At 50.8% G+C, this 60,948-nt stretch overlaps 1 protein-coding gene and 1 non-coding gene across 2 annotated transcripts; one reads left to right on the top strand and one right to left on the bottom strand.

Moving 5' to 3' along the window:
* The first annotated feature begins 22,921 nt into the window (after positions 1 to 22,921).
* On the top strand, positions 22,922 to 23,046 carry LOC136156485 (U6atac minor spliceosomal RNA). The gene has a single exon (XR_010661029.1). It is a non-coding gene; the product is annotated as a U6atac minor spliceosomal RNA (small nuclear RNA).
* An 8,765-nt stretch (positions 23,047 to 31,811) lies between these two features.
* Positions 31,812 to 60,236, bottom strand: AP1M1 (adaptor related protein complex 1 subunit mu 1). Its single transcript, XM_065917523.1, has 12 exons — positions 60,015 to 60,236; positions 54,310 to 54,466; positions 51,965 to 52,032; positions 50,241 to 50,371; positions 48,758 to 48,905; positions 40,329 to 40,455; positions 39,269 to 39,411; positions 38,743 to 38,814; positions 37,987 to 38,145; positions 33,459 to 33,584; positions 32,782 to 32,857; positions 31,812 to 32,636 (listed from the first exon to the last, which is right to left on the bottom strand). Exons 1-12 carry the CDS (start codon positions 60,054 to 60,056, stop codon positions 32,614 to 32,616), a joined length of 1,272 nt encoding a protein of 423 aa, XP_065773595.1. The 5' UTR covers positions 60,057 to 60,236; the 3' UTR covers positions 31,812 to 32,613.
* Between the last annotated feature and the right edge of the window lie 712 nt (positions 60,237 to 60,948).

Raw genomic sequence — 60,948 nt, forward strand, 5'->3', positions numbered from 1 at the left:
TAGTCCATCCACCCACTTTGAGCAAATATTTCCAGAATAGCCATAGCATGCCAGGGCCTGTCCTAGGTATGTCCACAGGCACGTTTGGGAAAAAATCCAGACCCTGTGATCTGATCCCTAACGTCCTCTGACCCCATCTTCTCTCACTCCTAACACACTAGCCTCTCTCCTGTGCTGGGATCACACTGGGTTCAGTCTGCCTCTGGGCTTTGCATCAGCTATTCCTTCTGCCAAGAATGCTGTTCCCGTGGCTTACTCCCTCTGGTTCACTCCCTCACTTCCTGCAGGTCTGAGCTCAAACAAGGAGGCCTTCCTTGACCTTCTCAGCTGAAATAACCTCCCTAGTCCCGCGCACCTCCTTACCCTGATTCGTTTTTCTGTATTACAGAGATTTTTCCTGATGTTATGTTATGTTGACATGGATAATAAACCAGGCAGTCCTAAAGGAAATCGACCCTAAATAGACATTGGAAGAACTAATGCTGAAGCTGAAGCTCCAATCGTTGGCCACCTGATGTGAACAGCCGACTCATTGGAAAAGACCCTGATGGTGGGAAAGACTGAAGGCAGGAGAAGAGGGTGGCAGAGGATGAGATGGTTGGATGGGATCACCGACTCACTGCACATGAATTTGAGCAAACTCTGGGAGATGGTGAAGGACAAGGAGGCCTGGCGTGCTGCAGTCCACGGGGTCGCAGAGTGGACTTGACTTGGTGACTGAACAGCAGTGTTGATGTTGTGTTGCTTGCTATACATTTTTTTTCCCTCCATTGCCAGGAATCTTATCTTTCTTGCTCGCTGTGGTACCCCAGCCGGGCATGCAGCACCTGCATAGTAAATAGCTGTGAACAAGTCCGGGGGAGAATGGATTTATGTGTATGTATGACCGGGCCCCTTCCCTGCTTACTTGAAACTCTCACACCATAGTCTGTTAATCGGCTATACCCCAACACAAAACAAAAAGTTAAAAAAATAAAATAAATCGCTGTGAACAGATGGATAAAGTCAAGTGGAGGTGTGAGGTGGAGCTGATTTGGGCTTGGGAAGGTCTGCAGGGGACCTCTCTGACCTGACGTTGGAAAGGAGGCTTGCAGAATTTGCTCCTAGGGAAGTCGGCCCAGGTGTGACTTGGGACAGGTACAGAGGCACCAGGAACTGCCAGGCAAAGGGGTCGCTGGAGTCCCCAGGCTTTGCTCAGGCCTCAAGTTCTGAGATTTTCTCTGTTCCCCTCCCCTGTCCGTGGGATCTGGGCGTTGATGTGTGTTCATGTCCAGCTAACTCTTTAGATAAACTTTTTATTTTGGAATAATTTCAGGATTCCATGCAAGTCACACAGGGAGTGCAGGGAGCCCTGCAGCCCTCCCCTCAACCTCCTCGATCGACGTTTGACATTTTCACAGTATCTTCGCCAAATGGAAGGGACGTTAATGTTTACCTTACTATTAATGAAACACCACATTTTATTGGAACATCACCAGCTTTTCCACTGGCATCCATCTTTGGTTCTAGGATCCCATACTGCGCTGTTTTAAAAATATGGACACTAGGGCTTCCCTGGTGGTCCAGTGGTTGGGAACCCTCCTGAGGGACATGGGTTCGATTCCTGGTCTGGGAAGATCCCACACGCCGCAGGACAACTAGGCCTGTGAGCCACAACTGCTGAGCCTGCACACCTAGAGCTCCTGCCCCGCAATAAGAGAAGCTGCCACAATGAGGGTCCCATGCTCCTCAATGGTGAGTAGTCCTCACTGCAACTAGGGAAAGCCCTTTTGCAGCAATGAAGACCCAGCCCAGGCAAAAATAAACTAAAAAAAAAAATGAAATAAATGAATTCTCTTTTCTCCCCGCAAATGAATAAATAAAATTAAAATATGCATTCCATGTATTGGAAGGGCTTCCTTGGTGGCTCAGATGGTGAAGAATCTGCCTGCAATGTAGGAGACCAAGGTTCAATCCCTGGGTCAGGAAGATCCCCTGGAGAGGGGAATAGCAACCCACTCCAGTATTCTTGCCTGGAGAATTCCATGGACAGAGAAGCCTGGCGGGCTACAGCCCATGGGGTGCAAAGAGTCAGACAAATCTGAGTGACTCACACACACATATATTGGAAACCCAGCTGTGAAGCTGGAGAAGGTTTGAATGAAGGGCTGAGTGGTGTCTGTGGACTTCCGTGAGGCTGCCCCTAAGCAGGAAGTCCCTAAGGTCAAAGGCAGGCTGCGAGGAAGCCAGGGAAAAATCGAGGCTCCATCTGGGAAAGAATCTGCTAATGCTGGGAGCTGTCAGGGGTGAGGGTCCCACCAGGCTGCTCTGTGGGTAGTGAGTGCCCTGTTACGGGGGCATGTAAGGAAGTTCTGTTTGGGCTTCTGTTGTTGTTGTTCAGTCATCAGGTCATGTCTGACTCACTGAGACCCCATAGACCGCAGCACACCAGGTTTCCCTGTCTTTCACCATCTCCTGGAGTTTTCCCAAGTTCATGTCCATTGCATCAGTGATGACATCCAGCCATCTCATCCTCTGTCACCCTCTTCTCCTTTTGCCTTCAGTCTTTCCCAGCATCAGGGTCTTTTCCAATGAGTCAGCTGTTTGCATCAGGTGGCCAAAGTATTGGAGCGTCAGCTTCAGCATCAGTCCCTCTAATGAGTATTTAGGGTCAATTTCCTTTAGGATTGACTGCTTTGATCTCCTTGCTGTCCAAGGGTTCCTAGAAGAGATTTTCCCTGGCAAGCACAGGGAAGTTGGATGGGACAAGCAAATGTCTGATTCCCACTTGAGAAGAATTCCCTGGAGCACCTCCATCTTGTTCTCCTTGTGATCCACCCACATTCCTCTTTGCCTTCAAGTCTGAGGAGCTGAGTTTTCATGTTGGGCAAGCAGGTCCCTCTCTCTGAGCCTCAGTTTTCCCATCTATAAAACAGAGACTTCTCACACACTGGGATGATTATCTTCAAAAAGACCAAAATGATCAAGGGTTGGTGAGGATGTGGAGAAATTGGAACACACGGAGGGTAAATTTTTTTTTTAATCTTTGGACTTCCCAGCGCAGCATGTGGGATCTTAATTCCCCGACCAGGGATCGCACCTGTGCCCTCGGCATTGGGAGGGCGGAGTCGTAAGCACTGGACTGCCAGGGAAGTCCCCACACTGCGGAGGAGAATGTAAACTGGCTTAGTAGCTTGGAGAAGAATCTGGTCGTTCCGCAAAGTTAAACATCGAGTTGCCATATGACCCAGCAATTCCACTTCTAGGTACAGACCCGGGAGAAGTGAAAACACATGTCCCCGCAAACACTTGCACACACACGTCCACAGCGGCACTAGTCACAGTCCCCAAAAAGCAGAAACAACTAAATGCCCATTGACAGGCGAATGTGGCCCTTCCATACAATAGGATATTATTTACCATGTGCATGTATGCATGTACCTTCCGTGGTGTCTCTTTGTGACTCTGCGGACTGGAGCCCGCCAGGTTCCTCTGTCCATGGGATTTTCCAGGCAAGACTACTGGAATGGGTTGCCATGCCCTCCTCTAGGGGATCTTCCCGACCCAGGGATCAACCCAGGTCTCCTGCAGCTCCTGCATTGCAGGCAGATTCTTTACTGCCGAGCCATGGGGAAAACCCATTATTCAACCATAAAAGAGGAATGAAGCTCTGATACATATTACGATGTGGATGAACCTCAAAAATATTACGCCGAGTGGAAGAAGCCAAGCCCCAAATGCCACATAGTGTGCAATTCCATTTATAAGAAATATCCAAACAGGCAAACCCGCAGAGACGGAAGGCAGATGTGCGGTTGCCAGGGGTTGGGGGTGGGGCCATAAGGAGTGACTGGTGAGGGGGACAGGAGTTCTTTGTGGGGTGATGAAAATGTTCTGTAATTAGATAGGGGTGGTGATTGCATAACACTGAGTATGCTAGAAAACCACTGGATTGTATACTTTAAAATGGTTACAATGGTGCATTTTATGTTATGTAAATTTTATCTCAATTTAAAAAATCAGAGCTAGCCTCTATGACCATCCCTAAAGCAGGGGGCTGGTCGGGGGCAGGCGGCCACAGGCACTGTCCCATCCCCCTCCCTTTGACTCAGTGACCAGGATAGATTTGGGGTGTCTATGACACCCCACCCGCCATGCCCAGGTGGCAGCCACTCAGGCTAGAATGGTAAAGGGGGAAGTGGGGCTTTTCGTGGTTCCAGGGCCCCTGGATTTGCATCAGCCACTTTTACATAAAAATCTTTCCAGGCTGTGCCCAGTGGGCCCTGAAGCCGGCCATGGGGAACACGGGCTGTGCACAAGGCGTGCTCGTTCGTTTAGTTGCTAAGTCATGTCCAGCTCTTTTGTGACCCCATGGACTGTTCCCTGCCAGGCTCCTCTGTCCATGGGATTTCCCAGGCAAGAATACTGGAGTGGGTGGCTGTTTCCTTCTCTGAGGTGTCTTCCCAACCCAGGGATCGAACCCACAGTCTCCTGCATTGGCAGGTGGGTTCTTTACCACTGAGCCACCAGGGAAGCCCTCACTGCAAGCTTCTGCAATACCCAGTGTGACCCTCTGGTTCCTGTTTTGGGGGAATGTTATCACTACTGGCTTCTTAGAAAGAGCTTGAAGTGGAGGAGCCTGCCAGCCCCCACCGACTCTGGGCACCACCTTTGTCCTCTCTTTCCCTAGTGTGGGGGGGCAGATCGCAGCGATATCCTGGGGTCAGCAGAGGCTCAAGGCCAAGGGTTGGGGTGGGGGAAGGTCACAGGGCCCATTTACAGAGCACTTCCTATGTCCCTGGGTTTCTCTGTGCTGTGGGTCATCTCCTGGGACCCCCAAACGATGTGTTAGCCCCAGGCCCACAGTTCAGCTGAGAACATGGAGTTCCTAGAGGTGTGATGGACAGACCGAAGCCAGGCTGGGGTTTGAGGTGCTCGCCTGTTGCCAAGCCAAGGTGATAAAGCCCCTGTTGAGATAAGCTGGGGAGACAGCCTGCCACCGTTTATTCAGGCAACAAATATTTACTGAGCTCCTCCCGGTGCCAGGGTCTGGGGCTGGGAGCCAGAAATTTGATGGGAAGCAAGCCAGAATGGTCTTACTCTCCTGATGACCGATGGCCTATGGCCAAGGGACAGATGAGAGAGAGACCAACGAGCAAGGTGATTCTAGACAGTTTGGTGGGCTGGTAGTGGGGTCCAAGAGCTGCAGTGAGGGCCTGCCTGATCGGGGGAGATGGGCTGGGGGGGTCTTGATGGTGACCCCCTGACAAGGGAACTGACAAGGCATCTCTTCCGTCGTTCTCTTTCCTGCTTTGGTTTCAGCCCCGCAGGTTTGAATTTGCATTATTGGGACATTTCTTCTTTTGAAAACTTCTACCTCCTGCCTTCTCTTGGTGCAGGCTGAGGTGGGGGGCAGTGCCGCTCCTACCACACGGTCCCCCAAAAGCAGAGGAATTCCTTCTCAGCTTCAGGCTTCTCAGAAAAGCCACCTCTGCGGGCCCCCGGCTTGTGAAATGACTGCTGGGCTGGCCAGGAAGACCCTGCTGGACTCGCCGCCTACCGAGCGCCCCCTGCAGCTGAGGCCGGAAAGGACACCTCCTCGCCAGCCCCATTTTACAGAGGAGACCCGGAGGCCAGCGAGCTCGGACAAGGACTCGAATCCAGGGAGCCTCACCTCTTGGGCGCAGTGAGCCTGCCTACCCTCCAGGCACACAAGGGCATCAGACTAGAAAGAAAGAGACCCTGGAAGGGTCAAAGAGGCTCACACTCCATTACATGGAGCCAAGTAGCCTGCCCTCACTGGGCCTCAGTTTCCCCCTCTGGCAAATGAACTGGGTACCACTTCTGCTTGCGGCTTTAGTGGCCTTTGCATGTGTCCACTCTATATCGTCAGCCTCCACTTTAACCTCTTGTTGGCATTGCATTGGTTTCAGAGTAATGTCCATGCTCTTGGTGGTGACTCTGGAGGTTCTATGGGGCCAGTCCCTGCCCCCACCTCAGACCTGGGTCTCTGCCAGATCCTTAAACACATCAGAATCCCCCAGGGCCCCAGGTGTTTGCATTTGCTCTTCCTGCATCCACCCATGTCTCCAAACCTCATCTAGTTATTGTCTACTTACCTGTCAGTCTCGGCCTGATGTCAAACTTTTCTTTCCTTTTCTTCTTTTAAATGTTTTGTTCAAGTATAGCATATAGACATCTACAGCTCGATAACTTTTCATCAAGTGAACACACCTGTGTAAGCAGCATCCAGATTAAGAAACAGAACATTTGCAGCCCTAATCCTTCCTGCCAAAATTTTTGAGTTGATGGTTAATGATTACATGACAGCCCTGCTGTCTGTGATGTAGCTGCCAGATAAACTGCTGGGTCGGTGGGTTGCATTAATAGGGCTATAGACTCCAGAACAAGGGAGGTGATTTCTCTCCTCATTTTGGGTTGATCGGAGCAGGCAGACGGCTGCCCCTGCCACTTTGAAACGGGGCACACAGACAGAGGGCTCAGTGAAGACTGCCATGGTGTGTGTGCTTGTACGTGTACACTTCAGAGTGGTGCCCTGGGAGAAGGCATTGGAGGCTTTGATGCATTTAACTTAGAGAAGGACAGGCCCAGGTCTTTGTCATCTGCTCCAGGTGGTTCAACGGCAGAGCAAGGCAGGGCAGGGGCAGAGGGTCCCCTCTGAGGGATGTGTGGGTTTCCGGGCTCCTTTAATGGTAGTGAGCATCCCATCAGGAGAGTGATGGCAGCCTGCTTCCCCAGGACAGCAAGCGATTAGGAGCTCATTACTGCAGGCTGGCCAAGACAGGGGTAGTCTAGCGTCTTACGTCACACCAGGCCTGGCAGAGAGGAGGGGGTGGAGGAGGTCTGCAGGAGACGTGTGGCTATGCTGGGACTTTTCTCAGGAGGGAGACAGAAGCCCAGAACCTACCCAGACTCACGGGGCCCAAACTGGCTTTCCAGGCATGGGCCAGCCTTGGAGCGCTGGTTTTGGGTGGAGTTCAGGTCGGGTTATATCTGGCGTGGCCGTTCCCTCTCGCCGGCTGCAGCTGCCCGGGGCGGGGGGCCACGGGCACGCTCCACCACCCGCACAGTCGGGCCGCTGCAGGTGTTGGGCCGGCCGCTTTACATAGCCATGCTTGGTCTCCCCCGCCTGGCTTGCCGGCCTGCCCCTCGACTCTCACCAGGAAAGGGCCCTGGGGTCTGAGAGCAGGAGCCGACTCCGAGCCCCAGTGAGCTCTTGAGTATTTTTATTTCACTTCTGCGTTTCACTTTTACTGGTCGTGGGTGACATGTACATGTTAGCCAGGCTGCAAGCAGTAGCTGCTGCGTCTGGGCTGGTTCCGTGGTGTGTCGATCAGGGGTGGGGATGGGGGGCGGGCACACAGACCCGGGTTTGAATTCCGTCCCCGCCATCGGCTGGCTGTGTGGCCTCTGGAGCGATCCTCAGCCTCTCTGAGCCTCCTGAGAGGGGTGTGGGGTGCAGGAGGGGAACTTGGGCCTGGGTTCTGATGCCACCCTGCTTCTGGCCCACCGTGCAGCCTCAGGCAAGTCCCCTCTCCACTCTGGCCTCAGTTCTCTTCTCTGTAAGAGGGGAATAACTGTGATCACGTCCTCGGAATGTTGCTTCTCTGATCCAGCGGTTGTTTGGGGTCTGGTTGGGTGGTTGTCCGGGGAAGGTGAGTTTGAACCAACGGTGCGTCCTTGAACTTGAGAAGCTTGAACTTGTATGAGGCTAGTTTAAAATGCAGATTTCTGAGCTCCCCCCTCACCAAAATCACATACATTGACCTCTCCACTCCCAGCCTCTTTGGAAGCAGATGTGCTGTCTCCTGGGCTGCAGTCCTCATTTTGTCCCCAATAAAACTTAATCCGTAACTCAAAAAATAAAAATGCAGATTCCCAGGCGCTTCCCAGGGTGTGGAGGGAGCCGGGGAGGGTTGGCCCTCAGGTGTTAGCAGATGCCACGTCAGGCCGGGAAACTTCAGGAAACGCTCTAGGACCCGTGTGCGTGGTTGGAGTCGCTTTTGTGTTTCCCGAGGGGCTTCCCTGGCGGCTCAGTCGATGAAGAATCTGCCTGTGACACAGGAGATGCACGTTCGATCCCTGGGTCGGGAAGAGCCCCTGGAGGAGGGCATGGCAACCCACTCCAGTGTCCTTGCCTGGAGAGTCCCAGGGACAGAGGGGCCTGGTGGGCTGCAGTCCGTAGGGTAGCAAAGAGCCGGACATGACTGAAGCGACTGAGAACACAGTTTCCAGGGACAGGACGGGGGAGGGCTAACGGGAGGGAAACGCCAGGGCCCGTGGAGGTGAAGTCGTTCGCCCCGGGTCGCTCAGCCAGTCAAGGGCCGCCCTGAGATTGAATGGGGTGGGGAGTCGCACACACAGGCCCTGGCCGCTCCCGCGAACCCGGCGCTCTGGGGCACCCCGCTCTGAGCATCTGGCCCAGGGGCCCCAGGGCTGCCGAGGAACGTGAAGCTTCGCGCTTCCCCCGGGAACAACCCGCAGCCCAGTCGGGGTTTATATAGAGGCTCCCAAAATATCAGGCCGCGGATAGGCTGAGGCGGCTGAGGGTGCGGCGGGCCAGTGCCGTGGCTTCCTGTCCTGCCAAGATGTTTCCTGCCGATAGCTGGGCCCAGTGGCCTTATCTGTGACCCCGGGGCCGCCAGGAGGACACCCCCCACAACAAGGGGACAGACTGTTCTAGGCCCCAGGGAAGGGGCTGCAGGGACCCAGGAGGGGATCAGGGCAAGCAGCTCTCTGAGGGTGGTGGGTAGTTAGGTCCACTCTCAGGTTTTGAGATGACGTGGAGCCTGACTGCCCGGGGTGGAGCTGCAGCTCTGCGCTACAGCGACTGTGTGACCCTCAGGAGCTGGGTCCCTCTCAAAGCCACCCTCATCCATCAAATGCGGATGGTGGTGTCTCCATTTTCACTTAACATTCCCCACCCTGGCCCTCAGGGAGCCCCCAGTCTGGGGGAGATGCGCCCTGCACACACAGCCCTACAGGCTCAGGGCTCAGCTAGAAGGAGGCTGGAGGAATCCAGGTGTCTGTCTAGAAGGTGCCTGGAGGAATGGTGTCATAGAGAGGATTTAGCGGATATGTAGGAGTTCATCAGGCAGAAGGCATGGAAGGGATGATCAGGCTGAGGGAACAGTGTGTGTGAAGGCTTAGAGTCAAGTGACACTCTCCCTATGTCACAGAGAAGGAAGCTGAGATTCCAAGAGGGGGTGATTCCATGGCTCTGAAACCTGGCTCTTCCTCCTAGATCTGCCGACCAAGATCTGAGCTCCTGGGAGAGGACTTATTCCCTCTCGGTCGAGACCCTGGGATCTAGGGGATTTTTTTTTTTTAATTTCAAAATAGACTTTATTGCAACCAAAATAATAGAATTAGTTAATTCACACAATAAACTATATATATGTATGCACATTTTAAATTATAGGCAATTAAAGGAATAATATTTTCTAAGAAATAAAGTTCATTTTGGCAGAGTGTGTAAAATTGAAGTTGCCTCTAGTCATAACTCAACATCCTCAGTTTTATGTAAGCGTGACAAATTTTCTTGCCTTTCTGTGTCCTGCTCAGGCACTGTGTCTACTGCTTTGTCAGACTGATACACTGTGATCAAACATTATTCATTTCACTCTGATTCTCAAAAGAATCTTTCACCTCTGACTCTCACCGGCTCCACCGTGGTCCTCTGAGCCCTGGTGCCTGAGTCTGGGGGCTCTGATGGGAGAAGCAGGGAGGGACCGGGGGCAATGATGCATCTCCAGGTTCCAGCTGAGGTCTGAGACAGGGTCGCTGGCCCTGCCGCTGTTCTGCCCTCTGGCTTCAGGGATGTGGTCCTCACCTCCCTGCCCTTGGAGGCAGGGACCAAGATGCCATAGAACACCAGGGTCCCAGGACTGTTTCTCCAGGAGGACCCAGCCCCTGCCTGCTGGGCCCATATCTCCCTTACTGGCTCAAGGTTAGAGCTTTTGTGCAAACACAGGGAGGGTCAATGGGGTGAGAGGTGAGGGAACTGCTGGCTTTCATCTCCTCTTTCATTTTTAAGAGACATGAGTGAAATATGGAACTTCGTTCATAAATCAGTGCTACCTCTGTGGGGCCTCAGCCATTTGGGTCTCCTGGTTGGATGACTCAAGCAAACATGTGTGCGTGCTCAGTCATGCCCGACTCTTTGTGACCCCATGGACTGCAGCCCGTCAGGCTCCTTTGTCCACGAAATTCTCCAGGCAGGAATACTGGAGTGGGTTGCAGTTTCCTCCTTCAGGGGACCTTCCTGACCCAGGGATTGAACCCAAGTCTCTTGTATCTCCTGCATTAGCACCTAAAATCTTTACCACTGCGCCACCTGGGAAGCCCCACTCAAACAAATACATGTACATGAATATTCACAACAGCATTTTCACAGTAGCCAGAAAGTGGAAACAAACCAAATACCCATTGATGGGTGAAAGGTAAACAAAATGTGGTCCATCATATGAGGAAATATTACTCAGCCATAAAAATGAATGAAGCCTGATACACGACACAGTGTGGATGAACCTCAAATTCATCACCCAGAGCGAAAGAAGCCAGATATAGAAGGTCTCATAGTGCGTAATTCCATTTATATGAAATGTCCAGAAGAGGCAAATTCATCAAGACAGGAAGCAGCCTAGTGGCTCCAGGGGCTGAGGGAGGGGTTACGAGAAGGGACTGCTCATGAGAACATCCCTTTTGGGGTGATGAAAACGATCTACAATTAGATACTGCTGGTGGTTGCACAATTTTGTAAATGCACAAAGTGCCCCTGAATTGTTTGTTCACTTTAAGATGGTTTGTTTCATGTCATGTGAATTTCAGCTTACTTACAAAAAAAAAAAAAAAAGATTTTTTAGCTGTGTGGCAGTGTCCTGGGGCTGGTTTCTGGGGGGGCGGGGGTTGCATAAAATTTCAGATGGTGAAGCCTTGTACTATGATCTGATTTTCTTGGCCGAGGACGGGATGTGCCCCTGCCCATTAGACAGTCAGTGCTCCGTAGGGAGAATTGCTTCCACAGCTGGGGCGAGGTGGTCCCACCCTGCTGTAATGAAATGCCTGCTTGCTTTAGCTCTGCCTGCCTGCTGGACCTTGCACTACACACACGCCACCCCCTCCCCCAGCTCTGTCCCCTTACAGAATCCTCCTAAGGGCCATTGTGAGCCCATTTCCCAGGTGATGAATTGAGGCTCAGATTCCCTTGGTAATCCAGACAGACGGCATGCAGCCGAGCCCCAGGTACATCAGGTCCGGCTGGCTCCAGCGCCGTGTGCTCGGTATACCCCCAAGTCCTTGCTTTCCGACCTAGGATCCCTCCCTCCCACAAGGGCGGTGTGGCAGGGGCTGCGGTGCGGCCACACGCCTCCGCACACACCCACTCACGTGGCTGGGCTCCTGCTGCCCTGGGTCTGCTGGGAAGCCGTGCCAGGTGCAACCTGTTTCCCTTGGAAGGGAGCCGAGCCCGAAGTGGGATGGGAAATGCTCTCAGCGTCTGATTGCAGGCGGGGTGGGCGATAGGCTCTGCGGGAACTGCTGGGGGAGCAGCGGGGAACATTCTGAGCTTCACGGGGAGGGGGGCCAGGGCAGCCCCTGCTGGGTGATCGCTAGGCACATCGCTCCTGCTCTCAACCTCAGTTTTCTGCTGTGAAATGGGCTTTATGAGAGCTACTGCCTCTCGGAGGAAATCTGAGGGATTACTGTTGTTGTTTAGTTGCTAGGTCGTGTCCGACTCTTTGCAACCCCATGGACTGTGGCCTGCCAGGCTCCTCTGTCCATAGCATTTCCCAGGCAAGAATTTTGGGTCCCCTTCTCCAGGGGATCTTCCTGATCCTGAGATCAAACAGGTGTCTCCTGCATTGGCAGGAGGATTCTTTACCACTGAGCCACCTGGGAAGCCCAGTGTGAGGGATGGATGAGAGAACTAGGGCTTCAGGCAAGGGGGAGCCCTGCTTGGCAGGTGCAAGTTGGGACAGGAAGGACTGTTTGGATCCTAGATGGGACAAGCAAGAAACACTCTGGGCTTCAGATGGTAAAGAATCTGCCTGAGATGCAGGAGACCTGGGTTCAATCCCTGGGTCAGGAAGATCCCCTGGAGAAGGGCATGGCAACCCATTCCAGTATTCTTGCCTGGAGAATCCCATGGACAGAGGAGCCTGGTGGGCTACAGTCCATGGGGTCGCAAACAGCCGCACACCGTTGAGCAATTAACACTTTCCCTGGTGGTCTAGTGGTTAGAACTGCACTTCCACTGCAGGGGCCAGGGATTCGATCTCTGGTCAGAGGAAGTTCCGCATGCCTCACGGTGCAGCCAAAAAGAAAAAAAAAAAGCAAACAGTATGTTTTGGCAGTTCCTCAAAAAATTGAAAATAGAGTTGCAACAGATGAATTGATAAACCCAATGTGGCATATATGTTTGATGAGCTATTATTCAGCCTTTAAAAGGAAGGAAATCCTGACACCTGCTGCAGGTGGAGAGAACCGGGAGGATGTCACACTGAGTGGAAGAAGCTGGTCGTGAAAGGACAGATACTGTGTGATCCCACTTCTGTGGGAGCCCGAAGGTAGTCACGTTCGTAGAGACAGGAAGTAGAATGGGAGTTGCCAGGGAAGGAGGGAAATGAGGGGGGGTTAGCATTTAATGGGGACAGAGTTTCAGTTTTGCAAGATTAAAAATTCTGGAGATGGACAGTGGTGATGGTTGCACAACAGTGTGAATGTACTTAATGTCATGACCTGTGCTCTTTAAAATGGCTAAGACGGTAGGACGGCCCTGGGGGTCCAGTGACTGACTGTGCTCCCCATGCAGAGGCCCGGGCTTGGGCCCTGGTCAGGGAACTCGATCTCACGTGCCGCAACTAAGAGTTCCCACGCTCCTAAACCAAACGATTCTGCATGCCACAATGAAAACTGAAGATGGCACATGCTGCAACTAAAAGCTGGCAAGCCGAACAAATAAATAAGTGCATGTGTGCATGCGTGTGTGTGAGTGTGTGTGCGCGCGCGCTAGTCGCTCAGTCGTGTCCGACTCTCTGCAGCCTCACGGAATGTAACTCCTCTGTCCATGGAATTTTATAGGCAAGAATACTAGAGCGGGTTGCCATGCCCTCCTTCAGGGGAATCTTCCCAACCCAGGAATCGAACCCTCATCTCTTGCATCTCCTGCATTGGCAGGTGGATTCTTTACCACTAGTGCCACCTGGGAAATTTTACAAATTGGCTAAGCTGGTGAATTTTGTGTCTTATCATGATTTTAAGAAAGAAGAAAAGAGCCCAATGATGTGTTGGAGCTGCTCTGGGCTCAGACTGAACCAGGTTTGTCTCTCTGATTAGAAGACCACCAAACCAGCTGCCTGCCAAGCTCCAGCTCATCCTACAAAACCCAGCTCGAACGCCCCTTCCTCCAGGCAGCCCTCTCGGATCCCCCAAGTAGATCCTGCTTTGCCACTGGCCCCCCAGCCCTCCCCTCTTCTGGCTCATCCCTGACCTCTCTGAGATGGGGTGTCTGTCTGGCTCAGTCAAGGGATGAGGCTGAACTGATGAGAAGTCGGGGAGTGGGGAATCCTGCTTTGAGGATAGGAGAGTACAGGGCGACAGCACGGGAGAAAGGCTTGGGAACCAAGACCATTTGTTCAGTAGGCAGTGACCGCTCCTCCCACACCTGCCACGTGCCCTGGGGAGCTCCCGCTGTGGGGGACACAGCAGGACACACAGTGTGTGGTCAGGACTGGGCTGGGGCTGAGCGGCAGGGAGGGACATTTGGCTCTGCCTCAGTGATGCCGGCACCTGGCCTGGCCCTGCCAGGGGGAGCTGGAGGCCCTGGCCGGGAGAGAGAGAGGCAGAAAGGACTGTCCCTTCGAGGCTGGGCTGGTGAGGGTGAATGCGTGTCTGTGTCCTGTAGGTGTGAGCTGTGCGTGTGTATCCTTCTGTGCATCTGTGTTGTAGGTGTGTCTCTCCGTGTCTGTCGTGTGTATATCTGTGCATTGTATGTGTCTGTGTGTGTATGCGTGTGTGATGCACCTGTGTGTGTGTGTGGGTGTGTGCACATGCACACGTGCGTATGTGGCAATTTTGAGGAACTGAATCCCCCGCTCAGATGCGTTTGCTGCCCAGAGACTGCGGGAAGTCTCTCCACGCCGTCATCACCCCCACACCCTCCCTATCCCACAGTCCCGTGTCCCCAAGCCTTCTTAGCTCTCGGGCCACACTCCAAATCCGACGTCTTCTCTCCGTCACCCAGAACCTCTGGCCTCCCCACCTCCCTCCTGTCTGGCTTCACCCCTCTCCCATCAGCCACCAGGGGAAGCTGTGAAAACCTCAACCTCTCTGGGGCTCCCCATCCCCTTCCCCTGGGGCTCCTGGTCTTTGTTCTCCCTGCCACACCCAGCCTTGGCCTCAGCCCTGTGCTCCCCGGGAATGTCTCCCCGTGCCAGGCTGAGGCGTCCCTGCCCTCACACGACCCCCCACATGCTGTCAGCATGGAGATAACTGTTGTCCCCGCCCCTTACCTCATGCTCTCCAGAATAGAGGTTTTTGAGTCTGGTCCCGATGCCTCTCTGCATTGAGAATGAGATCTGGTACACAGCAGGTGCTCAATAAATACCCAAATGAATGAATGAGTGTGGGAGGAGGGCCTGGAGAGGTCAGAGGAGCCAGATCCAGCAGGTACTCACCTGAGGGCCTAGGCAAGTGACGGATGCTGAGAAGCTATCTGAACACCTAAGGGGGGCCACACATGGTCTTAGAAGCATCGTTTTGGTGTGCGCTGGACAAGAGGCAAGTGCCAGGTATGTGGGATTGTGTCAGGAGCTGGGCTTGTCCGGTGGAGATGGTGGAGATGCAGGGGCTTAGACTAGTTGGGGATGGGAGGCAGGGGAGAAGCGGGAGAGCTGAGATTCGGGAGGTGAAAATGGCAGGACAGTCAGTGATACATGATCCTTGAGTTCCCCTTTGTGCCTTGAGTTGACTGGGCAATCGCTCACTAAGGCTGAGGAGGCAAAGTAGAATGTTGAGTCCTTCTGGGGATCCCTTGACTCTGTGGCCATTTCCTGCGAGGAGGGAGGACCTGGAGACTTTGTTTCCAGAAAGCTGAGATAGAGGATCCCCTGAGGGAATGGAGAAGAAACAGTGGTAGACAAAACACAGGAGATGGTGGCCTGGAAGCCAAGGACAGAGGCCCCCCACCTTCAAACAGGTGAGTGTGGTCTGCACTCCTGTACTTCCCAGAGAGGATCTTGGCATAGAATCCAATGGGCAAGGACTTCCCTGGTGGTTCAATGGCTAAGACTCTGGGCTCCCAATGCAGGGAGCCTGGGTTTGATCCCTGGTCAGGGAACTAGATCCCACATGCTAGTACTAAAGATCATGCATGCCACAGTGAGGATCAAAGATCCCATGTGTCTCAACTAAGACCCGGCACAGCCAAATAAGTAAATATATTTAAAAAAGAAAGAAAGAAAGAAAGAAAGAAAATCTGGTGGGCACAGAGTCCCAATGCAGTGGAGTTGGAACATGCATGAACCACAGCCCCACCTGCAGGCATGAAATGGAAAAGACTGGCCCCTAAGTGCTGGTGAAGGCGTGGAGCAGCTGGAACTCTCTCTCACTGGTGTGGGAAGTAAAATGGTCCAGCCACCTTGCAAGACGGTTTGGCAGTGTCCACGGAGCATAGGTCTCCCCCTCCTCTATAACCGAGACTTCACACCCTTCGGTATTTACCCGCAAGAGATGAAAACACGCAGCAGCCACAAGACCTGGGCACACGTGCTTGGAGTAGCTCTGAACACAAGTCAGACGCCCAGTGACAGGACTGAGCCCACAAACTGCCGAGTTGTGCGGTGGGACAGTATACAGCAAAGAAAAAGGATCGGGGGATGTGGGTGAGTCTTGGAAGTTATGATGATGAGCAAAAGCGGACAGATCCCAAACAGGACACATGGTGTGAGGCTGTGTATCTGAAGTTCAAGAACAGGCAAAATGAACCAATGGTGTTGGCCAACAGGATAGCTCCTTCTGGGAGGCAGCATGAGAGATACGGCCCAGGGGATGGAGGGCTGCTATGTGTTGATTTGAGCATCCACAGAGTTAAAAATGCATCAGGCTATGCACTCAGATCTGAGGATCTAAGTATTTGGCACAAATTTCTGTGTATCTCTCAATCCAAAGGTAAATATATACAGTCACTAAAAACTCAGATGGTAAAGAATCTGCCTGCAATGCAGGAGACCTGGTTCTGATCCCTGGGTCAGGGAGATCCCCTGGAGGAGGAAACGGCAACCCACTCCAGTATTCTTGCCTGGAGAATTCCATGGACACAGGAGCTTGGCAGGCTATAGTCCATGGGGTCGCAAAGAGTCAGACATGACTAAGCACAAATAGGCAAAACTAATTTGGTCAGCAACTGAAATACATGAGATTTGTTGGGGTAGGGAGGTTGGGTAGTGATTACTGAAAATAACTTGCTGGAAATTTCCTAGCATGGTATTCCCAGTTTGGCCAAGAGCCATGACCTTTTAGTTTTATAAAAAAAAAAAAAAAAAAAAAAAAAAACAGTTAAATGGCTCAAAAAAACATGGAATTACCTTATGATCCAGAAGTTCCAGTCCTAAGTACATAACCAAAAGAACTGAAGGCAAGGATGCAAATAGATATTTTTGCACCCATGTTATTAAGAGCACAATTCCCCTTAGCCAAAAGGTGGAAACAACTCAAGTATCCGTCGACAGATGAGTGGATGAACGTCTGGTAAGTCCACCCAATGGAATATTATTTTGCCACAGAAAGGAAAGCAGTGACACATCTTACAATGTGGATGTATCTTGAAAACATCATGCCGAGTAAAAGCAGCCAGACAAAAAAGACTACACAGTGTGTGATTCCATTTACATGAAATGAAGAGAACAGGCAAAACCACAGAGATGGGAAGCAGATCGGCGGTTGCCAGGGAGTGAGGGAGGAGGATGGGGAGTGACTGCTCATGGGGACAGATTTCCACTTGAGGTGGTGAAAGTTCTGGAATTCGATAGAGGTTGCGGTTGCACGAAGTTGCTTGTCTCTCGTTCTTTATTTCTTCTAGGTCCTTGTTAGCTGTGTTAGTGTCCTTCCTTATCACTTATAATATTCTTTATTTTAAGGTCTATTTTGTCTGAGACGAGAATTGCTATCCAGGCTCTTTTGAGTTCCATTTGCAAGGAATATCTTTTTTCATCCTCTCACTTTCAGTCTGTATGGATCTCTAGGTCTGAAGCGGGTCTCTTGTAGACAGCATATATATGGGTCTTGTTTTTGTATCCAGCCAGTCAGTCAGTGTCTTTTGGTTGAAGCATTTAACCCATTTACATTTAAAGTAATTATTGACATATGTGTTCCTATTGGCATTTTCTTAATTGTTTTGGGTTTATTTCTGTAGGTCTTTTCCTTCTCTTATGTTTTCTGCCTACAGGAGTCCCTTCAGCATTTGTTGTAAAGCTGGCTGGGTGGTGCTGAATTCTCTTAACTTTTGCTCGTCTGTAAAGCGTTTGATTTCTCCATCAATTTTGAATGAAATCCTTGCCAGGTAGAGTAACCTTGGTTGTAGATTTTTCCCTCTCAGTACTCTGAATATATCCTGCCACTCTCTTCTAGCCTGTAGAGATTCTGCTGAAAGACCAGCTGTTAGTCATACAGGGTCCCCTTTTCTGTTGCTTGTTTCTTCACAGTATTGCGGATGCACTAGATGCCCTGGGATTGCCCACTTCAAAAGGGTATGTGAATGGTGAGATTACGTGAATTTCACCTCAGCTGAAAAAACAGCACTGCCTGCCAATGCCAGAGACCCAGGTTCAGTCCCTGGGTAGGGAAGATCCCCTGCAGGGGGAACAGCAACCCACTCCAGGGTGCTTGCTTGGAGAATGCCATGGACAGAGGAGCCTGGTGGGCTACAGTCCATGGGGTCGCAAAGAGTCAGACATGACTGAGCACACAGCATACACACAAAAACAACAGTGAATTGGTAACACTGAGGTCTTACACCTTCTAAAAGGATCCTGACCCCTTGGAAAGGGCAACAAGTCATTCCTACTTGGTGGACAACAACCTAGAACTGATTTCTTCTAACAAAATGGCATGTAGAATCTCCCTGTGGTCATGGACACAGGCCCAGAGAGGGTCGGGAGTCTGCTTGAGGCCACACAGCAAGGCTCAGCTTTGGACCGGGGCTCCCGGGTGAGCTTGAATGAGGCACAGACCCAGCTCCCCACCTGTTGAGTGGCTGGAAGGAAGTGGGTGAGGGGTACCGTGCCTGCTCTCCCCCAGAAGCCCCCCACGCCCCCAGGAGGAGCACTGGGTATAGAGCACATGTGCAGTCCTGGTGCCTGGGGACTGCTCCAGCCTGTCTTTGGGCCTCAGTTCCCCATGCGGGGAAACTGAACAGGCCAAACTGCCCTGTTCAGGCAGGTACGGGGCCACCTACATGAGCTAAGTTCCCCTGAGTTTGGGAGAGTCGGCCTGAGCCCTTGGTGGCCCTGACTTGATCCTTCCAGCCAGGACAAGCTGCTCAGTGGGTAGCACAGGCCCTGCCTGAGATCAGAGTCCCCGCGCCTCTGCCCACCCTCCATCCATCTGGGGCTGAGAGGGCACAGCCAGGCCATCTGGGAGCAGTCAGAACCCGAGACCTTTCCAGGAGGCACCCAAGCCTCAGTCTCTACATCTGTCCTGCTCAGGCAGAATGAGAATCCCTCACACAGGATAACAGGTGCTTGGGGGCAGCTCTGTGCTCAGAGACGGCCTGATCCTTCCCATCCCCAGGTCTGTCCAGCCCACCTTTCTCTGGGGCCTTGGACCTGCCCTATTCGAAGGTATCCAAGCATTTACTTATGACCTGTGGGTGCCTCCTGGTGGTCAAGGCTGGCAGAGCCTTGTGAGAGTGTCCACAGGCTTGAAGCTCAGCTCAGCACTGCCCGGGACCGTGGGGACACAGCAAGGATAAACCAGATTGGGGATCCTTCCCTTCGGGGGGCTTCTAGGCAGATCGGGGACACAGGAAATGTGGAACAAAGAACTACTGTTTGTAGGAACAAGCTGGCGTGGCTGGGGGAAGTTGAGATTTGAGTTAAGCTGTGTCAGGAAAGAGGCGGCCAAGAGATGGGTACACAAGACAAGGTGGGGGAACAACAGGTGCACGGGCTCCAAGGCAGAAACAAACCTGGGGCAGAGATGTGCGGATGGAAAAAACACAGGGGAGCAGGGGAAATCTAGAGGGAATGGGGCCGGACACTCAGGAGGAGAGGGATGGTCTTACTCTGAGGGCACTGGGAGCCATGGCAGGATTTTGAGCAAGGGTGGGACATGATCCCAATTACAGTCTTTATTCAGAGTGATCTTAGGGGACTTCCCTGGTGGTGCAGTGGATAAGAATCCGGCTGCCAATGCAGAGGATGTAGGTTCAATCCCTGGTCTTGGAAGATTCCACATGCCAAGGAGGAATGTAGCCCCTGAACCACAACTACTGAGTCTGCTCTCTGCCTTTCTCACAACTAGAGAAAACCTGTGAGCGGCAACGAAGACCCAGCACAACCAAAAATAAATCTTTTTTTTTTAAAGAGTGAGCCTAGGCTTGTCACAAAAACACTGGTGATAGTTTAACATGTGTGCACCACTGACCAGAAGAAATAAAATTTGACAACTGCAATCGAGGTTCATGGTCCCTAGCTCAGCCCTGGACACTCCTGTCACTGCCCCAGAAGGTGATGTTGTCTAGAATTTGGAGTTTGTCTTTCTCTTGTGTGTGTGTGTGTATTAGTCGCTCAGTCATGTCCGACTCTTTGTGACCCCATGGACTATAGTCTGCCAGGCTCCTCTGTCCATGGGATTTCCCAGGCAAGAAGACTGGAGTAGGTTGCCATTCCCATTCCATTCCCTTCTCCAGGGCCTCTTCCTGGAGCCCCTTCCAGGCTCCCCTTCCAGGGATCCAACCCCGGTCTCCCGAATTGCAGGCAGATTCTTTACCATCTGAGCCACCAAGGAAGCCCGTCTTTCCCTTATATGATTTTGCATTTTATTATATACTATGTGGCCCTAAGGGCTTCCCAGGTGGTACTAGTGCTAAAGAATCTGCCTACCAATGCAGGAGACGTGGGTTCGTTCCTTGGGTTGGGAAGATCCCCTGGAAGAGGAAATGGCAACCCACTCCAGTATTCTGGCCTGGGGAATCCCATGAACAGAAGAGCCTGGTGGGCTACAGTCCACGGGGTCGCAGAGAGTCGAATGTGACCGAGCATGTGACTCAGTGAATCACATGGATGTAAATGTTGTAGTGCTGTTTTGCGTGAGTTTAAACTCTGTATGAATGGGGGGGGGGCACACCCTCCTGCGATTTGCTCGTTCCATCAACAAGGTTGATGGATTTCTAGTTGTCAGTGTGTTTCACTGGTTTTTAGGCTTTGAAAGGCTGAGGTACAGCAGGTGTACACCAAGGGTTAAAGCGCATGCCTCAGTGCTCGTGAGCTGCGTGCCCATAAGCAGCACCCAGGTGACTGTGTAGAAATCTACCTCCCATCATTCCAGAAGGTTCCGTCTGGCCAGCGGCCTCCTGGCCCCAGCAGCTGCTGTTTTCGCGCGTGGGGTGATTCTGTGAGGTTACGGGCGAGCTCCTGTGGCTTTGTCATCGCTGTAACTCTTCCATTGTGTGGCTCGTCCACTCCTTGCGTTTCTAGTCTGAAGCTCTCGTGTGTCACGCTGCTGTGAACTTTGGAGCCCCTCTCTTTTCATGATATGTGTGCTCAGCTGTCTGGGATGAATGCCCAGGGGTGAAATGGCAGAATCGCAGCCTGGGCAAACAGTCAACTGTGGTAAGACTACTGGGCGGAGCTGAGAGATGTGTTAGCATTCCCAGCCCTGGGCCGTTCGCTGAGTGAGCAGAATATTCACGTGGATGAATTGACAACAGTTCTGCCATCATCCCGCCAGTTCCCATTTGGTTGTTTTCCATTGTCAGCTCTTACAGGGCCGTGGTGAGTGTTCTTGGATTGTTTGTGCTTGTGTGAGGGGCATGGGGGGGCTGCGATGGAGTTTGGGCCAGGGCCAGGGGAAAACAATGGCATCCTTACTTTAAGTTAATTAAAATTAATGAAAATTCAGGCTTCCCAGATGGCTCAGTGGTAAAGAATCAGCCTGCCAAGCAGAAGATGCAGGTTGTATCCCTGGGTCAGGACCATACCCTGGAGGAGGAAATGGCAACCTGCTCCAGTATTCTTGCCTGAAAAATCCCGTGGACAGAGGAGCCTCTAGGGCTATAGTGCATGTGGTCACAAAGAGTCAGACACCACTGCACTCAGCGACTGAGCATGCAATTAAAATTCAGCATTTCTGAGCCAGGGCTATGAAATCTCAAGGGGCTTGTGGGGGTACTGATTCCTGGCCCTTCTTCCCTGCTCTGAGCTCCTGCCAGAGAAGGCCATTAATGCACATTTACTTCTGTGCTTCTTGAAGCGCAGAATCTCCAAGGACTTCCAAGATGAGCACTTTCTGATGTGCGTATTTAGATGCTCAGTCGTGTCTGACTCTTTGTGACCCCTTGGACTGCAGCTCGCCAGGCTCCTCTGTTCTTGGGGATTTTCCAGGCAAGAATACTGGAGTGGGTTGCCTCGCCCTCCTCCAGGGGATCGTCCTGACCCAGGGATTGCACTCACATCTCTTAGGTCGCCTGTGGTGGCATGTGGATCCTTTACCACTAGCGCCACCTGGGAAGCACTTTCTGATGCTTGATGGTAAGTAGCTTCTGTCTATTCCTACACCTGTTCCTGTTAGAAATGTCTGCTATATCTAACCGTTCCTTTCCCAAATTTACTGATGTGGTTCAGTTTGGTGGTGGGATGAGTTACGTTGCTCAATTAGACTCTGTGGGAAGGTATTTTCCTAAGAGTAAACCCTGCTTAGTCATGTCGTAATACTGACCACTGCTCAATTCTGATTGCTAATATTCTGTTTGGAAGCTCTAAACTAAGGCTTGTCTACAGTTACTTTTTTTTTTTTTCTTCTATCTTTAACTTGTTTTGAGTATTTAAGTGCTGGCTCCTTCAAAGAATGAACTGGGGAACTTTCCACCAATTTCATTGCCTGGAATTAGAGTCATCTGATTTTAATATGGACCTTTGTTGACAAAGTAATGTCTCTGCTTTTTAATACACTGTCTAGGTTGGTCATAACTTTCCTTCCAAAGAGTAAGCGTCTTTTAATTTCATGGCTGCAATCACCATTGGCAGTGATTTTGGAGCATAAAAAAATAAAGTCAGCCACTGTTTCCACTGTTTCCCCATCTATTTGCCATGAAGTGATGGGACCAGATGCTATCAACAAAGGTCTGTCTAGTCAAGGCTATGGTTTTTCCAGTAGTCATGTATGGATGTGAGAGGTGGACTATAAAGAAAGCTGAGCGCCGAACAATTGATGCTTTTGAACTGTAGTGTTGGAGAAGACTCTTGAGAGTCCCTTGGACTGCAAGGAGATCCAACCAGTCCACCCTAAAGGAAATCAGTCCTGAGTGTTCATTGGAAGGACTGATGTTGAAGCTGAAACTCCAATATTTTGGTCACCTGATGTGAAGAGCTGACTCATTTGAAAAGACCCTGAGGTTGGGAAAGACTGAAGGCAGGAGGAGAAGGGGACGACAAGATGAGATGGTTGGATGGCATCACCGACTCAATGGACATCAGTTTGGGTAAACTCTGGGAGTTGGTGATGGACAGGGAGGCCTGGCGTGCTGCAGTTATGGGGTCGAAAAGAGTCGGACACAACTGAATGACTGAACTGAACTGATTTTAGTACATTAAATTGGGGGGATTGTAATATTATACTTGTAATGTTCCTTTAAAAAATGTACAATTTAACAGAATTATGAGGCAACCATCTATGTCACCACCACCCACTTGAGAAATAGAATATGGTGTTGTATGAAAGGAGGAAAGGTTAGCACCCCTTTAACAAGGATGGAAGAGGCCCTTGGGCCTGACAACATCCATACCGTTAAGGCATTGCCTCCTACTTCATGGCATCTAACCACTGTTTTTATTGGACCTAATTAAACTTAAAAGTTTTTGCACAGTAAAGGAAACCATAAACAAGTTGAAAAGACAACCACCAGAATGGGAGAAAATAATTGCAAATGAAGCAACTGACAAAGGATTAATCTCCAAAACATATAAGCAGCTCATGCAGCTCAATATCAGAAGAATAAACAACCCAATCAAAAAAGTGGGTTAGAAGATCTAAACAGATTTTTCTCCAAAGTAGACATATAGATGGCTAATAAACACATGAAAAAATGCTCAGCACCACTTATTATAAGAGAAATGCAAATCAAAGCTATAATAAGGTGTCACCTCACACCAGTCAGAATAGCCATCATCAAAAAATCTATAAACAATAAACGCTGGAGAGGATGTGGAGAAAAGGGAACCCTCTTGCACTGTTGGTGGGAATGCAAACTGATACAGCCACTATGGAGAACAGTATGGAAATTTGTTTAAAAACTAAAAATAAAATGACCATATGATCCAACAATCCCACTACTGAGCAAACTCCAAGAAGACCATCATTGAAAAACACACATGTACCCCAGTGTTCACTGCCGCACTATTTACTGCAGCCAGGACATGCACAATCTAGCTGTCTGTCTACAGATGAATGGATAAAGAAGTTGTGGTGCATATACACAATGGAATGTTACTCAGCCATGAAAAGGAATGGATTTTAGTTAGTTTGAGTGAGGTGGATGAACCCAGAGCCTGTTATTACAGAGTGAAGTAAGTCAGAAAGAGAAAAAACAAATATTGTATATTAATGCATACGTATGGAATCTAGAAGAAATGGTACTGATGAATATATTTGCAGGGCAGGAATAGAGACTCAGATATAGAGAAGAGATTATGGACACAGTGAGGGCAAGAGAGGGTGGGACAAATTGAGTAGTATTGAAATATATATATTACCATATGTAAAATGGATAGCTAACGGGAAGTTGTTGTATAACACATCAACCCGATGCTCTGTGACAACCTGGAGGTGTGGAAGGTGGGCGGGAGATCCAAGAGGGAGGGGGCATATGCATACCTACGGCTGATTCATGTTGATGGATGGCAGAAACCAACACAACATTGTAAAGCAATTATCCTCCAATTAAAAAAAAAAGAAATAGAATGCAACCAGCATCCCAACCCACATCCTCTCGTCCTTCTCCTCTCCCCACTCCCCCAGTAGCTGTGCTCTGACTTATCTTCATCTCACTCTTTCGAGGTTTCCTCTTACCCTAGAAGCATCCCTGAAGAATACAGTTTAGGTTAAGCCTGTTTGTAAACTTCATCCCAAAGGAATCACACTATGTTATTTTGTGTCTGAATCACTACTCTCTGAGTAGGTCTTGGTGCCCGGCTAAGAAAGCCATCCCATCTTATTCAAGATTCCTCTTCTTGGCCCTCTGATCTTCTGTGTACATTTAATTAGTTAATTTTTGGATGCACTGGGCTTTCCCCAGTTGCCACGAATGGGGGCTCCTCACTAGTTGCAGCAAGCGGGAGCGTCTCACAGCAGTGACTTCTCTTGCTGTGGAGCACAGGCTCTACAGTGTGTGGGCTTCAGCAGTTGTGGCACATGGGCTTGGTTGGTCCAAGGCATGTGGAATCTTCCCGGACCAGGGATTGAATCCATGTCCCCTGCACTGGCAGGCGGATACTGAACCACTGGACCACTGGAGAAGTCCTTCTATGTCCATTTCTGGATTCATTTGTCAAGTCTCACAGAAACCTGATGCAGATTTTATTGGGAAATGCATTTAATCTGTAATTCAATTTGAGGAGTGTATTAGTTTCTCATTGCTGCAGTAACAAATCACCAGGTTAAAACAACACAGATGGATGAACGTAACAGTTCTGGAGGTCAGAAGTCTAAAATGGGTCTCACCAGGCTAACAAGCAAGGTTATCAGCAGGAAAGTATCCTTTCTGGGGTCTCTACAGGAGAATATGTCTTCTCAGTGTTTCCAGCTTCTAGTGGCTGCCTGTGTCCTTGGCCCATGACCCCTTCCTCCATCTTCAAAGCCCAGCAGCACTAGACAGAGTCCCTCTTTCCGGTTCCTCCTCTTCTGCCACTTTCTTCCACATTTAGGGACTACTGTAATTATGCTGGGCTCACCTAGGTTATTCAGGGCAATCTCCCTACTGAGCTCAGCTGATTAGCAATCAATCCCACTGGCAAACTCAACTCCTCTCTGCCATGTAACTTAACATGTTCGTAGATTTGACAGATTAGAACGTGGGAATCTTGAGTCGGGGCAGGGGGAAGCACTCTTCTGCCTTCCACAAGAAGTGTTGCTGTTTAGTCGGTAAGTTGAGTTCGACCCTTTGAGAACCCACAAGGAGTACTGGTGTCTTTGATACTGTGACTCTATACTCAGGGTATATCTAACCAGGTGTGTGTGTTAGTCACTCAGTCGTGTCAGACTCTTGGTGACCCCATGGACTGGGGCGCACCAGGCTCCTCTGTCCATGGGATTCTCCTTGCAAGAATACTGGAGTGGGTTGCCATTCCCTTCTCCAGGCCAGGCCTCCTGACCCTTCATGGCTGAGAGTTCAGTCTCTCAGTCGTGTCTGACCCTTTGTGACCTCATGGACTGTAGCCCACCAGGCTTCTCTGTCCCTGACATTTCCTAGGCAAGAAGACTGGAGCGGGTTGCCATTTCCTTCTCCAGGGGATCTTTCCAACCCAGGGATCGAACCTGTGTCTCCTGTGTCTTTGGGTGGGTTCTTCACCACTGAGCCACCCGGGAAGCCCTGTAGTTTGTTTAAGGGTTGTTTATTCATTTAAATCATGAATGAATGTTTCATTTTATCAAATACTTTATACATTGCCAGTGGATTGATATTCCAGTATTAAGCCAACTTTGCCTTCCCAGGATTTAACCTGAATTTAGTCACAATGGTATGTCCTTTCTAAACATGACACCATCTGCCCTGAACCCCTGGAATTTTATTTAGGATTTCCACATCTCTGGTCACATCTAATCTCACTGAGAGAGATTATAGGAGCAATTGTCTCCTACTGCTTCAGGGACATGCTAGTCTCATTAAATGAGTGTTTCATATTTATTTACTCTTTGGGAGAGTTTGTGAAAATTTTTTTTTTCCTTGAATGCTTCGTAGAACTTTCCCAATAAAGTCATTTGGATTTGGAGTTCTGACTAGCTTAATTTCTTTAGTAGTTATAGTACTATTTAGATTTTAACTTCTTTTTGAGTTTATATTTCTCCCCTCCAGGAATTTATCCAAGGTGTCTAAAATTTTCAAGTTTGCTTGCATAAAGTTGTTCATAATCTCTTTATTCAGTGTTCTTTTTGCCCATATGGTTTAATTCAGGAGGATCAGAAAAACATACCTCTCCCCAGTGTGGATGAAGTCCATGCCGGGCACACAACTTGGTGGCCAGAAAGTGGACTGAGTGTCTTTGTGAAGTGGCACATGCCCTCCGCTCATCTAAAAAGTATTAAAAAATACTTTTAAGCTGTGATGATGTTTCTCCCCCATTTCCAATAACAGCCTTAGTGCCTTTATCTTGCTCAAAATTTACAGCAGATCTTCAATTTTAAATAGCCGACTTGTTTTGTTGATTCTCTTTATTGAAAGCTTTCTATTTCCCTCATATCTGTCCTTTGTTATTTCCTTTCTATGCTTGTAGGTTTATTTTATTTTTCTAACTTTTTGAGATGGATGCTAAGCTCATTCTTTTCATTCTTTTATATTTTATACACAGTGGGCTTTCCAGGTGGCTCAGTGGTAAAGAATCTGCCTGCCAATGCAGGAGATGTGGGTTTAATCCCTGGGTCGGGAAGGTCCCTGGAGAAGGAAGAGGCAACCCACTCCAGTATTCCTGCCTGGGAAGTCCCATGGACAGAGGAGCCAGGCAGGTTACAGCCCATAAGGCTGCAACAGTCTTTCTGTTTTATACATAATGTCATAGTAAGAAAGTAAGAAAGGAATCCCACGTGGCACTAGTAGTGGAACTTGCCTGCCAATGCAGGAGACAAAAGAGATGCCATTCCACCCCTGGGTTGGGAAGATCTCCTGGAGGAGGGCATGGCAACCCGCTCCAGTATTCTTGCCTGGAGAGTCCCATGGACAGAGGAGCCTGGTGGGCTACAGTCCATAGGGTCACAAAGAGTTGGACATGACTGAGGTGATTTAGCGTGCAGCATGCATTATATATTACATATATGCAATATATATTACATAAGCATATATTGTAATATCTAGTATTTATAAACCTAAGGCCTCACAAATTTCCTTCAAAGTGCTAGTTTAGCTGCATTGCACAAGTTTTGAAATGCAGTATTTTCATTACTTTTCTGTTAAAAATCTGTACTTTTCCTAGAATTCCTTCCTTGATCAATGGATTATTTAGAACTGGTTCCCAAAGAATGGATATTTTTCTCATTGTTTTTGAAACTGATTCCTAACTAAGCAGCATTTGGCCAAGGGACTCTTTCCTTCAGTCTTGCTTTATAACACTGTGTGCTTCAAAGGAAAATGTATTCTGTAGTTGCTGAATACAGTGTTCCACAAATACAGGTCCATTACATAAAATTCATTGTACGGTTCAAATATTCTCTTTACTTCTTTGGGTTTACTTGTTCTATCAATTGCTGAGAGAGATAAATTTACACTGCTCATTTTTACTGTGGACTTAACTATCCTTGCAGTTGTGTCAATTTTTGCTTTATGTATTTTGAGACCATGTTATTAGGGTCACACAAATTAAAATTTTAACTTCCTAATGAAGTAAATCTTTTATTATTTTTATTATGATGTCCCTCTTTATCTCCAGCAATGATTTTGCTTTAAAGTATATGTTGTCTAATATTAACTTAACCATTCCAGCTTTCTTTTGGTATTTCTATGGTTATTTTCCCCATCCTGTTAATTTTAAATTGTCTGCATCTTAATGGTTTTGATGCACCTCTTATAAATAACAGAGTTGGAATTTTAAGAAATCCAGGGTGACAAACTGACCTTTAGCTGGAATATTTAGCCCATCTACATTTAATATCAGAACTGATCTGACACTTAAACCTAGGTTTAAATCTACTGTATTGTTTTGTTTGCTGTTTCTACCCCTTATGTTCCTTTTTATCTTCTCTAGCCATCTTTTAGGTTTTTTTGTGTGTGTGTGTGGCTTTAAAAAAATCACTGCTTTCCCTCGGAACATTTGGAGATTGCAATTATTTTATTACTTTAGTGATTTCCTTAGAAAACATAATGTGCTGCGCTCAGTTTCTCAGCCGAGCCCGACTCTGCGACCCTGTGGACTGTGGCCGCCAGGCTCCTCTGTCCATGGGATTCTCCAGGCAAGAACACTGGAGTGGGTAGCCATGCCCTTCTCCAGGGGATCGTCCCACCCCAGGGATTGAACCCAGGTCCCCCACATTGCAGGCGGATTCTTTACCAACTAAGCCACCAGGGAAGCCCTTAGAACGATAATGCATGCTTATAAAAATGCAGATTTCATCAGTGTTTTTACTGGCCTCCCTCACAACCATGCACTTGGAAAACTTTAACTCCATTTACTACCTCAGGACGCGTTTTTTTCCTTGTGTATATTTTAATTCTATCATTTTTCTTAACTTCAGGAAACATTGTTTTACGCAACCTAGGTTTACGTTTTCACATGTATTTACTTTATTCCTTGCTCCTTCTTGCATCTTGACCTTCCATTACTTTTCTCTTGGCTGAAGTATTAGAACTTAATATTTTCTTTAGCGTGAGTCTGCTGCTGGCAAACTAACGGTTTTGTCTGGAAAAGTTTTTATTTCAACCTCAGTCTTGAAATGTTTTTGTTGGGTGGGCAGTTTTCTTTCAGCACGCTGAAAATGTCACTTTGCTTTCATCTGGCTTCCTTTGTTGCTGATGTAAAGTAAGCTGTTTACAGCAATGTCACACTTTTGAACTTAATATTTCCCCCCCTGGCTGCTTTAAGGGTTTTAGTTTTTTCTGTAAACATTTTACTGAAATGTTATATACAGAAGAGTGAGTAATCATAAGTGGTTGATGCATTTTCAAAAGTAAGACCACTTTTGTAACCTGCATCCAGATTAAAAAAATTCACTAATATTTTCTAATTTCCATTACATTTTCTTCTTTGACACATGGTAATTCAGAAGTGTTCTTTAAAAACTAATTATATTTGGAAATAAAAAAAAAACTAATTTGTTGTTAATTCTAACTCAATTCTCTTGAGAATTTCTTAGAGAATGTAGACTCTAATACTAAGAATTCTTACAAACTTGTGAAAACTTTTTCAGGGCCTATCACTTTTTTTTTTGCCTGAGGTCTGTTTGGTCTGATATTAATATAACTACATGAGATTTATCTTTGTATGGTAGCATCTTTTTACTTTTAACTGTGCTGTTTTAGGTAGTGTATTTCATAAATGGGCTTCCCAGGAGGCGCTAGTGGTAAAGAACCCGCCTGCCAAAGCAGGAGACATAAGAGACATGGGTTTGATCCCTGGGTCGGGAAGCTCCCCTGGAGGAGAAAATGACAACCAACTCTAGTATTCTTGCCTGGAGAATCCTATGGACAGAGGAGCCCAGCGGGCTACAGTTCATGGGGTCACAGAATCAGACACGACTGAAGTGACTCAGCCCATATTTCATAAACAGGGCATATAGCTGGATCTGGAATTTTAGTTCAGTCTCTTAAACTAGCAGGTTTGCATCATTTACATTTATGTGTATGATTCCTAATGTTTGGATTTATTTTTACAGCCTTATTTTGCAGTTTCTATGGCACAAAATGAAAAGTTATAGTGCAGTTTTTTCTTTTTGGCCCTGCTGCGTGGCATGTGGGATCTTAGTTCCCTGACCAGGGATCAAACCTGTGCCCCCTGCATTCCTGCGCTGGAAGTGTGGAATCTTAACCACTGGACCACCAGGGAAATCTCATGTGGTGCAGTTCTAAGTGCTATTTATCATTAAAAGAGTCTTAGGACATGTGCATTTATTCTGATTTTCCTATGCTTCTCCTGTTGGTTCATTAAAATTTTCTTTAAATCCTTTCCCAACCGCTGGTTTTTTTAGATTTTAGTCCATCTTCCTCCCAAACAGTATAAAGACCTTGGGAGCCACTGATGTCAACCACCTAAGCTGTGCAGAATTTTAGTTGTACCTTAGGTTACTACTCAGACGTTACTTCTTCAATATTACGGCTGCTTCATATACAGTCAATGATAGTTTATAGATATTCCCAGTGGCTTCCAAGTTTTTCAGCATTCCTCATCTCTTTCCTTCCTCGTGCATTGAATCTTTTTAAAAATAATTTTATATGCTCTTGGCTGTGCTGGGTCTTCGCTGCTGTGAGAGGGCTGTTCTCTGCTTAGAGTGGAGGCTACTCTTTGTTGCAGTAAGCAGGCTTCTCATTGCGGTGGCTTTTCTCGTTGTGAAGCATGGGCTCTACAGCACAGCGGCTTCAGTAGTTGCGGTCCCGGAGCTCTAGAGCACAGGCTCAACAGCCACGGTGCATGGGCTTAGCTGATCTGCCGCATGTGGGATCTTCCCGGATCAGAGATTGAACCTGCGTCTCCTGCAATGGCGAGCGGATTCTTCACTACTGAGCCACCAGGGAAGCCTTTGAATCTCCCTGAAGTACACATGTTGCTTCATTGAGGGTCTGTAACCGCTGAATGTTTCAACTTGCTCTCTTGCAGCTTAGCTGGGCACAGAATTGGTCATCAAGATTGGTCATCTTCTCTGAGCAATCTGAGCACTGTTGCCATCATGAAGCCAGCTCTCACCCTGTGTTTTTCTTCTTTCTTTTTTGTGTTCTGTGTTTTTAATCTTCTTTGCATTGCTTTTATACTCTTCACTGAGTGTCTGATGTTCTGTGTTTTGACTGTGATGTGTTTTAGTTACAGACTTAGGTTTATTGATCCTGATTTGGGCTCACTGGTTTCCTGAATCTGAGAATTTAAAGATTTTCATTCGTCTGGGGAAATTCTGGCCACTGTCTCTGTACGCTGTGGTTCCCCAGGGTCTTCTGGAGGGGGTTGCCAGGGCTTGCTGCAGATGCGGGCATGGCAGTGAGGGGTGGGGCATTAGGGGTGCCCATAAGGGCTTTGGACTGAGCCCTGGGCCAGGGCAGCATCCCTTCCTCCATGTGGTGGACGACCAAGACTCCACTCAGGCTGACGCCCACTAGACATCCAAGGGGGAGCTGGGAGATACGGGAGAGGGAAAGGAAAACACGGTCCTTGGAGGCAGGAGGGGGAGGCCTGTGACCGCAGTGGGAAGACAAGCTGTCTGCTGCCCACGCCCCTGCTGAGACCCCCCTCTACGGACCAGGCAGCGGCCCTCAGACTCCAGTGCATGTATGGCTCACATGCAGAGCCTGTTAGCCGGCCTCCTGGGTCCCATCTCCAGAGACGCCTTGGCAGATAAAGGAGGGCGCCTGTGAACCTGCATGTGCTGTGGGATGTTGATGCTCCTGGCAGCAGGACCACACTCTTGAGGAAGACCCCTGGGCTGGGGAGGGGAGCAGGCTGCTGGTGATCTGAGGGTTGAGGGTTGTAATGGCCATCTCAGATGAGAGGCAAACGTTGTGCCCGTGTGCCCTCCCCTCTGCAGCCCCTCTGGGAGGCCCCTGGGCAACGGCTCTGCTTGCTCATTGCTTGGTCCCGTCTTCCCCAGGGGACGTAGGGGCCTCAGGAACTGGTGCCACACCCAGGTTGGTGTGAGCCCGCCCCTCTCCCGGGCACCCAGGAGTCAGCACAGCGCTGCACCAGAAAGAAGGCATGTTTAACCAATGGCGTTTAATGTACTCATGACACAAACTTGGACAGGGAAGGGGGGCGGTGTCCAAGCACACATGGGGATGGCCTGTGGCCCCACCCTCTGAGGCTGGGGGCCCGCGCCGGAGCCTGCTTCCCCTGGTGGGACAAACACTGCTGTGGCTGAGGGACAGTGTCACGTGGCACGGGCTGGCCCTGAGAAGGCGTCCCTATTCAAAGCTCCAGACCAGGAGCCTCCAGGCGGAGGGCCAGGTGCTGGGAGGGCGGCCCGGCGACAGCCTCACGGGGGAGGAAGGCGAGGACAGGGAAGCCTGTCCTCGCTAAGTGCTGCCTGAGAACTTCAGGCCGGGGGAGGGAGGTGCAGACGGTGAGGGTCACGTAACCAGCGACGGACCGAGACAAAATCCAGGAATGCTCGATAAACCCACAATGTTCAACAGAATGGCAACACAACGGCGGCCCCGCCAGCCTGGCCGAAGAGTGGCCTGGGAAGTGCTTCCCAGTCTTGTGTGCTGGGAGCTGGACAGCACAGAAGGCTGTATTTGACCTCTGGAGGGAACGATGTCTTTCCTGCCCCCCAGACTGACTCAGGGGCTGAGAGACAAGACCTCTTGAAGACGAGCCTCTTCTGGGAAAAGGGGACCCGGGAGGTGAGTGGAGATGGCAGAGCAGGTGAGCCTGGAGAAGGAGGGGCCCCTGGGTGGGGCCTGGAGGGGCGCCGGGGTCCAGGGGGGCCCCTCCCCCCAGCAGGCTGGGCAGGCGCTTCCACCAGGAGCCCCGTGCTGGGAGCGTGGGCCACCGAGGCCCCTCACTGCGTCCGGAGCTGGTAATCTAGAAAGAGGGAGGGGGTGTCCATTGTCTGCTCTGACCCTGGAGGAGGGGCCGCCCCCACCTGCCCTGACCCTGGGGCTGCTCCCCACGCCCACCAGGGACCTTTTCAGCACCCCCATCTGCCCCACGGGCAGGTTGCACGTACCTCCGTTCTGAGTGATATAACGGACCCACGGTAAGGCCTGGTAACCACTCTTCTCGATGATCTTCAGGTAACGCACCTGGGGCACAGCATCAGGGCCCTAAGCATGCACATACCACTCCCGCTCCTGGCTGCCCACCCAGTCATTCCTCCTGGGGCTGGGCCGTGACCAAGAGGGCCAGGGGGAGGGTGAAGCACCTTAGCCTGTATTACACTCAGGCCGAGGGACAGTAGAGATGCTTCTAGAAGGTGCAGCAAAGAGCCAGATGTGCACTCGCAGGCACGACCCTCTAGTAGATTCCTAGAGAAGGGGCCAATCCCAGGGTTTTTCACCCCATACAGGTCTTCTGTGGAGGTGCCCAGGAAAATGGGCCCCACAGTGGCAAGTGTGTGACCATTAGTTTTGGGGGCTGAATGCATCTCTGAGCTTGGAGCACAGGTCAGGTCTGAGTAGAACACTGCGAGCCTCTTCCCATCAGGGCCAGGCTGCCCATGGAGATGGGCAGGGCTGGGAAGCAGCTCAGAGTCCCGGGACAAGTCAGCTAGCACCCTTTGCTAACTGGCTGACTGGTGTCTTTCACCCTCAACCCTCGAGCCTGGACTGATGCCTGGTCCCTGAGAGGCCCCACTGGGCCTGTCCACGTCTGCTCCGGGGCTCCGGCAGCCCTGGTCTCACGTACCTGGATGCCAGAGGTAGTGAAGTAGGGGATCTCGAACTTGACGCTGATCGGGGGCTTGCCCTCCTTGTCCTCTGCCTCCACGCTGGGCAGGCCAAAGTGGGCCCGCATCAGGTACTCCTTGCCGCCCTGGGGGAGCAGACCAGAGAGGAGAGGGTCAGACGGAGGCCCTGGCAGGTTCATCTAACAGCTGCCCCTGGAGAATGCCAGGCTGCAGGCCTGGTCGAGTCCCTTCCTGCATGGTCTGCAGTCACCCAGTGCCTCGGCTCCTGCAACACACTCATACTTATCCTCCAGGCCTCCTGGGCTGCCCACAGCAGCCCTGCTGGGGAAAATTAATCCTCTAATTCTGAGGATGAAGAGAAACTTCTACAAGTTCCCAGGCACAGAAGCCTAGTTGCTTCAGGGAAAATAAGAACACTAGGCCTTGGGGAGGTAGCAGAGAGAGGAAGAGCGAGCGCTGACAGGGGGCAACAGGGCTGCCTCGGACTGATGAGCTGGTCCTAGGTCTTGCCCTGGAAGCGAGAGGCTCTGGTCCTGGAAGCTGAACAATGACTGCAGAGATGGGACTTGTAGTGGCAGAAGGAATGGCTTCCCTTTACCACTGCTGGTGCAGTGGTAAAAATCCATCTGCCAATGCAGGAGGTGCTAGTTCGATCCCTGGGTCAGGAAGATCCCTGGAGAAGGAAGTGGCAACCCACTCCAGTATGGCTGCCTGGGAAATCTCACGGACAGGGGAACCCGGCGGGCTACAGTCCATCAGCTGCAAGGAATCGAACTCGACCGAGAGACTGAACTCTCAGCCGTGCGGGGGCAGGAGTCCTGGCCTGGCAGTCCCAGTGCCTGGTGAGTAACACAGAACTGCAGGGGGCAGTAGGAAATGCAGCTCTCATCACAGCAGGACACGGAGGGTTTCAATTCTCAGGCCTTTGGCAACAGGAGTCACTGCTGACCAGGGCTGCCTCTGCATGGCCTCGGCAGAGCATGGCAGAGCTCCGCCTCCCCAGTGCTGCGCTCACTCTCCCCTTCCCAGGATGCAGTGAGTGGTCAGGATCCGCTCATTAGTGCAGGCGTGTGGACTCTGCCTGACTTGCTGCTGTGTGCTCAGTGGAGATTCTGGGACAACAAGGGGAGAATAATGCAGTCTCAGCAATAGACAAAGCAGGGCTTCCCTGGTGGCTCAGTGGTAAAGAGTCTGCTTGCCAATGCAGGAGACACAGAATCGATCCCTGATCTGGGAAGATCCCACAGGCTGTGGAGCAACTATGCCCATGCTCCACAACCGTGGAACCTGTGTACAGCCTAGGAATCGCGACTGCTGAGCCCACACACCCTACAGCCTGTGCTCCACAACAAGAGAAGCCACCGCAACGAGCAGCCCGAGCACCACAGCTGGGGAGGGGCCCCGACCCCTGCTTACCGAAACCAGAGAGAAGTCCATGCAGCAGTGAAGACCCAGCACAGCCAAAAACAAATAAAATTATATAAAGCGACAAAGCAGGCAGCAAAGGAATAAAACCAGCTCCATCAGTCTGTGCATGAAACAATAACCAGGCCAAAAACCTAAGCTTCATAAAAACCAAGTGGAAAATGAAAGCAAAAGAATATGTAGAGAGGTAGGCCCGCCCCGGTGGGTGGCAGAAGTCTGCAAGGCTACCTTGTGTCGATCATGTCCATGTAAATGGGTTTAATTTCCTCCATTGACGAGGCTTGGAGACTCAGACCAATACCCAACTCTACACTGTGAAAGCAGAGTCAGAAAGACTAAGCCAGTAGAAAGAATGGGTGAAGGCATGCTGGCCACCGTCAGACAAAGCAGAGCAGGGCTGGGCCTCCCTGTGGTCCAGTGGTGAGGAACCTGCCCCCAACTCAGGGGACACAGATTTGATCCCTGTCGGGGAAGGTCTCACGTGCTGCAAGGCAGTTGAGCCCAAGCGCCACAACTACTGAGCCCATATTCTACAGTCTGCAAGCTGCATTAAACTACTGAAGTCTGCGCACCCCACAGCCTGTGCTCTGCAACGAGAGAAGCCCCTGCAATGAGAAGCCTGCACACGGCAACTAGAGGGTAGCCTTGGCTCACCATAATTAGAGAAAGCCCATGCATAGCAATGAAGACCCAGTGCAACCAAAAAAATTTTTTTAAAAGATTAAAAAAAAAAGCAGAGCAGGACTGCTGCCACGGGGGAGAATTAAGGGCAAAGAATTCCAGGTGCAGAGGACAACAGTTCACAGCCTGAAAGGCTACTGTCCTACAAATCCACAGGGAAGACACAATAGCTATGAGTATCTATGCACCAAGTAACAGGGCAGCACCTTCTGTTAAGCAGATGCTGCAAGAGAGGAGACAGGAGCCAGAGGAACCAGAGGAAGGCAGAGCTGACCCAGCCCCCCGTGGGGCTGATGCCGTCACAGCATAGCAGACCTCATGCGCGTGTGTCAAGTTCTCTACCCCAGGTACAGAGGCCTTATCTTCTCAAGTACATATGGGATATTCACAAACTTTGACCTTACCTCAACACACAATGAATACTTCAATAAATCTTATAAGCAGAATAGCATGAATAACCTTCTCTGACCTTAATGCATCAAACTCAAAGTGAAGGTAAAATGGAAAAGAAAAGGCCCTTTGACAAGAAAAACAGAAAACAAAATGAAAAAATACTCATTCAATTACAGAATTTCTAGATAATAGTATCAAATATTACATGCCCGTTCTATGGGTTATACAGCTAAGGCAGGGTTCAGAAGAATATCTGTGGCTTAAATATATCAATACAAATTTTAAAAGAAAATAATAAAATTTAAAAAACTTGAAAATCAGGTCAAAGGATGAACAAATTAAAATTAAAGACTTGTAAAACTGAAAAATATGGCAAATAAAATAAAAAGTGAATCTGGAAAAAAATAGACAAACTACTAGGTAACCTTATCAAGGAAAAGAAGTAACAAAAATGCAAAATAAGATATAACAAGGGAGAAGTCACTGTCACAAGAGAAGGGGAAAAAGAGACCCCTTTCCACAACTCTGTGTAGGCAAATGTGAAACCCTGGTTAGGATGGATAATTTTGTAGGAAAATACAAATTTACCCAAACTGACTCCAACAGAAATAGAAGCTCAAAATGGCCTAATTTCCACAGATGAGTTAGAAAAAGTAACCGAGATACAGATGGTCACACACAGCCAACCAAATTCTATCAATCCCCTCAAGGCCAGATGATCTCAAGGCTACTTTAAAGCTGTTCTGCAGCATAGAAGAGGGAGACCAAAAAAACTACGAAACAGGTACAATATTGATACCTGAGATAGAGTTACCAAAAAAAAAGTCAATCTCAGTCATGAATTTCAATGTAAAAATACTACATACAATGTTAACCAACAGAATTAATGGCACATCAAAGAGAAGACATATTATGATCAACTGGAGTTTGCCAGAATGCAAGGATGGTTCAAGATCCATCCTGAGTTAATATCTGAACTGATAGACACTGAAGAGGCATTTGGCTAAATTTGTTGCCCTTTTGTGCTAAAAACACAGCAAAGTAGAACTGGAAAGAATTGCAGCCCAAAGCAGCAAGAAAATGAAAAGCGAAACCCTAGCAGTTCCGGTTGGTGGCAAAGCCAGGAGGCTGCTCTCCACCACCACGTACAGGCATGGAGAGAGCAACGGAAGCGGGGAGACGTCAAGAGCCATAAGGTGCCCAAGAACAGGAGAGGAAAAGGGGTAACTGCAATTGCCTGCAAACATATGAAAGAGTATCTGAAAACCCATGAGAATGGTAAGGAAACTACAATCAAAAGAGATTCCAAAGCAAAAATACTCCAGAGGCAAGGCTGAAAGACAAACACCTTCTAAAGAAAACCATTTGCAACTGCTATCAAAGGAAAAGTACTAACCTTGCCCATGTACAAACAGCTTTTGGAAACCAACAAGAAAGTGACCAAACTTGATAGAAAAGTGAGCAAAAGGACAGCTACTACAGTTTCCAGAGCAAGAAACACAAACAGCCCCCTGAGACAAAAAGAAAAGGCACCACATCTTTTTATCACGAGGAATGTGCAGTCCGTGCAGCCTCCTTCCTGCCTTCCAGTCCCTGGGCACTCTGCCCGCAAACCCAGACTCAAGTGCTCGAAATCCTGCACACCAGCCAGGCGGCCACGCCAGCTGTGGGTTGGGCGGCAGGAGCTGTGTTCCTGGAGCTGGTGCTGCTCTGGCCCAGGGCAGTGAGTCTGCTCCCCTGGAGGCAAGCTGAGGTCCAAACAGGAGTGGCAGGGAGAGAGAGAAGGCCAGCGGGAGGGAGGGGTGGGGGGCGCTAACCTGACTTTGAAGACAGGCGGGAGCACCCCCACCCCACCCCACCCCTGTTCTCCACCCACCCTCCCTGTTGAGCCTCCCGGAAGCCCCAGGCGGGGACCCCGGCCCTGGGCTCGAGGGGCCTACAGCGGTCAGGTCACCACACTGCGCGGGACCCAGCGAGCAGGCGGGTGTGGGTGGGGGTCTGGGGGCACCCGGCCGAGAAGGTGCTCACCGGGAAGGACTTGATGGACCACACGATCTCACTGTTCTCGGGCACCCACTTGACACTCCCCACTGTCGTCTTGAACTTGGGTGAGTCGGCATCGTTGGGCACAGGGATGTGGATTTCCACGTTGTTGGCTGTTGATCGCCGCTTGAACTGGCTCTTGGCCTGGAGATGAGTGGGGCCAAGGGTGCACAGGGTGTAGGTAAGACAGCCCAGCTCCCACCCAACCTGCTCCCACAAGGGCCACAAACCCCTTAGCCTGGCCTGTGGGGTTCTCCACCCTCTCCTGCCCTCTGAGATTTCCTTTAAGCTCAACTTTGGAAGGTCATCTCTGTCCCACTGTCTCCTCAGCCTTTGGGGCTTCCCATCCTCTGCGGTCCTGGCCTGCGGGGACAATGTCTGCACCACCAGGACTGGCCTGGGACGGATGAGGTCACTGGGTGGCAGAAGCGTGCCGCCTGGACACTTGGTCACAGCCAGCTTCCACGGCGGCTGCACCTAGGACCTGGGCGGTGTGTCCTGTGTCCCAGGCCCACTCTTGACGAGCTCACAGGGAGACAACACGGGTGACAGCCACAGGTTCAGCCCCGGGGCAGGGGTCACAAGAGCCCCAGTGTGCCCCAAGTCCTGGGTTAAGATAGGTGTCAGAGGCCCAGGACAGGCCAGATAGTCCGGAAGGCCCGTACCGGGTGGGGCCGCCCATGTCCCCTTCTCGTATGCCCTGCACACCCGGCGGAAGCTGCGTGTAGGACGCACACGCACCTTGATCATGTACTCGATGCGGCTGTGGGAATGCTTTTCAATCACGGACTCGATCCAGATCAAGGGCTTGACCTGTTGGGGAGAGGGAGGACGGCGCACTCGCCTAGTCGTTTTACAAAGCTCTCTTTCAGAGAGGGGAAACGGAGCAAGTGACCACTGGGCCTGGGGTGAGCCCAGTGCCCGGCAGTAGGGGCTCTTGGGAGAATCCCAGCCGGTGCCAGGATGGGTCAGAACAAAGACAGAATGCAGAAAGCATCCCAGAGGACACTCTGGGGGTGCTGCCTGGGAGAAGGGGCAGTGGTGCCAAAGGGCCTGCCCCCTTCAGAGTTTGGAGCCTCGTGTGTTGACAAGCAGGCCCCTTGGAGCCCGGGCTGCCCCTGGGGCGCTGTGCCTACCCCACAGGTCACCTCACAGACCCGAGACTCAGCACAGAGGAGGCGGCTCCCGCCCAGAGGGAAGGGGGGGACTGCCGGGGCGAGGCGGGGGCGGGAGCCTGGGGTCCACGCACTAGCGCTTGTGCACTCACGTGGGTGTTGAGGCGGTAGGACATGAGCTCGAACTCGCCGTCGGGTGGGATGAAGGAGATAGTGCGGTCATTCTCAAAGCGCGACAGCCGCACGCACTGGTGGAACTTCACGTCCTCCAGCTCCACAGACTTGCTTTTGCCACCTGCAGGGAGCGGGAGTGTGAGGGCGTGACAGACAGACCCTAAGTCCCCGGGCCACTCGCTTAGTGATGGTCCCCCGCCATCTGGGGCCCAGTCCCGCAGAGCAGAGCAGCTTCCAAATCTGCAAGAGCGTCTTGGGCCCCGAATCCTCCCCTCCTTACCCCAGGAAGCCCCATCACACCCTGACACTGGGCTGAGGGCAGCGCTGGTGGGCCTGCTTGCTCTAAGCCCCAGCCTGGGGTGCTGCCTGGGACGTGTGTGCTGAATGACCAACAGACCCCACTGGGGGTGCCTGGGGATGACTCAGGGTCCCCTGAGGGCCCTGGGCCTGTCATCCCTGGGATCCTATCTCAGTTTCCCAGCCCAGAGAGGCTGAGGGTTGGGCCCAGTCCTGGGAGGGGAGCTGCTCTGCCGGGCGGACGTCTGAGAGGCCCTCAGAGCGCTACTGCTAATGTAGCCATGACGACCTTCCTGTGGGTGGGAGGGGAGGCTGGAGGTCCATCTTGTGAATACCGGAGCTGCAGCAGCCCTGGGCTTCTGAGGCCGCCCTACCGCAAAGTGTCACATCCAGGACAGGCAGGGAGAGCTCGAGCCGCTGTGTGTGGTTTCTGCACAGCCCAGACCCAACGTCAGAGGTGAGGACAGAAAGTGGGCTCCGGAGGAGACGATGCCTGCAGTCCCTGCAGGAGGGTGGGGCTGAGGACCTACTGTGTGACCATCTGGGTGCTCATCTGCACCTCTGGCCTGAGAGGTGTCTGGACTTGAGGATTTTTCACTCTCCCGTGTCCTCCAGGCCCAGGCGTCAGCTGATTAGTTTTCACCGTTGTAAACAACACGACAATGTTCCTAAGCCAATATGCTTAAGGTGAACTTGTTCACCACTCTGGCGGACGCTCCCGGGCCTGGGCGGGGTACTCACGGCCCGTGTTGTCGAAGAGGACCTTGTCGTTGAGGCCCAGGCGCAGCTCGGGCATGCCGGACAGGAAGACGCGCATCTTGATGGAGCCTACGATCTCACTGCGCAGGACGTTCCCGTTGGCGCTCACCTGCGGGGTGGGGGCGGCAGGGGTGAGGGGAGGCCCCGCGCCAGCGGCCACTGTCCCCCACCATGCTGTGTGACCCTCCCGGCCTCTCCCACTCGCAAAGCCCTTCTCTCTGCCCCTGAGCCGAGGAGCCAGTGTCAGGGCAGACCTGTGGGCCCCACCCTCTAGGTCTCAGGCCACGCCAGGCTCCTCCCTCTTGGATGGCCCAGCTGATGCTGTGCCTGCGGTCCTTTTGAGGGCTCTCTCACGCACTGACCCCTCTGAGGTGCCCCTAGGATGGCCAGGGCAGACTTGGTGGCTGGCCTGGGCAGGGTTCTATCAGTGTCTGCTCATCTACTGGGCTCTGTGAGGTTTTCTCGGAGCAGGGCGGACTCATTTTCCAGATATCTATTTCTTCACGTGGGGCCAGGTGATGCTACTTTATGCTCTAGGTGAGCCTAGGGCTTGTTGAAGATGGAGCTGCCTGGGTCCTGCTCCCAGGGCTGCTCTGAGGTCTGATGCAAAGTAACAATCACACTTAAGCAAATACAACCCCAGCTCTAACACTGCCTGGGCAGTTCCTCCTTGACCGGGCGGGGCTGTGACTCGGCGACTTTTAACTCCTGTGCAGACTGGAAAGCATCTGAGAGTGCAACTGAAAATCACAGCGCATAGAGAACAGACTCGTGGACACAGTCGGGGAGAGAAAGTGTGGGATGAATGGAGACAGTATACAGAAGGGAAACACACACTGCCACATGTAAAATAGAGAGCCAGTGGGAACGTGCTGTGTGATGCGGGGAGCACAAACCAGTGCTCTGTGACAACCTAGAGGGGTGGAACGGGGTGGGAGGTAGGAGGGAAGTTCAAGAGGGAGGGGACATAGGAATACCTACGGCTGACCCATAGGTATGCATATGTGTGGCGGAAACCATCACAATACTGTAAATCAATTATCCTTCAATTAAAAACACACACATTTTTACAAATAAATAAAATAAAAATCACAGCAGGATGATGGTTAACCCGGGGGCTGTCCTGAGGGAGCCGAGCTGCTGTGGCACATCTCCATGGTCCCATTTCAGAGACGAGGACACTGAGGCACGGAGCAGCTGGCAGAGCTTCTGGGGGTGCAGCCCGGCCCGCCACCCCCACAGCGCCGTTCTGTGAGGATGCCACATCCACACCAGCAAGCAAAACAAACTCAGAGACCCAGGGCTATACAGGCCACTCCCTGCAGGCCCTGACTTCCTGATTTCTGTGGAGAAGCAGGGAAATCTGTCCAGGCTTTAACTCATATCTGGAACTGCCGTGGGCAGGCATGGAAGACCTTCACCTCTGAGGGAAGTGGAGAACTGAGGCACCGAGTGGATGACGGCTCAGAAAAAGGCACAGAGCAGCACGGAAGGCCCTGCCACCTCCTGTCACTCACTACCCTCTGACCCCGCTGTCCTTGCCTCAGCAGGCAGGGCGTGGCCTGACCCCCATCTGCCTGTCCATCCGCCTCCATCCACACGCTGGTGAGGGGTCGGGTCGGGCTGCTCACTGCGGGGTCCAGCCTGAGGACAGTGCCTGGGGCAGCGTGCACTCATGAGTCCGTGCAGACACGGCCCTGGGCCCTGAGCTCTGGGCAGCTGGCACGCCCACCGCCTCACTCTGTGGGTTCTCAGTGCTTCCCCCGACTGCCCTTAGTTCTCCTTCTCTGGGGGGCTATCCCCCCGGGGGAGGGGGGGCTGCACAGCCCTCTAGAGCTGAACGATGGCAAAGGAGGCTTGGGAAGTGGAGACAAAAGCCACGCAGCCTTTAAGGCCAATGCTGGCCGTGACAGGCGGCCCAAAGCCGGCGCTGTCCCAGGGCAGGCATGGAGGAGATGAGTGTCAGCAAAACAGCTGCTAATTATACCTGTAGAACCAGATTTTCAGAATCTGGAGGCCAATGTTGATTTTGGAGGCCGCCAGTTCTGCAGTCAGACTCAGGAAGGTGTGCTCTAACATGCCTGGGATGTCCACACCTGCCTCGTGCTGCCCCTTGTATGAGAGGACAGGGGTCCCTGGACAGTGCCCTGTGCGCGGACACAGGGGCTGGGGCAGCTGCTTATAAACTGCTCCCTGGGATTTGCTTCTCCACCTCAGGACACCCGAGAACATGTTCTGGGCTCAGATCCAGGTGAAGGTCCTCATGCAGGAGGGGAGCGCAGTGAGCCCCTGTCGCCTCACGGCTTAGAAAATAAGATGGTAGATACATTTACATTCAGTCCACTGGAAGAATTTTTTGGAAAGTGCTCTCACTCAGGAATTCCTAAGCAGCCCATGTGACGGGCAGCCCAGTCTGCCCTGGTTTGCCCAAGTACTGGGAGTGAGATCTTCTGTGTGGAGACAGGCAGGTTACAGGTGAGATGGAATTGGCTCGCATCACCCGTTCTCTGCCACCAACCACAGCTATAAAATCTGAGCAGGGGGTTTCCCTGATGGCTCAGTGGTAAAGAATCCACCTGCCAATGCAGGAGACGCAGGTTTGACCCTTGATCTAGGAAGATCCCACATCATCCCTTAGTTGCGGAGCAACTAAGCCCATACGCCACAACTGCCAAGCCAGAGCTCTAGAGCCTGGGAACTGTGACTACTGAAGCCCACGCACCCTGGAGCCTGTGCCCCATGACAAGAGGAGCCAGTGCAGTGAGACGCCTGTGCGCTGCAAGTAGAGAAAAGCCCAAGCACTAACAAAGACACAGCACATTAATTAATTAAAATTAAAGATCAACAGCAACAAAAAACCTGGGCAGAATACAAGGGCAACTATTGGGAGACCAAAAAGGTGGATCCACAAGAGCTGGCCGAATGAGCAGTGTCTCCCACCCGCCGTGATATGAGCACGCAGCAGAAACCTGGCAGTGGAAGTGAGCGGTGGGGCGTAGCCAGAGCTTGCAGAAGCCTCTAGTTCTGACTCCAGGGCCAGAAGGGGAACTCCTGCTGCTCAGAGGGAGTATGGAAATCCCCGTTTCTCCCCCTCTTCAGGTTTTTCACGGCTGTCTGGGTCCCAGGCAGCTGAGCTGCTTTTCCAGGGGTGGGGGGTGGCAAACCTAGGATTCCAGCCCAAGTGCAGACCAGCACAAGAGTGGGGCTCTAGAGCCCCAAGTTTTTGGCCACAGAACCAAGAAAGGAAGCCCCAGGCAGCCAGAGAGCACAGGTATACAGCAGACAGTGAAAGGTTCGGGAAAGCAACCTCAGGAAGTTGTTTATGTCTCCAGACCTCTCTAGAACCAGGTGTGCACAGACAAGACCCTACGGCCAAAGGCCTGGAGAACCAAACTGTTCCCAGTCTCGGACGGACCGCTGGGCACTGCATATTTGGAACAGATGCAAATAGCAAAGGGCACAAAGGCTTTGAAAACTGAACTGATACTCATGGCTCATAGACTGGGGGTTGAAACTTGCGGCCTGAACCTAACCAGGTCAACTGTCAGCTAAAACAAACCGAAAAAATCAACATTTTCTACATAATTTAAGTAAGACCTAGAATCGTACCCCAAGATATAACCTAAAATTACTTAGCATACAAAGAACCATGAAAATTTCAGCTCACATGTCACCAATACTGACATGGATGTTGGGATTCCATGAAGAAGACTTTAAACTGCTATGGGAAAAATCACAAATACTCTTACAACAAATGTCAAACTAGAAAGTCTCAGTAAAGAAATAAGACTATAAGGAGAAGAATCGAATGGAAATCTTAGATCTGAAAAGTGCAGTAACAAACTAAAAACTCAGTGGACGGGCTCAAGAGCAGAATGGAGATAACACAGTAGGGAAAGGTCAGTGAACTTGAACGCTGATCAACAGGAATTATCCCATCTAAACAAGAGAACGGAAGACGGAGCAGGATGAGCAGGAATTATCCCATCTAAACAACAGAAAGAAAGACGAAGCAGAATGAGCAGGAATTATCCCATCTAAACAACAGAAAGAAAGACAGAGCAGAATGAGCAGGAATTATACCATCTAAACAACAGAACGGAAGATGGAGCGGAATGAGCAGGAATTATCCCATCTAAACAAAAGAAAGAAAGATGGAGCAGGATGACCAGAGGCTCAGGAGGCCCTGGGGACAATCATAAAAGGTCTAACATTTATGTTACTGGGTCCAGAAGGAAACGAGAGTGAAACAGTAAAAACACATTTGGAGAAATGATGAATAAAAACATCCCAAGTGTGGTGAAACATAAGTCTATAGATCCAAGGAGCTGAACAAAACCCTAAAGTAGAAACTCAAAAATATCCATACCTAGACACATCATAAACTATCTGCTAAAAACTAAAGACAAAGAAAAAATCTGAAAAGCGGCCAGAGAAAAACTACATATTATTATTACCTACAGGGGAATACTGATGTGAGTGACTGTGGATTTTCATCAGAAATCATGGAGCCCAGAAGGAAGTGGTACAACATTTTTAAGGTATTAAAGGAGAACTGTCAACCCAGAATTTGATATCCAGTGACAGTATCCTTCTGGAAAGAAGGTGAAATAAAGACATTCTCAGATGAAGGAAAACCAAGGGAATTTGTAGCCTGTTGTCCTGTTCTGAAAGAGCTGCTAAAAGAAGCATTTTAGGCAGAAGTAAAACTGTACCAGAAGGAAACCTGGAAAATTGGGAGTGAGGGGAGAGCAACAGAAACAGTAAATACCTGGGAAAATATGGTAGAGAGTCTTCTTTTCCTCCTCAGTTCTTTAAAGTGTGCTTAGTAATTGAAAGCAAAAATGTTTAACACTGACTAATATGGTTTTCAGTATAGAGAGATAATTATATAGGACAACTCTACAATGGGGTAGTAAAGTTTCTGAATTTCAAAAGATGTTGTAAAATATTAAGTCTAAGTAAATGATAAGAAAGTATGTATTTTATAGCAACCACTAAAAAAACTATACAAAGAAAAAATGATAGAGTGAAGAAACAAAATGGAACACGACAAGTGTTCAAGTTTAACTGGTATTTACAGAACACTCTATCCAGAAAGGCCAGAATGTACATTTTTTTCACATGTACATGGACATTCACCAAGGCAGACCATATTCTGGATCATTAATCTTAACAAACTTTAAAGAACTGACAGTAATATAAACTATATTCTCAGACAATAACAGAATTAAATTAAAAGTCAATGACAAGATAACAGAAAAATCTGTAAACATTTAGAAATTAAACAACACACTTTCATTAAATAATCCATGGGTCAATGGAAGTCTCGAGGAAAATGTGAAAATATTTTCAACAAAAATGAAAACCCAACATTATCAGTGTAGAATACAGCTAAAGCAGTGCTTAGAGAGAAATTTATAGCATTAAATGTCTGTATTAGAAAGAAGAAAGGCTTCAAATTAGTATCTTCAGTTACCACTTTAAAAAACTAGCAAAAGAAGAGCAAAGTGAGCCAAAATCACAAGGAAGACAAAAGCAGAAATCAGTGTAATTGAAAACAGAAAAACAATAGAGAAAATCAATGAAATCAAAGCCGATTCTTTGTGTAGATCAATGAAACAGATAAACCGCTCATAAGACTGACATAAAAGAAAGACAACATAAATTACCAATATCAGAGATGAAAGAGCGGGTATCAGTACAGACCTTGCACATATTAAAAAGCTAATAAGGGAATAATAAACAACACTATGCATATAAACTCAGTGACTTAGATGAAATAGACCAATTTCTTAAAAACTGCAAACTACCAAAACTCACTCAAGATGAAATAGAAAACCTAATCAATCCTATAGTTGTTATATAATTGAACTCTGTAGTGAAAAATATTCTGAAAAAGATATCTCCAGGCTCAGATAGTTTTACAGGTGAATTCTACCAAATAAAATTAAAAATAAGCAATTTGTGATAGCTTCCAAAGAATGAAATACTTAGGTGTAAATCTAGTATGAAAATTTGTACATGGTAAAAACTATAAAATGATGATGAAAGAAATAAAATATTATCTAAATATATATAGAGAGACATATATTTCTCATGGATTGTGAGACTTCATATGCTAAAGATATCAAATCTCTCCAGATTGATTTAACAGAGTTATTTAACTCAATACCAACCAAAATCCCAAGACAAGTGGATTCTAAAAGTCTATAAAAGGAACTGAAGAACTAAACAATTTTGAAAAAGAAGACTGTTAGGAAGATCACATTAACTGGTTTTCAGACTTATTATAAAGGTACAGTTATCAAGACTGTGTGGTACTGGTGAAGAAACAGATATACAGATCAATGGAAAAGAACAGAAACTACAAATAGACCTGCACAATATAGCAAACTGATTTTTGACAGAAATGCAAAAGCAATTCAATGGAGAAAGGATAATCTTTTTTAAAAAATGATGTTAGAACAAGAAAAAAAAATTGTTCAATGTGCAAAAAAAATGGACATAAGCCTCATACCTTACAAAAAATTTAACTAAAAATTGATCATAGATCTAAATATAAATCTATAATCTTTTAGAAGAAAACTTAGGAGAAAAATCTATTTGACCTTGGGTTTGGCAATGAGTTCTCAGACATGGCACCAAAAGCATAATCAGTTTAAAATTTTGATAATTGAGTTTTTTTCCCGAATATTTTTTTCCTGTGGACCATTTTAAAATCCTTTATTGAATTTGTTATAATACTGTTTCTGTTTTGCTTTGGTTTTCTGGCTGAAAAGTATGTGAGATCTTAGATCCCCAACTCGGGATCAAACCTGTACCCCCTTCATTGGAAGGTAAAGTGTTAACCAACTGGACTGCCAGGGAAGTCCCTAAATACTTGACATGTGGACTTTTTCAAAAACATCTGCTCTGTGAAAGACAATGCCACAGAATGAAAAGTGACAGACTAGGAGAAAACATTTGCAAATCACACACCACATTGGATAAAGACAAAAGACTTTATCCAATACAAAGAATTTTCAAAACTCAACAATCAGAAGACAAACTCAACTTAAAAATGATCAGAGACATGAAAAGACACTCCTCCAAAGATACATGGATGACAAAGAGGCATACAGAAAGATGTTCAACATCATTAGCCATTAGGGAAATGTACATTAAAGCCTAGTAGGATGACAAAAATAAAAACGTTGATCAAGGATGTGGAGCAACTGGAACTCTCATCCACTGCTGGTGAAAATGCACAAATGTTACTGGAAAACAGTTTGACAGTTTCTTAGAAAGTCAAACATACACTTACCATATGACCCAGCAATCCCACTCCTGGGTATTTGCCCTAGAGAGATGGAAACTTCTGTCCACACATAAATCTATACATAAAATGCTCATAGCAACTCTTTTCACAATTGCCAAACACTGGAAACAACCCAGATGTCCTTTGATGGGTGAATGGATAAATCAACTGTGATTCAGAATACAAAATAAATGAACCTAAGAAGACATAAACTTTTGATAAACAGAGCAACTTGGATGAATCTCAAAGCCATATATTGAAAGAAGTCAGATTCAAACACACACTGTATGATTCCACTCATAAAACAATCTCAAAAAGACAAAACTACTGTGATGGAGACCACAGTAGCAGTTGCCAGGGGTTGGGAACAGGCAGGAGGGTGTGACTACTGAGAGGCAGCGTAAGTGAGGATTTTGAGGTGATGGAGCCGTTCTGCTTCCTGGTTGTGATCACGAGTACACAAATCTGTACATGTGCTAATTCACAGAAAATATGGTCAATTACCAAATAACAATAACTTAATAAATAAAACTAAAGAAACAAACATGCACAAAACAATGAAAACCAAAACCCAAGCAACTCCAAAAGCCAACTGTAGGAGAACCACAGCTTACACCGTCAATTTTACACAGAACAACGTCTGTCTGATAACCTACAGCGTGAGGGGCCAGAAGATGACGATGGATCCTTCTGTGATGGGGCCTTTCTGATTACGGAGCCCTGTGCTTGCTTGCTTGCTTTCTAATTATTGTTTTACTTTTGCCTGGAGGCATGCAGGATCCTAGTTCCCCAACCCAGGTGGAACCCAGGCCCCCTGAAGTGGTAGCACAGGGTCAGCAGCTGGCCCACCAGGAAGTCCTAGAGCCCTTGGCTTTCTAACCCTATACATATATATATATTTTAATGATATGCATGCATTCGTTCTAAATAAGAACAAAAACTAATGAAGGTAAAACAGGCTCGTGTTGCAATGAGTAGCCCAAACATAATCCCACTGATCTGCTATCAACAGAAACTGTTTCTCAGGGCCTTGCTAATTTTAAAAGTCAAGTTGCTTTTACTTCCAATCACAAAGAAGACAACATTTTTTAAAAAATAAAAGGAAGCCTACCAGGAGATTGACGGACTCGATGACATCCAAGAACACCTCATTCTTCCGGTACTTGATGCCCTCGGAGCGCCAGGACACTGCGTTGGTGACAGTGGCCGGAGGCCGCGGGGCCCCTGTTTCCAGCTTGTGGCCTTCCTGAGTGATGTACCTGTGGGCCCAGGCTCAGAGTTAGGTGGCTCAGGCACTGACATTTTTGAAAACAGCCCCTCCCTGTAGCAGGAGCCAGGAGAGGCAGGCTCTGGTTTCACCTGGGGCCATTTAACACAACAACATCACCATTTCCAAAACTCCAACAAACTTTCAGTTACAATGAGTAGAGTGTTCTCAGTCTCAGGGCAGCAAGACAGCGTTGGTGAGTAAAACAAGCAGTGGGCATGAAATGCTTCCCTGCTGGGCATGCAGAGGAGACTGACCTCCCTGGGAGAGGAAACTGGTGACCCCGATTCCACTTGCTGTTATGTCAGGAAGTCATGTGCCACCTGACCCCATGGACTGCAGCCCACCAGGCTCCTCTGTCCATTCCCAGGCAAGAACACTGGAGTGGGTTGCCATGCCCTCCTCCAGAGGATCTTCCCAACCCAGGGATCAAACCCACGTCTCCTGCATTGGCAGCTGGATTCTTTACCACTGAGACACCTGGGAAGCCCGTTTGCTTCTACCTGGGGAACAACAGATGTGGGGTGTGCTGAAGTTACACGGCTTCTCTGAGTGTCCCTCTGCTCCCCTGTAAAATGGGAAGACAGCACCTCTGACTAACTGAAATAGGAAAATGTGCTCACAAGAGGCCTGCTTCCCAAGAAGTGCTTAATCAATGGTAACCATTATTTGGTGCACAGGATTCCAAAGGAGGGAGATTTTTCATCACAGTCTCATTTATGACAGTAAAAACAAAGGCAGTAGGACTTCCCTGGTGGTCTAGTGGTTGAGAATCTGCCTTCCAATGTAGGGGACGCAGGTTCGATCCCTGGTCAGGGAACTAAGATTCCACAAGTCACGGGGCAACTAAGCCTATGTGTTTATTAGAGAGCCCTCGGGCCGCAAACTACAGAGCCCACTCACTCTGGAGCCCACGTGCCACAACTACAGTGAAGCCTGCAGGCTGCAAAGGAAGACCTCTTGTGTCCTAACTGAAACGCAAAGCAGTCAAAACTAAACAAACATGTATAAAAAAAAAAAACAACACAGAGCAGTGGCAGGTGACTCCTTAAAAACAAGGCATTGAGCGCACGTCTGTGGATGGAAATGAAGACCTAGCAACAGGAAAAGTGCTCATGCCACGCAGTGATGCTGAGTGGAAAAGGACCCATAGCTGCCCCAGGAACTTAGAAAACTTCTGGTGGGCTGGAGATAGGCAGGGGACCAGCAATGTGAGTACACATTTGCCTCCTGCACCTCCAAACCTGCCCATGACGTCAACACAGGGATGTTGCCCTGGCCTGACCCCCACTCACCCCTGTCCCCGGGCCCCATCCCACCCACTCACTCCTGTAGGATCTTGCTGTCTGTGGTCTGGGGGTAGCCGAAGTCCATGAGCTCGTCCAACAGCTCGTAGATGATGACGAAATTGTCTCGAATGCTCTCCTCCTCCAGCTCCTTGAAGTATTCTGAAAATACCTGCAGTGTTGCCGTGGGAGGCAGGTCGGTGAGATGAGTGACAAGGAGGGGATGAACACAAGTTCATTTGCACTTCGTGCCCCGAGGCCCCTGCCCACAGCCCTTTTGTCCACCAGCTGTGTTTGCCCGCTTCCCAGGAGTGCTCAGACGAGGGCCTGGGCTCAGGGAACGTGGGCAGGAGGACAGCAGCGGCTGCCTGGGATGCGGGAACCACAATGGGGGTGTGCAGGGTCCTCTGAGACCTGCTCAGAAGCCTGAGTTCCCACCCCTGCAGGCCCACTCTCCTCCTCTCCCTGACAGACACCTCCAGGCCTGGGGCCCCTTCCCAGCTTCTCTTTCACCCTGACCCTTTGCCTCTGAGTCAGGAGTGATTCAGATGAGGGACAAGGGCCCCTGCAGACAGGACAAGCAGCTCTTTAGCCTCTCATGACCTCCCTGAACCCCGGTCTGTACAGTTGTGCCTGCAGATAAGCCTGCCCCATTTCAACAGAAAACTCAGAGATGAAAGCCGGGGCACCAGGGGAGCCAAGGGGAAGAGGAACTCAACAGAAGGCCTTTCAGGGGCACAAACACGGAAGCAGGAAGGCAATGCCGGTCACTGCAGGGAGGAGAACCTTCCTCCTTCCTGCTTCCCCATCTCTACACCCCAGGACTGCAACTGCTGGGCTGCTCCTCGGAAATCACAAACAGCGCCGATTGGCCATCCCCAGGGGATGCCAGCTACCCCTCAGCTGCACTTGGGGCCTCTCCTGCCCCATGTTCTCACCACCCTGCCGTCCTGTGTAGTGGAGGTGACTGCTGAGTGAGCTGCACACAGCACCATCTGGAGTATGAAAGCTTTCCTGGGCATACCCCAAGCCTCCTGGGTCAGACTGTCCACTCTCTTCAACCCCATGAAGCCCCTACTTCACCAGGCCCCTCCCTCCACCTCCTCCCTGCTGCCTTTAGGTTCTTTTCCCTAAGCTGCAGAGAGGATCTTAAATCAGGTCTTGCCAGTCTCCTGCTTAAAGCCTGCCACCATCTCTCATCAGACTTGTAATGAAATCTAAACGTCTCACTAGGCCCTGTGCCGCAGCCCCCACCCTGAGGTCCAGCCCAGCCACCCTGCTGACAGCGCCACACTCTGTCCTGGGAACGCCGGGCGCCACAGGCACTTCTGCCCCAGGGCCTTTGCACATGCCACTGTCTCCCCATCTCATGGCAGCTGGGCCCGGCATGTGTCACCCCTCTATAAGGTGGGGCCTCAGGCACTGTGCCTTTACAGCCCCCCCAAGGAGATTCTGAGCAGAACTTGGCTCCACCCTCCTCCTGATTAACCCACCTGCCTAATTCCTGACTCAGCAGGTCACTCTCCAGCCTTTCACAGCCAGCTGGGGGCATACCTGTCCCTCTTGGAAGCGGGGCACACCCCTAGCCTGAGCCTCTCCTCACCAGGCGGAGGGGCAGATAAGGCCGTGGCATCCCCCTCCTCGGGTCTTCCTCCTGGGGTTCCAGCCCCCGCAGGGACGCTGCAGCCCTCGGGTGGCCCAGATGGGGAGGCGCACTGCAGAGCCGGGTGAGGAGACCCTCTGGGGCCCCTGGGGCCCGACTCACCTGCACCACCTTATAGAGGAAGGAGAACACCAGCGACACGCACGCGTTCTTCTTGGAGGTGGCGACCACTGCACGGCGGCCAGTTAAGGAGCGTTCAGAGGGGGGCGCCGCCTCCCGGACCCCAGCACCCTGCATGCTTTGGAGCTGTCCCAGTCACCGACTCGGCCCTCAGGGCTCCCGAGCTCCCGGTCTGAGCCAGGCCTGGGCACCGTGGTCACAGACAGGGGCAGTCCCGGCTCCCAGGGAGCGCTCAGCTGACAGGCGGGCAGCAGGGGTACAGGAAACCCACCCCAGCTGCTGGGTAAGGGGCGCTGCCCAGGGAGGTGACGCCTGAGCGGAGGGCTGAAGCCCAAGGTGTGATAGCGGGCACTTCAGTGAGCAGCCCCGGGAGAGCAGTGCGCCTCATCCTGGAGCGGAAACCAGAAGCACCATCTGCCCTTCTCCAAAGCCCATCACCTACAGGACCTTCCTGACGCTCAGGGCCAATTCTGGCTCAAGCCTGTCTTTGAGTCTTTCCCCCTGAAGCAAACCTTTTGAATGAAGCCTCCTTTTTCTTACCCATGTGCTTCCAGATGGCTCAGTGGTAAAGAACCCGCCTGCCAAGAGGAGTTGTGGGTTCGATCCCTGGGTCAGGAAGATGCCTGGAGTAGGAAATGGCAACCCACTCCAGTATTCTTGCCCGGGAAATCCCACGGACAGAGGAGCCTGGCAGGCAACAGTCCATGGGGTCACAAAGAGCCAGACACGGCTTAGCAACTGAACAACAATAACCATGTAATAGGGGCTTGGGAGTGGATTCACTGAGGTGATGTGTGTAAACTGGCACACACTCTGGACACGGGGACGTGTCCCCAGCTCCTGGGGTCAGTGTGTACTGGGAACTTCCTGTTCCTCTTTCCCTAAGGGCTTGATCACCTGGGGAGAACAGTTCCTCTGCACTGCACCCTGGCCACCCCAGTGCCAAGCTGTGGGCTCCAGGAGGGAGAAAGGGGCCGTCTCTACCCCACTTCCAGCCTCATCCTGGCCCAGCAAAGGGCCCCAGGAAATGGACGCGGGGCCAATCGGGGAGTGCTGGCTTCCCTAGTCCAAGCAACATAGGTTCCAGGGCTTTCTAAGGAGGGGCAACGGGTACCTCCAACCCTTTGGCTGGGCTTGGAAGCTGCCACCTGACAATGGAACTGGGCTGGAGGTGAGCAAGTGTCCACTCGGCAGGACGCACGGAGCACTGGCGTCCAAGGGATGAGCCCTTGTCTCCTCGCTGGCTGCCCACGCGTGAAACATCAGGGCCCCACCGGGAACTGGTCTGACGGCTCCTGCTGAGCCGGCACCGCTACTCCCCCACCCCCCACAGTGGGGACACCATGCCCAGACCCAGGGCAGCTTCTCAGACACTCTCTTCCTGGCTCACGGGCTGCCTGCCATACTCTGCAGAGAGCCAGGCCTCAGGGCCGTGGATAAGCGTCCCGGGCCAACACCTTCCACCCTGCAACGTGCACACACCTCACGAGGGATGGCCCTGCTCTAATGTAGCTTCTGACCTGGCAAGGCTGTATGGACCCAGGATTCTGCATTCCCAGAAAGCTCCCAGCATCCCAGGGGATGCTCTGGCCCATGGACCACACCTTCACTAGCAAGGTCCCGTGTGTCTCCATGAACGTGGAAAAGGGGACAGAGCCCATGTTGGCTGGGCACGATGCACATGCACAGCTCAGCTGACCCCAACAGTGCTGCGAGGAGAGGATCACTGCTCTCACTGGACTAGGGGGGTGAGGAGCTGCCTCCAGTCACATGGCAACTGGAGCACGAGCTGTGGGCTGCAGAGCCAGGCTCTTCCCGCAGCAGTGTAGATGCCAGAACACACCTAGAGGGGTTGACCAAACCCATGGGATGGCCAGTCAGACCTCCTGAATGAGAACCGGCTGAGCCAGGCCTCCCCATGGGCCTGAGCGCAGAGGGCTCTGAGATCTGGGCAGAGTGGGGAGGACTCCCTCCCCTTCTCTGTATCCCACCACCCCTCACAGTCCAGGCTTCTGTCCCCTGCACCCCACCTGCCTGCCAACCCCCACCACCTGTGACAGACACCTGGCCTTCCTGCAGGTCTCCTCTGGGATGTTCCCTCCCCAAGGAACCTGTCCTGGCTCCTTGGACCTCTGTGACACTGGTCATCCTCAGGCAGCAGGGGGTTCCAGAAGACAGGGCTGTGCCTGGCGGGCCCCGCTGGCCTGAGCCAGCCAGCCCTGGGGACAGCAGCTCTCAGTTGTACGTGTGTGTGTGTGTGTGTGTGTACTCACGCACACGCAAGCCCACAAAGGAGCCATCGCCCCCACCCCCCGACAAAGGGATACGATACAGGTTGTTGTGCTTGATCCACATGAAGCGCACTCCCCCGTGGGCCAGGATGGGCGACAGCATGCCCTCCTCCTCCTTCTCCATCAGGATGGGCATGAAGTGCTCCACCTCTGACATGTCCACGTCGCCGCGGTAGTTCCGGCAGATGAGCACCTGCGGGAGGTGGGAGAGAGGGAAGGCGCTTTCACCTTGAGTTCCACCCGCCTCCTGCCCTCCAGGGAACCCCAATCATGCCCGTCCATCAAAGGGCCACTCAATCTCCACGCCCCAGGGAATTCCTCAAGGAAAGCACTTCCCCATGTGAACATCTAGTGGGGCCAGTGAGAGTCTTCGTAGAGGGGCTGTGGGGCAAGAGTCCAGGACTGAATCACGTGGGCGACGCCAGGGTAAACAACGTACTGCAGGCTCTCAGTGCAGACCCTCTCCACGCCTTTCTGCGTTCATGCACCCTGCTCTTCTGTCTCTGCCAGCAGAGGGACACTGCTGAGTGTGCACACCTACTAGATCCCGCCTGTGGCCTGAAAAGGAATCCATCTCCTCATCTCTTTCTCATGGGTTCAGATGTGTATCACTGCTGATGGGAATGTAAAATGAGACAACCACTTTGGTAAAGTCTGACAGGTTCTCAGAAAGCTAAAATCAGCTTATAGCCCAGCCATTCCTCTCTTAGGTATTTACCCAAGAGAAAGGAAACCAGACATCCACCTGAAGACACATGTGTGGATGCTCACAGCGCATTATTTTAAGTAGACTCAGGTTGGCAAGAATGCCAACATCCTCCAACAGGTGAGTGGAGACAAAAATTGTGTTCATCCACACTACAGAAAACTGCTCAGCTATGAAAAGAAATGACTACTGACACTGGTGACAGCAGGAGGGAATTTCAGGATCACTGAGCGAAGGGGAAGAAACCAGACCATGGAGACCATAACTGCGGTTCCACTTAAACACACCCTGGGAAATGGTAACAGAAAATACATTAGTGGCTGCCTGGGGACAGGCTGGACATGGATGGGTGTGGGGAACCTTTAGGAAGTAACAGAGCGTGTGCCTATGGTTTTCTGGGTGTATACAAAGACTGAATTCATCAAATGATATGCTTTATGTAAGCATAGTCTGTTACACATAACTCACTGAAGGAAAGAAAAGGAGGTGTGAAGCTACGCCATGGTGAGCACGGCTCTATTTGGAGATGCGGCCCAGGGCAGCTGCTGCTCCCGTGTGTCCCTGGGCACAGTCAGCTGCAGGACGCGGTAATGCGCAAATATGACACCACTGTGCTGACCAGCCTGGGGACTGCCTGCCTCAGAACCTTCGTTGTCGCATGCTTGCTAAGTCCTGTCCGACTCTTTTGTGACCCTCACAGACTGTAGTCCGCCAGGTTCCTCTGTCCATGGGAAAAGACTGGAGAGGGTTGCCATTTCCTTCCCACAGAGTCTTAGCTTCATAAAATACATCGTCTTACTGCTGCAAGCCAGAGAGAGAGAGTGGTCAAGTGAGTGACCAAGAAAGAATATTCCTTTCCTAGTTTCTCCTTTGTGGCCTATGGGCAAGGGACCCTGTGCACTCACTGCTGTTCAGAAGGCCCCTTAGAGACCCAGTACCTAGTGGGTGAGCTTGTGGGTACCTGGCCCAGGGACTACGACATACCCTCTCGTATATTCTTTGCCAGAAGTATATGCTGCCTCATAAGAATCCCCTCTACTATGACGTAGGACTAGTATTTTTAAAGTGATGAACAGTGATGTCCAGGGAGGTGGCACCACCTGCCTGAGGTCACACAGTCAACAAAGGTGAGCCCGAGTTCTAACCCCACTTCTCACTCCCTGCAGGGCCACTTCCACTCCATAAATGTTGCTCCCCTGGGCTTCCCAAGTCCACCTTCTACTCCAGGTTATCCAACTTTGGGGGATGCAAATGGCATGGAGCCCCTGTGGCCCCAGTATATTCTGAGAAAAGAGCAGGGAGCAATATATTTTGCTCACCTTCATCACACGGGCTGCAGAGGCCCACTTGCTGATGCTCTCTACCATACACTGTGCTGGGCCTGGGGACATAGGGTGACCAAGACAAACGGGTCCCTGCACTGAGCTATTTGCTTCAAGAGAGATGAGACTCTGCAAGGGTGTGACCTTCAAACTGAGGCCTTAGGATACAGGTGGGCTAGAGCCAGAGGGACCAGGGGAGCTAAAGCCAGGGGATGGGAGGTACCCATGGTGGGTACTAGGAGCACCACTTAAGGAGAGTGAGGGCAGCCTCAGATCCTGGCCCATAGCAGCTACTCAGTAAACATCTCTGCAGTGAGTGTGGCGGTGAGGCAAACAAGGGCAGGATAATGCCCAGGTCTCTAAACGGGCAGTGTGGTTGGCGGTGTTACTCCCTGAGATGGAGGGAGGCAGGTAGTAGCAGCAGGGCTGGGGGGGTAGTGTGGAGCTCATCTGGGGAAATGCCGAGTTTGTGACGGCTGTGAGACTTCCAGGGTGTCCTGAAGGCCCGCAGATCTCCAGATGAGTGTTCCGGACTTTGATACAAATTCAGAGGTCATTGGCACAGTGACAGAAATCAAAGCATGCCCCTTGGGACTTCCCTGGCAGTCCAATGGTTAAGACACTGTGCTTCCACTGCAGGGAACACAGGTTCAATCCCTGCTCGTGAAACTAAGATCCTGCAGGTGGTGAGGCATGGCCAAAAAATAGGAATGAATGAATGAATGAATGAATGAGTCAAAGCCTACCCCAAGTAGAGCAACAGCATGTGAGGCATGCCAGGCCCAAGCAGGAGGAGCCAACATCTGAGAGGAGGGCAGGAGAGAAGCGGGAGCAGTGAGAGAAACGGGGGAAACAGAGGCACAGCAACCTCGAGGCCGATGGAAGCCTGCTGAGGAGGAGCACAGTAGTGGTGTTAGAAGCTGCAGAGAAGAAAGGTAAGGGCAGAAAAGTGTCCTGGAGGGCTTTCCATCAGCTGAATGTGGCCACGCTGGTTTTCCTGGAGATCAGGGGTGCTGGCTGGCAGGTAGATGTGCGGTTGTGAATTTCCTTGATGTGCCATTACCTTCCTTTTTCATTGAATGCAGTTTCTGCAGAAGGCAGACTTTCAAAACATGAGGTCCATGGGGATCGAATAAACATGGGATGGTCAGGGAGGATGGGAGGCAAACCCACCCACGGCAGCCTCTTCTGAAAGACACGTATAATCAGGCTTCTCCCAGGCTACAGTCTCCTCATGGCAGCTGTTCCTTCTTGGGATCAAGGTGGTCTCCTCTTGCTCTCCCATCTGGACGCCCTTCACCCATGGCCCTCTGGGTCCCACCTCCGGCTCCAGCATTACCCATGGCCACCCAGCCTCAGCAGGCTGCCCCTCACCCTGTGGGCCTCCTGTGACACCTCCTCGTTGACCTGACTGCCGCCTGGTCACCTGCCCAGCGCTGGCATCTCTCTCCTCCAGGAAGCCTTTTGTAACCACTTCTCCTGCCAACCCACACTGAGGTTGGGCAACTGCATTACCTGAGAGCCTTGACCTTGCTGTGGTGGCTAACTGATCATAGGGATCCACGCATCTGCTTGAATCTGTCAGCTTCCACGCGCCTCCGCTACAAGACCTCAAGGGCACTGTGGACCATGGGTGGTGTTGCGCTTGTCTCATGTGCCTGCTCAGCGAGTTCACACGCTTGCCCGAGGTCATGCAACTGAGCAGCAGGGGCAGGTTTTGAGCTCAGCCTCTGAGCTCATGCTGCATGCTAGGTGCTCATGAAATGTTTGCTGGAGAAATGTGTGATCTGAGGAGGCAGCCTGAGGGACCTCTGGTGACACAGTGGCCAGGGAGGAATCAAGAACACATGCTACATGGGGTGGAGGGTTGGAGGTGGGTGGGAAGTTCAAGAGGGAACATGTGTATACCAACGGCTGATTCATGGTGATACATGCAGAAACCAACATAACACTGTAAAGCAATTATCCTCCAATTAAAAATGAATAAATAAGAAAAAAAAAAAACCCATGCTACAAAAACTCAGGGAATACTGCACCCTCCCACCCCTGGGGTGTCCTGTGTCTTTCCTTGCCTCCAAGGACTCAACCTTCTCAACCTCCCGTCCTCAGAAGGGAGCCCAGCACAGGGCCTCACTAGTTGTTGACTTTGGGTGGCATCCAAGGAAGGCAACCCCTTAAGGGAGGTTTGGGAAAGTACTGGGGGTGGGGAGTGAGGCAGCAAGGGGCAGGCATTTCAACCCTTCACTCCTTACTGCTTCTGGGCGAACTTCTGCCCACTCCACCTAGGACTGGCACCCATGTTTCCCTCACTCACTGCTGTGGAGCTGGTTAAATGTTGTTGGTCCTGTCCTATTATAGGAAGCCCTGGTGGCTCAGTGGTGAAGAATCTGCCTGTTTAGGCCTGCCAATGCAGAAGACATGGGTTCAATCCCCGCATTGGGAAGACCCCCTGGAGGACGGCATGGCAATCCACTCCAGTATTCTTCCCTGGAGAATCCCATGGACACAGGAGCCTGGTGGGCTACAGTCCATGGGGTCGCAGAAAGAGTTGGACACGACTTAGCGACTAAACAACAACAAACTGTCCTATTCTTGTTACTCCTCAATGCAAGAGACCAGATACTCACTTGCCCTCTAGCCAGGACAGACTTGGGGGAAGGCAGCAGGCCACTTCTGAAAGACTCCGAGCTCCCTCATATAAAAAGCTTTCCTAGAAACATCCCCCCCAACCCGGGGAAAGGCCCCCTGGGAATGGGTCCTAGGGTTCTATTGCTCCTTCCTATTTCAGCCAGCGTGTCACTCCCCCTGGGCAGTGCTTCCTTATCCCCAGTGGAGGCTGACTCTATTAGATCCTCACTGCTCCACCACTGCAAATTACATTTGTTTGTGCTTTTTGAGATCAGGGTCCCTCCCACTCACCAGATCGTGGGCTCCAGAAGAACCAGGTTCAGGAACTGACTCTGGTTTCTCTCACCAAAGGCAGCCTGAAGCTTAGCACCCTGCTTGGCATTTAGTAAGTGCTCCTCAAATATCAGCTAAATGAACAAACGACTCTGGGTTCAGCTCCTAGACCTGCCACTTTTCGGTGACCGATGTGACCCTCGGCACTTTGTATCACCTCTCTGTGCCTCAGTCTCTCCCTCTGCGAAAATAGCACTCCCGCCAACCACCTCACCTAGCCCTGGTAACTCAAGTGTCACAGTGAACATTAAGAGATTGCTTCAAGGGACTAAAACACAAAAATCGCTGGATAAACAGAACGGGCCGAGCTCCTAGAGGGCGGTACTGGCCCAAAGGTACACTGTCCCTGACACGCTTCACCACCTCTGGTCAAGGGTCGCGTAGCCCCTTGGCGCCAGGATTGGCTTCCCAGCCGGCTGCGGCCCGCACTCTCCACCGCCTCGGTTGCCCCGGGCCTCATAGAGGCCTAAAACCCCCAACTCACAGGGGCGGGGATGAGGGTCGTGCAGTCGGTTATCTGGCAACTCCGGCAGCCCGCCGCGTTACTTAGCAGCAAGGCAGGGCTCGCGGACCTAAGACCCTTTCCTGGATACCTAGCAAAAGGGTGGAGTCCTCAGGTGAGGCCAAACGGCTTCCTTGCCTAAGACCAAGGTGGCTCCCATTGGACGGTTACCTAGCAACAGGGTGGGTCCCCACGGGGCGAGGCCCCCGCCGGTTGCCTGGCAACGCGGAGGGTTGGGAGCCCTTGGTACCTTGCCCTTCAGGTCCAGCACGTAGACGGCACTGGCGGACATGGCGGCTGCGGAAAGCCTCGGCAGTGGCCGAGGGCGGCGGCGACAGCGGGGACTGCCAGGCGGTGAGCCGGGTCGGGCGCACCCCGCGACAGCTCGTCTCCACTTCCGGTCGGGGGAGCCGCGCGCGGACCGTTATGTCCAGCCGAAGCGAAGCGGTCAAGAATGCGCCGGCGCAGGGGGCACTGTGCACAGGCGCAGTTTGTCCGATGTGCCCTATTTCCCGCTCCTCCCTCAAGCATCCCGGAAGTAAGCCTAGAGGGGCGGGGCGGGGAGAGGCCTGGAGGCGGCGGGCGGGGCCCACTGAAGCAGGGCACTGTATGGTGCCCGGCTGGGCGAAGCCGTTGCAGCTGGAAATTCCCACTCTGCAGGCCAAGTTAGATGAGAGATCCTGGGGGTGGAACCCACCTAGAGCCATACGGAACTCACAGTCTGGTGGGGAAGTCTAGGAAACAAATATACAGTCACCAATTGTGACACCCTTTATCAGTTTAGTCGCTCCGTCGTGTCCGACTCTCTGCGACCCCATGGGCTGCAGCAACGCCAGGCTTCCTTGTCCATCACCAACTCCCGGAGCCTGCTCAAATTCAGGTCCATTGAGTTGGTGATGCCATCCAACCATCTCATCCTTTGTTGTCCCCTTCTCCTCCTGCCCTCAATCTGTCCCAGCATCAGTGTCTTAACCAATGAGTCAGTCCTTCGCATCAGGTGGCCAAAGTGTTGGACCTTCAGTTTCAGCATCAGTCCTCCCAATGAATATTCAGGACTGATTTCCTTTAGGATGGACTAGTTGGATCTCCTTGCAGGTCAAGGGACTCTCAAGAGTCTTCTCGAACACCACAATTCAAAAGCATCAGTTCTTCGGTGCTCAGCCTTCTTTATGGTCCACCTCTCA

Source organism: Muntiacus reevesi, chromosome 1 (genome assembly GCF_963930625.1).
Source record: "Muntiacus reevesi chromosome 1, mMunRee1.1, whole genome shotgun sequence".
Classification (NCBI taxonomy): Eukaryota; Metazoa; Chordata; class Mammalia; order Artiodactyla; family Cervidae; genus Muntiacus; species Muntiacus reevesi.

Bases quoted from the DNA above. Each gene is read 5' to 3' on its own strand.
- AP1M1 (XM_065917523.1), bottom strand. From the start codon at position 60,056: ATGTCCGCCAGTGCCGTCTACGTGCTGGACCTGAAGGGCAAG. The intron at 40,456-48,757 runs GTAGGCTTCCTT...CCCACCCCGCAG, and splicing joins TCGAGTCCGTCAATCTCCTG to GTGAGCGCCAACGGGAACGT. The intron at 38,815-39,268 runs GTGAGTGCACAA...TCTCCCCAACAG, and splicing joins CCTACCGCCTCAACACCCAC to GTCAAGCCCTTGATCTGGAT.